Genomic DNA, 72,089 nt, shown 5'->3' with positions numbered 1-72,089 from the left:
TCCATGATGGAGTATGTGGGAGCCACTCAGGCGCTAGAACCATGGTCGCGAAAGTGCTTAGGGCGGGTACTTCTGACCGACCGTTTAGAGTGACTGTGCAGAATATGTGATGACAAATTCATGAAGCTCTTCTTAGAATCATGTGAAAGATGGTGCGGAAGCCATGGATGTGTATGTGCAAGATCCTCCTAGGAGCTATGGTGATCTTGAAGGTGCATGATATGTATGGGATTAGGGAGGTTCGGCCAGCCCTATGGTAAGTGAGGAAGATGAAGATTAGAGCCTAGAAACTAGGTAGAAGCAAAGCATGGCACAATGTTGGCAGCATAACTTTACTCACAATAATCTTGGAAAATACAAGAGATGGCCTTCCTATTTATAAGCTATAGGGCCGTAAAAACTAAGCTAATTCCTAATGAAATGAGAGCCAAATGAAATGCACAATGACAAGGCACATGTGCTCATGACCGGCCAAGTAAACAAGTTCTAGAATGTTCACTCATTTATGCTTTCTAACACTACTCTAATTACTAAGCACCCCTAATGGGCCTCCATGTAACATGTACAAGACTTTCTCTCTTCCATCCGTGGCTTCATCCAATTGGGCGTGAATGTGCTTAGCCATTGACCTTGTAATAGGGCCTAGACGGTCTAGGTCTCCTCCTAGACGCTCCATGTGTAGCCTTCCCTCATCACGTCCTAGACGCTCCTTCCTTGAGTCTAGACGCTCATCACGGTCTAGCTTTGGGTCTTGGCTTCCATGGTGAGATGTGCTTGACCCTCCTCCATCATCCCCTCCCCTTTGGAATGGATTTATCCTCAAATCCAGCTCGTCATCGTCATTGGTACCTACAAATGGAGAAAGATCAATTACATTAAAAGTGTCATGAATTCCATATTCAAGAGGTAGGTCCAATTTATATGCATTGTTATTGACTCGCTTGAGGATTTGAAAGGGTCCATCACCTCGGGGACTTAGTTTGGACTTCCTTTGAGTTGGAAATCTATCTTTGCGAATGTGAAGCCAAACTAAGTCTTCTTCCTCAAAAATTATTTCCTTCTTCCCTTTATTTTTGTATTTTGTGTACTTCTCATTTTGTTGTTGTATTTGGAGTTTAATCATCTCATGCATTTTCTTTACAAAGTCGGCTTTGATTACTCCTTCCTTATGCACAAATTCTTGTGGATTAGGAAGAGGTAACAAATCCATGGGTGTGAGAGGATTAAAACCATATACTACTTCAAAAGGAGAAGCATTAGTAGTCTTGTGAACTACTCGATTGCAAGCAAATTCAATGTGGGGAAGATACTCATCCCAAGATTTATGGTTGCCCTTCATGATAGCCCTAAGCATAGTCCCAAGAGATCTATTGACTACTTCGGTTTGGCCATCCGTTTGAGGATGACAAGAAGTTGAAAATTGTAGTCTTGTTCCAAGTTTGCCCCAAAGAGTTTTCCAAAAGTGGCTTATAAACTTGGGATCTCTATCGGATACTATAATTCTAGGGAGACCATGAAGTCTCACCACTTCTCTAAAGAAGAGTCTAGAAATATTTTGAGCATCATCTACCTTGTGGCAAGGAATAAAATGGGACATTTTGCTAAAACGGTCCACTACCACAAAGATAGAGTCATGGCCTCTTGCAGTCCTAGGAAGTCCTAAAATGAAATTCATGCTAATGTCTTCCCAAGGAGCATTTGCAATCGGCAAAGGGGTGTAGAGTCCATGAGGCATTGTTCTAGACTTTGCTTTTAAACATGATATGCATCTAGAACAATGTCTTTGGACATCTTTCCTCATGTGTGGCCAACAAAATTTTGCTTTTAAAAGGTCTAGAGTCTTATCAACTCCAAAATGGCTCATGAGTCCCCCCTCATGTGATTCTTTGACAAGGAGTTTCCTATGTGTTCCTTGGGGAATGCAAAGTTTTCCCTCTTTAAAAAGATATCCCTCGGACACATAATAACCTCCTTGCGCTCTATGTAGACATTGGACATAGATGGATGAGAGTTCTTGATCTTCTTGGTAAAGTTCTCTTATGTGATCAAATCCAAGAATTTGGGCACCCAATTTTGAAAAGAGTGTATGCCGTCTTGAAAGAGCATCGGCCACTATATTGGTGCTTCCTTTCTTGTATTTGATTACATAAGGAAATTGTTCAAGAAATTCCATCCATTTAGCATGTCTCTTGTTGAGCTTGTGTTGGCCCTTCAAATATTTTAAAGACTCGTGATCACTATGGATGACAAATTCTTTGGACACAAGGTAGTGTTCCCAAGTCTTTAGAGCTCGCACAAGAGCATAGAGCTCTTTGTCATAGGTGGGATAGTTGAGGGTGGCACCATGGAGTTTTTCACTAAAATAAGCAATGGGGTGTCCACCTTGCAACAAAACCGCACCTATGCCTACCCCCGATGCATCACACTCTATCTCAAAAGTTTTGGAAAAATTTGGGAGAGATAGAATTGGTGCATTGGTGAGTTGAGCTTTTAGCCTTTGGAAGACTTGTTCATGCTTTTCATTCCAAAAAAATGCAACATCTTTTTTAACAAGTTCATTCAAAGGAGAAGCTAGACTAGAAAAGTTAGGCACAAACCTTCTATAGAAGCTAGCTAACCCATGAAAACTTCTTACATCACTTACATTTTGTGGAGTGGGCCACTCGCGGATGGCTTTGATTTTCTCGGGGTCTACATGCACCCCCTTTTTGTTTACTATGAAGCCTAAGAAAACTACACTATCTACACAAAAGGTACACTTATCCCTATTTGCAAAAAGACTATTTTTCCTAAGCATTAGAAGAACTTCCCTAAGGTGACTTAGATGGTCTTCCAGGGTTTTACTATACACTAAGATATCATCAAAATAAACTACTACATATTTACCTATACAATCTCTCAAGGTGTGATTCATAAGCCTCATGAATGTACTTGGGGCATTAGTAAGCCCAAAGGGCATCACCAACCACTCATATAATCCAAATTTGGTCTTAAAAGCAGTTTTCCACTCATCACCCTCCTTGATTCGAATTTGGTGATATCCACTTTTAAGGTCAATTTTGGAAAATAGAGTTGACCCATGTAATTCATCAAGCATATCATCAAGCCTTGGGATTGGATGCCTATACTTGATGGTGATGTTGTTGATTGCTCGACAATCACAACACATGCACCATTTTCCATCCTTTTTGGGCACCAACAAGACAGGTACAACACAAAGGCTTAGGCTCTTTTGAACCCAACCCTTCTCCAACAAGTCTTGAACTTGTGATTCTATCTCCTTTGTTTCCTCAGGGTTTGTTCTATAAGCAGGCCTATTTGGTAGGCTTGCCCCCGGAATGAAGTCAATTTGATGTTCTATACCTCTAAGGGGAGGAAGCCCAATAGGACCCTCATTAGAGAATAGATCTTCAAATTCACTTAAAAGGTGTTCTATTTGAGGAGGTAAATTCATAAGTTCACTACTTGTGGCAGTGCATGTAAGTGCTCCTTTACAAAAGATAAGGCTTGGTTGTTCAACAAGAAGCAAATTTTCAAAAACGTTTTCAAGAGGCTTTTCTTGTTGATCAACCTTGTGGGAAGGAACACTCTTCTACCGCGCTTTCCTATCCCTAAGGATTTTCTCTTTTTCTAGCGCTCTTTTTTTTTTTGTTTTCTTCATCCCTCTTATGCTTCATTTGTATTTGGTCTTTCACCACTTGAGAATGTGGTAAAGGACTAAGTACAAACTTTTTATACTTGTGGGTGAAGGAAATCTCGTTAGTGAGACCATCATGCAAGGTTTTCTTATCAAATTGCCATGGTCTCCCTAATAAGATATGACAAGCTTCCATAGGTACTACATCACATAAAACTTTGTCTTTGTAGTTCCATATGGAAAACTTGATTTCCACTTGCTTGTCTACATGTAGTTCCCCATTTTCATTAAGCCATTGAAGTTTGTAATGTTTTGGGTGAGGAACTACTTGTAGCTTAAGCTTTTCCACCATCCTAGCACTACAACAATTACAACTAGATCCACTATCCATAATGAGGGAACATATATTTTCTAAAACATTGCATCTTGTATGAAATATGTTCTCTCTTTGTGTTTCAATGGATGTGCTAGGGTGATTGTTGAGGGTTCTCCTAATCATAAGCAATTCTCCCTCTAGTGGAGCTACCCTCTCATCATCTCCCCCTTCCTCTCTCTCACTAGGCTCATCCTCGCCACTAGTGTATTCATCTACTCCCTTAAGAAACAAAGTCCTTTGGTTTGGACATTGTGCTTGCACATGCCCTCTACCATAGCACTTGAAACACTTAACATCTCTAGCTCGGATGGGTGGGTTGGAGGTTTCTTTGGTGAAAGGTTTGGTAGGTTCTTTTGGTTTTTCTTTTGATGTACTACCCTCCCTTCTAAACTTCTTCTTGGGATAAAAGTAAGGGTTCACCTTTTGACTTGACGTTTTGCGTAAGATTTGTTGCTCAACTTTAATGCAAAGTTGAACCAAGTCATTCAAGTCTTGGTAAGGTAAGAGCTCTACCCTATCTCTTATCTCAAGTGATAGGCCACTAAGGAACGTAGCTATTGTGGTATCCTCCTCTTCTCTAATGGATGCTTTCATCATGTAGAGCTCCATTTTTTGCCTATACTCTTCCACACTCATGTTCTTTTGTTGGAGTCTTTGGAGCTTGTCCATCAACTCCCTATGGTAGTAGGAAGGTATGTGGCGGCGTCTTAGGGCTCCCCTAAGGTCATTCCAATATGTAATGGGAGGTTCCCTATGACGACGCCTTTCTCTTTCGAGAGAGGTCCACCAATACATGGCGTTCCCTTGGAAGCTAAGGGTGGCTAGGGGTACCTTACGTTCTTCACTCACCCTATGGCAAGCAAAGAGTTGTTCTACTTTCATCTCCCAATCTAGGTAGGTTTCTACATTCTCCTTACCATGGAAGTGAGGTAGGTCGACTCTAGTTTCCCTTGGCCCCTCTTGCTCCCTTTGCCTATTCCTTCTAGGGGGTGGTTGGTAATAGTCATTAATTCTAAGGCTTCCCTCCCCTAGAGACTCATTACTCCTAGATGCATGAGTATGAGTTTTCTTTGATTTTTGTGATTTTTGGGATTTCTCTTCATGGGCTTTAGCCAATTCATTAATTTTTGTCTCATTCTCCAATTGTCTAAAAGAAATCATTTGCACAGCTTGTGAAACTTCTTTTAAAAGAGATTTTATAGATTTTACTTCACTTTCAATAGACTTTGGAGAGTGAGGAGGAGAAGACATGGCTAAAGTTTTTGTGTATATAAGTGTTTTACCTTGAGGAAATTTAGGAAAGTCAAAGAAGGTAGTTTTCCAGGTAAGGGAGGTGAGTTACAAAGGACTACTTAAGTACCAAGCCTTTGCCTTAGCCAAAAACTATCCCTCAATGTCTTCACACAAAACTTTCTCTTAGTAAACTACTTAGAACACAATTAAGTTGAGAAATCAAAAACTTTTTTTTCAATCCAAGAAAACAATGTAAGCTAACTAATTAACAAAGCTAGACGGTTTTAAAAAAGCTTAACAAAACAACCACACATACAAAGCGTTACTAATTAATCAATAGAAAAGCAACTAAAAACAATTAACAATTGCTAATTAAAGAGTTCTACGCTAGTCGGCCCTAGGTGAGGCTTCTTGGACACTTGGAGCCCTTGAAGACACACTCACCGTCTAATAACGTAATTAAGAGGTAATTAACACAAACTAAGTTGCAAGGAAATTAAGAAAACTCCCTTTGTTGATCATCTTTTTGCTAAAGGCACTTCCTTGTTGTCTTTGCTTGTTGGCCCTCCAAGTGTTTGTGGTGTTTTCAAGAAAGCTTGATTCTGCCTTGTCTTTGTTTCCCCTTAGAATGAAGGTCTTAATTCTCCAATTCCAGCACCTATCAAAAGACTAGACCTCAAGTCAAATTTCCATTCAATTAAGCACCAAGGGAAAATAAATTCCAGCACCAAATTAGAGGTCAAAGAACAAAAGCAAGAAACAATTTAATTGAATAAAACAATACCACCAAAAGGAGTTAGATTATGACAACTAGAAAGAGGTCCAAGAAATATTAAGCAAGCAAATAAAAGGTACTCAAATAAAGGTAGGCACACAAAAGAATTCCTAAGAATGGCACTAGAATTAGATTACAAAATAAAAAACAGCACCACTCGAAAATTGTTGTGGGCCAGAAACGTTTTTTTCCCCAATTTATGCTGAGCTGTGTTTTTTAGATTTGATTCTGAAATTTGATATGCAAGATATTCAAGATCTTAGCTAAAATCTGGCTTTGGAATCACTTAAAACGCATGAACCATTTTGTTTTAATAAATTTTTCAATTTCAGTGTTCAGTTACGCCAGCTGTAGCGCCTCAGATTTGCACACTAATTTTAAAATATTTATCATTTTTTTTCTGTTGACTCTTTTGAGCTAATTCTTTTTTTGTCTTTTCTGTAACACTTCATACTTGCATATTCCAGAGAATCAAAATTTTCCTATGAGTGAAAATATTTTTCTGGAACAAAACAGCCAGCACAGAGAATGTGAAACAGGGGATTCTGTAAAAACTGGGAAAAAAACAGCAAGAGACCAAAAGATAAACACAATGGAATTGATGAAAAGGAATTTGTGTAAGATCTAAACACAAATGTGAACTCAAGCTAAAAATAAAAGGCACCAAAAGATCAAAATCACAGCAGTTTCAAAACAAGCAAAAATACCCAAAATCAAGAAACAATCAAACCAAACAAAGGACTACTATGATTTGATGACATTGTGGATGAACATGACTTGACAAAACATATATGGATTCAGAAATTAAAAGACTCAAAGAGCATAATATGAACCAAATTAAAAGTGAAATAAAGACTCAAAAACCTAAAAGAAAACAGCAACTCAAAGGTGTATGGAATCCTATCACAATTTGCACAAGAATTGTTCAAGATCAATTGAACAAAGTGCACTAGTTGGATCTTCCAAATAGCACACCAAAACAAATTAAACTGTAAAAAACAGCAAGACAATTATGGAAATAAGATGAACAACATGAAATAAAGAAGAACTAAAAATGAAAAGACCAAGAACAACTCATCTTGAAGAACCTAAGCTCTGATACCAAATGATGGCAAATTCATGAAGCTCTTCTTAGAATCATGTGAAAGATGGTGCGGAAGCCATGGATGTGTATGTGCAAGATCCTCCTAGGAGCTATGGTGATCTTGAAGGTGCATGATATGTATGGGATTAGGGAGGTTCGGCCAGCCCTATGGTAAGTGAGGAAGATGAAGATTAGAGCCTAGAAACTAGGTAGAAGCAAAGCATGGCACAATGTTGGCAGCATAACTTTACTCACAATAATCTTGGAAAATACAAGAGATGGCCTTCCTATTTATAAGCTATAGGGCCGTAAAAACTAAGCTAATTCCTAATGAAATGAGAGCCAAATGAAATGCACAATGACAAGGCACATGTGCTCATGACCGGCCAAGTAAACAAGTTCTAGAATGTTCACTCATTTATGCTTTCTAACACTACTCTAATTACTAAGCACCCCTAATGGGCCTCCATGTAACATGTACAAGACTTTCTCTCTTCCATCCGTGGCTTCATCCAATTGGGCGTGAATGTGCTTAGCCATTGACCTTGTAATAGGGCCTAGACGGTCTAGGTCTCCTCCTAGACGCTCCATGTGTAGCCTTCCCTCATCACGTCCTAGACGCTCCTTCCTTGAGTCTAGACGCTCATCACGGTCTAGCTTTGGGTCTTGGCTTCCATGGTGAGATGTGCTTGGCCCTCCTCCATCAATATGTGAAGAAATGCACTGAGTGCAAAGAGTACGACCATTTGTTCCATCTCAAGCCTGAGGCACTCCACAACATAGTGTTTCCATGGTCGTTCGCCATCTGGGGAATGGACATCATTAGTTCCTTCAGCCAAACCGAATTCCTCTTCGTCGAGGTGGATTACTTCACCAAGTGGATTGAGGTCAAGCCCCTCGCCTCCATTTCGACCAAGAATGTTCAAAACTTCATGTGGAGGAGTATAAAATGCTAGTTCAGAGTCCTTCACACAATCATAACTAATAATGGCCGATAGTTCATTGACCGAGGACTTCAAACTTTTTACAAAGGACTCGGCATAAATTCAGTAGCGAGCTCGGTCTAACACCCCTAGACCAATGGGCAAGCCAAAGAGATTAATAAATTCATCCTTAATGAGCTGATGAACTGACTCAGCATGACGAAAGGGTGGTGGATCGAAAAGCTGATAGAAGTCTTATGGGCGTACCGCTGCACACCCCAAACTTCAACACAAGAAATATCCTATAATCTGATCTACGACATCGAGGCCATGATTCCGATCGAGGTTGGGGAGTCGTCCCTCAGAAGACAAATCTTCAACTTATCCCTCAACCAGGAGAGTCTGTCAGTCGAACTCGACCTCTTAAACGAGCTTCAAGACAGAAGTAAAATCCGCAAAGCCACATGCAGTCAGGCGATATAATACGAAGATTCAGCCGAGAAGCTTTCAAAAATGAGACTTTGTATGGCGAATGCGAAGTGAGGCCAAAAAGACAGATGGCAAGTTCTCTTCCAACTGGGAAGGCCCCTTCCAGATCTGAGATGTTGCAACTGGGTGGGCATACCACCTAGAGTGGTTATCGAGCAAAATTATATCGAGGATGTGGAATGTCACATACCTAAAATATTATTATAGTTAAATCAATAAAACTATGCATTCTTTCCTCACTCGATCGTTTTTTCCCTAAGGAGGGTTTTCGGTCGAGAAGGTTTTAATGAGGCATTTCTTTTAATTTGTGTATCTAACATGCAAGTTAAGTTTACATGCTCTACGACAACACTCGATTCGGCCAAGGATGCATACCTTAATCGGTATTCCCTCTCGATACCTAACAACTCGGTTCGGTTAATGATGTAAGCTGATTTTAGATTGTTCCATTTTAGAGGTGACACTTTACTTATGATTGAGATTTTAACAAGAGTATGGTGAGACCTAGGAGATGGTGTCTTAGAAAACAAGAAGCAAGGGTAGGATGGTAAATGTGTGAGGGGGGCTGCCTTTAGGGTTTGACTAAGTCAAAACCACACTTTAGGCCACTTCTTTTAGAAACTAGGTAAAAAACAAACTAAAATGATAAGTACACCCCCTATTATGCTAAAGACACCTATTCTAGCCTATCTTGTTATTTGGACCTCTAAAGTGAGCCCAATTTATTTACAACTTGTTTTATTCTTAAGAAGACCAGAAGGAAGAACATTTGATGTTCTGGTCTTTGCCCATTTCTCCTTCTGGTGAGGTCTGCTAGATCCTTGGTGAGGTCTTCACTTGAAAGTTGAGATGACTTCTCATAGTGTGAATGGTAATTTAAGTCCTTGGTCATCTCCTTGTTGACTTGGATTGTATTAGTTAAGGATGCATACCTTAATCAATATTCCCTCCTGAAACCTAAATACTCGGTTCGGCTAAGGATGCATACCTTAATCGATATTCCCTCCCGATACCTAACAACTCAGTTCGGCTAAGGATGCATACCATTATCGATATTCCCTCCCGAAACCTAAAGACTTGGTTCGGCCAAGGATGCATACCTTGATCGGTATTCCCTCTCGAAACCTAAAGACTTGGTTCAGCCAAGGATGCATACCTTAATCGGTATTCCCTCCCGAAACCTAAACATTTGGTTCGCCCAATGACGCTTACCTTAATCAGTAATCCCTCCCGATACCTAAAGACAACAAAGCTACTTAAACAATAAAGGAATCATCAGTGTCTGACTGAACGACAACATATTATACTCGGTAAGTTTACTCGGCAAATTTCAATTATTTTTAATTGTCCATTTTAGCAACACAAATGACGAGAAGCGACTGATATATTAAACATAAGCAAAAGGAGGAGGCTACACCCTGGTCCCAAAGGAACAAAATACATTAAAGACTAAAACCTATTGTTCTTCGTCTTCAGCAGCGGTCCTCGGTGCCAAACTCTGAAGGGCAGCTAGTTCGGCAAAGAGTCACCATGCGACCTTCGAAAGCGTCTTTGTTGACGTCAAAGGCACCTTCCGAAGGTGGACCCTTGTACAACAAATGGGTCAGCCGAACGACTTGGTTGAAGGTCTCACCCAACATTAGCAAAATATTATCTTGCTGCTAGTCGAGTTCCCTCTCAACAGACACCTTGTATTCTAGTGACCGAGTGCTCGCCCTTCAACTCCTCCAGGACTTTCTCCAGTTCAATCAACCTCCTCTTCTCTCCTTCCTCCCGCTCAATGGCCTCGGCACATCGCATGTTACTCAACTTGAGCTCAGCCTCGGCCTTGGCCATCCAATACTCGAAAGTCAGCACTGCTTCCAACGATGACTTAAGAGAGCTCGAGGCCTCGGCCATCTCGTGCTCCAGCTGAGATATTTCTTCAATTTTCTGATTGCGAGTATCATTGGCCAGTCGAGTCAGTACGAGCCCTCAGGACTACATCTCAATAGCAGCCGAAAGCAGCTCGTCCTCTGGGACCAAAGAAAGGAGATTCTCCTCGGTTGGTGTCAACCCTACTTGAATGCCCTTGGAGAATTTGGAATCTCCACCAAGGAGCACCAAGGGATGGGCAGCAGCGGTCGGCGGGGGCATGGTCGGTGAGGGAGTCTCAAGCCGAATAGGGGATGCAGACGGAGGAGGACGTCTCGGTGTACCGTGAGGAGATTGAGTTGTAGAGGCGGTATCTCTCCTCTTTCTTTTCTTTTCCTTGGGATCGGTTGAAGGACCGGTCGCCCTGGCGGCAAAGGGGTTGCCAGTTGCAACCGTCTCCAAGCTTCCCTTGCCTTTGCCGGCAACTTCATTGTGGAAGGCGGTCAGCACGTCAACCGCTTGTGGAGCTCATCTCATCATGATGCCTACATAAAAAAAAAATGTTTAAGTCAACAATTTAAGTCGAGCAATGAGAGAGATAACAAAAGAGCATACCATGAAAATCAGTCCACCACTGGGACGACTTATATACAAACAAGAGCTTCTGAGTAGGTAGCCTCCTTGGAGGGCTATCGAATAAAGCGTAAACTTCCAGCTCCTTAGCGCAATAGACCGGGCGAGACCACTGTTTGAATCGAGTGGGGTCTTAGTCCAATACAAGGGGATTTTGAAAATTTTATCCTTGAAGATTTTGTACAAGGACGTGAAGGGGACAAAAAGTATGTTACCTGGCCGACTGATAAGAGACAACCAGGTAACAGGTTCGCCCGAGTGGGATGCCAGTGCAATCCTCCCTTACTATTCTAGTGCAGCCCACCTCGCCTCTTACGCACCACGATATCCTTGATGAGGACTTTCATTGTGATGGTAGAGGGTGGGTCATCATACAACCAGTGGGTAAAGGGTAAGTTTACTTTCATATTCAAATTTATTGTTCTTCTTTTGTATGTTAATTGTTAACTTGAAGGTTTCCAATCTTTGTAGGTGGACACCTAACCATTATAATGTTGAGGCAATTTGCCATGCAATTAAATCACAATTTAGGGGTCCTTATTATCACTATGACGAAGCACATGAGGAAGTCCAACTTAAATGGTGGATTGAATTTATGGTAACCTAAACTTTGTATTTTAATTCTTTCTCATCCAACTATTTATGAATATTATAAAATATGCGTAATTGTGTTGTTCATATTTATAGACTCAAGTCATTTGGGTCCTACATGATGAGTGACAAATCAAACAAAATCTACGAGTCAAAGGTTAGGAAACACCTTTATGATATGCTTGGAAAAGCCCGGGTTAAAGGGACTAAACCTACTTGGATTGGTGAGCAGGCCTGGATTGGTCTTTCAACCTATTGGGATTCAAAAGTTTCAAACAAATTTTTTTAAAATAAATTAAATTGGTCATCAACTCGAAGTAGGGCATTGCACTCCACTGGTTGTAAATTACATGTGGACATTACATTGAGCCTGGTAAGTACATTAATTATGTATATTTCGTTACATCTTATTCAACTTAGTATGCAATATCTAATATTGTTAACTATTTTTATTTATTTCAGAAGCGTAAATATGATCGACCTGTTGAGCCAATTTATGGCAACACACACTAAGAAGGATGGTGCATGGGTAGATACTCGTGCCAAACAAACTTATGTAAGTTGTTGCTTTACTTTTGCTTACACATTTTATATTTTTAAGTTACTATTGTAACATTGAGAAGTCCTAAAAATGCACTAGGAAATCTACCATGACCGACTGAAAGCCATCCAAACCAAAAACTCTAAAGGATCTACCTCTAACATCTAATCAACAACAAAGCTTCAATGCTGGAAGGATGTTGTTAGAGGCAAGAGCAGAGGTCGATATTATGGCACTATAGACTTGGCTGGCAACATTCGACATGGTGTGTCATCAATGACTCAACCTAACATATTACATCATTCCATTAACTACATAGCTAAGAATGAATAACTTCGTCAAAAGGTCGTGAAGCAAATCAAAGACTTGATCAAACAAATCAAAATGTAGCCCTATTGATGGATAAAATACAGCGTTGGAGCAAAAATTAGCCATGATGGATGGACATCAACCTAATACATCAATTGGCGCGAGTCAGGTCCACCCACACTATGCTAAAGAATTTGATGATCAGGCAGTGTCTTGAGTTCATTATCCATGTAAGTCAAATTAGCTACAATATCCATTCATTAAATGTGCATGTCTTCAAATTCATTCACTAATATAAAATTTTGAGTTTGAACTTAATTATATTTTGGTTTGTGTAATACTTCATTCATTAGTTCCATAACACGAATAATTAATTTACTTTATTAGTTCCAAATGATGTTTCTAGTTGTTGATGTTTCTAGTTGTTGATGTTTCTAGTTGTTGGATCTCTGTTTCAATTTTTTCTTCATAGGTCATGTTATCTTTATAGGAACTTATACACTACATTCTATGTTATTTTGAATTGTAATGCTAAACAACAGGTGTTATGCAACTTTCAAATATGATTTCTAGTTATGGTTTGGATTTTAATTACAGGACATTTGTGTTATCATGATTAATTCATTCTGATTTGATTTCTTGACAACATGTTATAATTCAATTTCAATATTCATTTCAGTTTGAAATTTGATGTTGTTTGTAAATTTATTTCTTTATTACAATGAATTACAGATATTACATTCACATAAATTGGATTTGGATTCGTTAAAAATTATTTAAATTCAATCTAGTATTAATTTTAAAAAAAAAAAAACATGTTCAAATCTCACTTTTAAATACATTCACAAGTATACTATTCAAATTCCAACAAAATTCAAGTATTTATTTATTTTTATTTCACAATTTGTGTGGACCTACACTACAAGAAAATCATCAAATAGAAACCAATTTTTAGAAACCAAAATAATTAGTTGCAATAGTAACTAAATTAGAAACCATTTTAGAAACTAAAATAAAAATTGGTTTCTAAATTAATTTCTATTATTTTCTATTATTGTTAAATAGTTTCTAAATTAGTATCTAATTAGCAACCAAGGTTTTATCTACCAATTATTTAGTTTCTAAATTTAGTCTCTAAAATCTTGGTTGCTAATTAGAGACCAATTTAGAAACTATTTAACAATAATAGAAAATAATAGAAACTAATATAGAAACCAATTTTTGTTTTAGTTTCCAAAATGGTCTCTAATTTAGTTACTATTGCAACTAATTATTTTGGTCTCTAAAACTTGGTTTCTATTTCATGATTTTCTTGTAGTGCTAATCCACATTAACATTTTAAATTATTTCTTCATAGCGTTGGCCAGGCCTATTTATGACTTTAATTTATTCTAATTAGTGACCAAAAAACATATGCTACACCCACACTAGCCCGAAACTTTGTGATGTCTTAGATGAAATAACGCATTCACATTGTAAAAGTTAAACCCACTCAAAATGCGTCCATATTACATAAGTTCAATGTGTCCATTTTAAGTAAGTTTAGCTCATTCAAACTGCATCAGTCGTCAGTCGTCCACGTTAAAGTGTTAGTACCAAAGACATTATCTTTAATACCCACATTCTTGTAATGTATACAAGTACTTTAATATATCTCTAAAAGTATTCCTTAAAGTGTTCCCCTAAAGTATTCTCGTACATTAATTCTTATATAATCTTCCATACATAAATTTAATATACTTTTACATGCATATAATCAAAATATATTCTCATACAATTTCCTTTTTTTTATAAATTAGGTGCCTTGCTTTCAGCAATGAAATTGCTTTATACTCAAGTTATCAACTAAAGAATAATTAATTTTATAAAAGAATAATGATTAATTAATATAGAAAACTGTCTTACAAAAATAATATAGAAAAAAATCCTTTTTTTATTCAAAATTGCTTTCTCCCAAAGTGTCACAAACAAACCTTCGCTTTCTCCCAAAGTGACGAGCCTTTCATCCTTATGGCATTCTGATTCATAAAATCAAAGTTTCATGTCTCTTTATTGGCACCTTTTGTTCCATTTCTAACTGTAGACATTGTTCCTTTCCCTATATGTGTATTCAAGTTATGGCTAAACAAGAAACCTCAATTCAGCATAAATTGTTAGGTTTTGAGTTTGTTCACTGTTTCTGCATACTCATTTGTTAGCAGATTCAAGTGGGGTTTTCTATCTTGAGAACTTTATTTTTCTGTTCTATTCATTTATTTCCTATGAATGAACAAGAAATCTGATTAGCCTTTTAGCGGTTGTCTGTTGTGCCACGTACCATGCTGAATGGTATGAGAGACTAAGACTTGCATTATTGTACTATATATAGTCATCAAAATCACCAAAAAGACTCATCTTCAATGCCATGAACTTTGTGTTTCTTTGGATCCACTCACTTTTCACCACCTCATGTCCTCGTAAAGAAAGTGGGTGAAAGCTCCTTAGTTTTCAGCCATATACATGGATTATAATACCTTGGTGTCCTCAAGAACAATGTGTGGACAAGGACACATTTTTCCCTTGTAGCTTCGTGTACGAGATTTTGGAACCAAACGTGCAACACAAGAAAGTCACAAAAATACGCAAGTTTTCTAGCAGTATGCACAAATCAAACCGGTTTCTATTTCACGTGGAACAAATGGCCATTGTTGGGCTACACATTTAAAGTTGCTAATTCTAGACCATACAATAAATCTTCTTAGGACACCCGTTTGTCTTGGACACTCAACGACATAAAGTATGACTCACCATGTTCTAACCAAAATTATTTCATAATATATAAATAACTACTAAATCAATTTTATAAACTTAAATAAAGTCTTGTCATAGCTTCTGATTCTTTTCAAATTGACAAGAAGTCGTATTTTATTCTTTTTTTAATCTTTTTTATTTTGAAATTTTGACTTGTTTAACGTGATTATATATAACATGTATCTAAACTAATTTCAACTATTGGAACTTAATAAACAAAGAAATGTTAAATGAATGGCACCAGGGCATGCATGATTGGAAAAAGACAAATAATTAATGGGGTGAAAAATAAAATAAACACTGCTGATTACGTGACGCAGTGTGCATTCTTGTCACTGTCCACAAGAATTCGTCCAAGGAACATGCATGTGATTCAAGATGACGAGTTGCCATGAAGGCCACTAACTCAATTAACCCTACAAGCCTCTATATATAACATTTATTTAAGAAACCAACTCATACTTTAATCAACAAATCTATAAGCTTCTCAAAATGTGCAAAGGCGTGGAAGGAAAACAGCGTGGTGGTTCATGCAGGAGCTTCCCACCTCAACAGATTTCTTCATTTTCTGCAACAAGAGGTTGTTCCACTTCTTGTGAACTGTGTGGCTTGCAGGCTTCATTGTATTGCCCAGCGGATAATGCGTATCTGTGCAGGGAATGTGACAAATGGGTTCACAGAGCCAATTTTGTTGCCCTTAGACATGTGAGGTGCTTTTTGTGCAACACATGTCAGAACCTTACACACAGATATCTGATTGGAATCTCAGCAGAGATCCTTCTTCCACTAAGATTGATTGTGCAGAAACAGAACCTTGCTAACAACACCACCCATGGATTTTATTCAAGAAAGATTAAGAGACCTTTCATCTTTCTCTAGTTTTACATGGTGTTGGTATATTCAAAAACCAAATTGCTGCAACGACATATTTAGTGTAGTTGCAGTACATGTAGTTTTCAAATATATAATATTATCACTAGCTATTAGTACATTATGGTAGCAAATACGTTTCACTCTTTTAAGTTTAACTCATTTCTTCATTAAATATTTATGGCTGGTTAAATATCACGAACTCAACAAATTTTATTAGAATAATTTTTATTAGGATTTACTAATTTGATACTGTATTAATAACTAAAGTTAAGTTTAACCAGCTCAACTTATATGTTTTACACTTAGAAGTAAAGATGATGTTTCGTTTTTGATGTAGATTCACCCTGAAATTGGAAATGGAAAAGAAACCGATGAATCTTAATCAAGCACAAGCTAATGTGATGGAAGTGTGAGAAGAAAGATTTTGGGAGCGGGAGAAGAAAGTAATATTGAGGCAAAGAAAAAGTGAAAAGAATGTTATTTCACATGTGACTTTAGTAATTAGAGAAGGTGAATATAAAATAAAAGGTGTTGTCTAAACAAGTGGCAAAAGAAAACAGAAAAGGAGAATTGGCTCATGCAATAAGGCAGGTCCAATCTACTTAAAACAGAAAAATATAAATAAATATTTTAACAACCCCCCTCAAGCTGGAAAGTAAATATTTTTCATTCCCAACTTGGACTTCAAAATGCAAAACTGTGAAGAAATGAGTGACTTGGTAAAAATATCAGCAACTTGCATGACAGAGGTGATGTGAGTTGATTAAGGGATGATTCATTAGTTGACACTTTTTAAAATTAGGATAGAGATTCTTAAGCAATTAGAAACAATAAAAAACACAAAGACAATGAACCGGTTGAAATATCAAACAAACAATTCAAACCAAATAGAAACACATTCTAAAGAAGATGAACTGATTGAAACATCAAACAATCAATTCAAACCGAAAAGAAACAAGAAACAAACACAATCTACCAATTGAAATCAAGAACACAAGACAACAACATGTTTAGAATTTGATATGGAATGGAAATGGAAAAAGAAGATGAAAGGATGAAACACTTATGTGGTTGAAGCAAGGGAAGTGATTCACGCCACTTGAAAGGTGAATAAACTCCAAGATGTGTGAAGAATGTCGCCACTTGAGAGTTCCCAAAGGCTCACAAGATAAGACTATGAAAAGGAGAACAAGTCTCACAAAATCTAACTCAATTTGAGAATAGTAACTTTACTTCATATTCAATGTGTCTTTACAAAATCCAAGCACCTCTATATATAGTTTAGAGGGTCGGTCATTCAAAAGGCAAAAAGGAAGAAGCGAATTAAAAGGCATTGAAATTTCACCCCAAACAAATCACAAACTCTATGGAAAGTGTGACTTTTCTACTATCTTCTCATAAGTCCTATACTCATTTTCATACTTCCTTTTTATGTTCTATTTTAGTTCTACTCTAAATAAATTACAAAAAGAGATATTAATTGTAGCCCATCTACTAATGCTTGTGCCCTTGTTCTTAGTAATCTTTAGGCTTGGGCCCTTACTCTTAGTAATCTTTGGGCTTGGGCCTCAATGTTAAGAACACTAATAGGAAGAACTTCAAGTGTTTTGGTTTTTTACTATTCCTCCTATTGATGGCATCTTTATTTGCTTGTTGAGATGACCCTTCAAATTTAGCATCATTGGTTATCTTCGTGTGTTTTTGGGTCACATCATGCCCCCCAAGTTGGAGAAAATTCGACCACGAATTTAGTACTCCTGCATATAAAAAAAGTCAGTTTGCTATCAAATAAAACAGTGGAAGAAAAGAAAGGCAAACTTGACTTAGCATATTGAAATGTTAGGAGTTCAGAAAAAGAGGTCCTATAGACAGACCATGTTGGAAAAGATTGTTTGGGAATGATGATATTTTTTGGAAAAAATCCTCTTAAAAGGTTAAAACCATTAGGAGGTATGTAAAAATCATCCCTAACATTCTTTAACCAAGATGGTGTGGAAGTAAGAACCTTGGGTAATGAAAAAGACAAAAAAGAAGAATACCTTGGAGGTTCAAGTTGAGGCAGAGCACGAGTCAACATGATTGATTTAATTGTTAAGGTGTTGTGATGCGGTTTAGCACTTACTTCTTTTGCTTTCTCATTTTCTCTTTTAGTTTTTATTTTTATTTGTTCCTCATGAACCTCTTGGGGAGATAGGGGTTTTAAGGTAACCTTGTGCCCTTGGAAGGAAAAAGACATTGTATTGGTTAGGCCATCATGTAAAACATGTCTATCATATTGCCAAGGCCTTCCTAAAAGAACATGAGTTGCTTCCATGGGCACAACATTACATAAAACCTCATCTTTATACTTTCCTATTGAAAAGTTTATGGGGACTTGTTTGTTAACCATGATTTCACCTCCGGCACTAAGTCGTTGTAATTTATAGGGCTTGGTATGAGAGATAGTGGGTAAGGCTAACTTCTCCACAAATTGTACTAGTCACATTAGTACAACTACCCCCATCAATAATCAAGGAACATAACTTGTTGGTGATAAGACAAAAGGTGTGGAAAATATTTTCTCTTTGGGTATCATCCAAAGGGTTTGGAATTGTTCCCAACATTCGCCTTATTATCAATAAGTCACCTTCACAAGGAATTTCACATTCATTTTCACTAAGGGTTTTTGAAGGGGAAGGGAAGTTAGATCTAGATGAGTTATCACTATGTTCACTAACTACTTGACCCTCATTAACCATCATGGTTCTCTTTGTTGGACAATTTGCGGCTATATGACAAAACCTAAACATTTAAAACATTTTTACTTAAGGTTTTGGTAGGGGATATAGGAGTTGAAGGTGAGGGTTTTGAATCCTTTGATTTGTAAGTGGACTCCTTTTTAAAATTGGAGGGAAAAGTTGAAGTAGATTTTTGTTTATTTTTCCAATATGTGTGGTAAAATCCATCATTATGAGAATTTTTAAAAGAGTTTTTCTTGGAAATTTGGGATTCTACCTTGATGGCAAGGTGAACCATTTTTTCTAAAGAAGTATACTCATATAATTCTACCAGATCTTGGATTTCCCTTTTAAGACCACTTACAAAGCGAGCCATTTTGGACTCCTCACTTTCAAGTTCCTTAAAATAAGCATCCACACTAAGCGTGCCTTGATGAAACCTTTGGAGTTTCAACAAAAGGTCTTTCCTATAATGTGGAGACACAAATCTAGCGCACATACATTCTTTTAAATCATCCCAAGAAACCATGGGTGGTCTCTTGTTTAGCCCAATGTCCATTACAAGTTTATGCCATCATGCATGGCATAGTCTAAAAATTCTAGGGAGGCTAACTTTACCTTTTTTGGTCATCTTGGACCTCATGCACATTAAAAATTTGTTCACATTTAGCCTCCCATCCTAAATACACATTAAGATCACTATCTCCACTAAAACTAGGCAATTTTACAAATGGTAAATAAGGCTTTGCCATATGTTGGCGTCTATCTTCATAATGTTGCCTTCTCCATTCGGTTTCTTCATCATAGTCATGATAAGTGGAAGAACTTCTTGATTCATATCTATGATTTTGTTTCCTTTATCTTTGTGGTCTTTCATTTAGCTTCTCCAATCTTTGGAGTCTTTCCTTCATTTGTCTTAGTGCTTCCTCCTTTTGTGCAATGGTTCTTTTAGCTTCTTTCAATTCTCTAATTAGAAAAACTTTTTTAGGAGAATGAGGTTTAGATAATTCACCACTAGAAAGATGATTCATATCAACAAACAAACACAAAACACGAAGAACAAACAATTAGAGAAAACAAGTTAGAATGAACAATTGCTCACGGCAATAGGTAGAAAAAGAAGTAAGCACTCAAAGAAAACTTTTCTTTCCTTAACCAAGGTCTCTCTTGTGGATTGGATAATTTTCAAGTGAAAGATGCCAAGGCAAACAACACTTGCTCAAAGTCAAATCACCACAAAACTTTAGGGAAGAAAAAAAGACAACCAAGAAAAGTGTAAAACAAGAAAGGCTAAACCAAAGTTAGAAAAGAGATATAACAAAACTTGGAATACAAGACAATCAAGAAAAGCACAAAAGAAGACTCAAAGAACCTTACTAAACTTTTAACTATGAAACTTTTTGAACTAGAAAATTGTTAAAGAAAAAGGATACAAAATTCTACAAGGTAGAAAACAATTTGTCAATCAAGTTGAATCCAAAAGTGGGAAAAATGAATTTCTAAACCAATTGATAAGCAAGATGCCTTCAGAAACGATTCTCATTGTTTTTTAACCAAATGCGCATTGTTTTAACTTCATTTTGGTACTGTTTTGGCTCTTTTTTTTATCCAAATTGCATCAAGCAAAGTGTCAAAAACATTCAATTTTCCAAAAAAAAAAATTGGTGGATTCAAGATAATTGAACACTTGCAATCATATGTTTGGAACTTAACATCAACTTTTACTAAAACAAGTTTCTAATGGAAATGGAAAGGTCACAATTAAAAGTAAGCAAAGAGAATCAAAGTAATAACACCTAATACACTAAAGAACATATGACACAAAGTAAAAAAGCAAGATCAATGAAAAGGCACAACAAGGAACATATTCAAAATGAAAAATGCAATGAATAAACAAGGTAAACAAAATCTGCAAAGAATTAAAGGTGCTGCAAAATAAAAACAAGAATGTAATGACAAGAAAGTAAAGAACACAAAATGTAAAGAACAAGATGTAAAAGTACTTGAAAGTAAAGGTACTTGAATGTAAATTGCTTGAATTAAAAGTGTCAAATCAACTCAAAAAGATGAACAAAACCATATCTCATGATACCACATGATGTGAGTTGATTAGGGGATGATTCATTAGTTGGCACTTTTTAGAATTATGATCAAGAATCTTAAGCAATTAGGAACAATCAAAAACACAAACAAAGACAATGAACCGATTGAAATATCAAACAAACAATTCAAAAAAAATATAAACACATTCTAAAGAAGATGAACCGATTGAAACATCAAACAATCAATTCAAACCGAAAAGAAACAAGAAACAAACACAATCTACCGATTAAAATCAAGAACACAAGACAACAACATGTTTAGAATTTCATATGGAATGGAAATGGAAGAAGAAGATGAAAGGACGAAACACTTATGTGGTTGAAGCAAGGGAAGTGATTCACGCCACTTGGAAGGTGAATAAACTCCAAGATGAGTGAAGAATGTCACCACTTGAGAGCTCCCAAAGACTCACAATATAAGAGTAGGAAAAGGAGAACAAGTCTCACAAAATCTAACTCAATTTGAGAAGAGTAATTTTACTTCAAATTCAATGTGTCTTTACAAAAGCAAAACACCTTTATATATAGTGTAGAGGGTCGATCATTCAAAAGGAAAAAAAGGAAGAAGCAAATGAAAAGGCATTGAAATGCTGCCCCAAACAAGTCACAAACTCTATAGAAAGTGTGACTTTTCTACTACCTTCTCCTAAGTCCTATACTCATTTTCATACTTCCTTGTTATGTTCTATTTTAATTCTACTCTAAAGAAATTACAAAAAGAGATATTAATTGTAGCTCATCTAATAGTGCTTGTGCCCTTGCTCTTAGGTATCTTTGGGCTTGGGCCTCAATGTTAAGAACACTAATAGGAAGAACTTCAAGTGTTTTGGTTTTTTACCATTCCTCCTATTGATGGCATCTTTATTTGCTTGTTGAGATGACCCTTCAAGTTTAGCATCCTTGGTTATCTTCATATGTTTTTGGGTCACATTAAGAGGTGATAGGTAGGAGTTTCAGAAAACCTATACTGAGCTTTTCACGAACCAAGTGAGAGCCAATTTCAATATGCATCGTACGTTCATGAAAAACTTGGTTTGAGGAAATTTGAATAGTAGATTGGTTGTCACAGTATAAATTTGCAGGTTGGGTGGCTGGGATGTGAAGATCATGGAGAAGATAAGAAATCCATTGCATCTCACACTTAGTAGTAGCCATTGCTTGATACTCTACTTCGGAGGAACTGTGGGATATGGTTTGTTGCTTCTTCGATTTCCATGAAATAAGGGAGCTTCCTATGAAAATTGAATAACCAGTGACCGATTTTCTGGTGGTGGGGCAGGTGGCCCAGTCAGAGTCGTTGAATCCACAAAGTGTAAGGGTGTTTTCGTGTGGAAAGAAGAGACCATCACCAAGAGTGTCTTTGAGGTAACGAAGGATGTGGCAGGCTACTTGTTGATGAGAGGTGGTGGGGGTAGAGATGAACTGACTAAGATTGTGAACCGCAAAAGTTATGACGGGACGAGTGTTGGTGAGATAAATCAGGCGGCCTAGGAGACGTCTGTATTCGGAGGTAGCGGCACTATCTAGGGGAGTTCCTTGGTCTGGAGAGAGGCGGGAAGTGTGGGTCATTGGAGTAGCCATGGTTGCACAGTCCAACATTCCATTTTCTTGAAGAAGATCAAGGGTGTATTTGTGTTGACTGAGGTGTAGGCCAGTGTTGTTACGTGTAACTTCAAGTCCCAAAAAAATAGGTAAGATTACCTAAGTTTTTTATTTTGAAGGTTTGGTGAAGGGCAACGGTGATGGTGTCAATTTCCTATGTGTCATCGCCAGTTAAGACAAGGTCATCAACATAAACAAGGATTGCAGTAATTTTATTGTTAGCATATTTAAGAAAAAAAAGAATGGTCAGCAACAGAAAAGGAATATTTGTGAGATACAAGAAAGGAGGAAAGTTTGGCATACCATTGGCGACCAGCTTGCTTAAGACCATATTAAAAGCGTTGAAGTTTGCAGACGTGTCGGGGAAAAGGAAGAGAAAGGCCGGGAGGAGGAGCCATGTAACCTTTTTCATGAAGGTCTCCATGAAGGAACGCGTTATTAACATCAAGTTGTTTCAAAAACCAGTTTTTTTGTGTTAGCAACAGCAAGAAGTAAACGAAGGGTGGTTAGTTTTGCAACAGGAGCAAAAGTATCTAAATAATCGAGACCTTCTAATTGGGTAAAACCCTTTGCAACAAGACGAGCTTTATGGCGATCAATAGTGCCATCAAAATGTGTTTAATTTTGTACACCCACTTACAACCAATGCATTTCCCGGGGGAAGAGGAGTAAGAATCCATGTGTTGTTAGTGGTAAGAGCTTGAAGCTCAGCTTGCATGGCAGATTGCCAACAAGTGCTTTTGGAATCCTCGTAGTAAGAGCGAGGTTCATGATTAGAATTAATGGAAGAAATAATGGTGTGAAAAGAAGAAGAAAGTGAATGATATGACAAGTAATTATTTATTGGATAGCGTGTGCTTACAGTAGTGTGGGGAGTATGAAAGTCTTCAAGATATGCAAGTGGGTGACGTGGGTGGGTGGATCGACAAGGAATAGCAGGTGGAATGGTGGGTGATTGGGCAGCATTCGGTGGCACTGACGCAGTATGTGGTGCCTCTGTTGCAACTTTCGATGGCTCTGTTGCAGCTTCTGGTGGCTCTATTGGAGTTGTAGTGTTGGATTTAGGATGATGAAGAGGGTCCTCGGTTGATAATGTATCAGAAAAAAAAAATCAGAAGCAAGGTTATAGGCATTAGGAATAGGTAGATATAAAGTGTGAGAGCCCCTAGTTAAATCGCAATCCAATTTATATGGAAAACAATTTTCATGAAAGATTACATTCTGGATATGTTAATGCTATGATACTTTAAATTCAAGTAGATATAACCTTTTGTGTTATGCGGGAAACCAAGAAAAGTACCCTTAACAGATCTATCATTCAGTTTTTTTTCGATGTGCAGTGATTGTGCTTGCATAACAAAGACAACCAAAAAAATTTAAAAAAGATATATCATAAGGTTTGTCAAAAAGCTTTTCATAAATATTAGAATTTTTTAGTAAGGGAGTTGAAATAGAATTTATTAATAAGACAACGTGGTTAACAAAAAATTCCCAAAATATAAGGGGAAGTTTGCTTGAAAAAGTAAGGCGCGAGTAACATTTAAAATATGTTGATGTTTTCTTTCAACTATGTCGTTTTGTTGAGGTGTTTCAATACAAGTAATTTGGTGTACAATTCCTTTTGAAGCAAAAAAATGAGACATAGCAAATTTTGTACCATTATCAGTTTGAATGGTTTTCACAGTAGTTTTAAAATGGTTTTCAACAAAAACAAAGAAATTGATTATGTGGTTATGAACTTCGGATTTATTGTGCAGCATGATAATCCAAGTATAACGAGAGTAATCATCAACAATAGTTATAAAATAGCGAAAACCTTGCATAGAAGTAAAGGAGCATGGTCCCCAAATATCCATATGTAAAAGATAAAAAAAAAAAAAAAAACAGATGTAGCAGAAGTACTAAGAGGGAAAGGTAATTTCCTCTGTTTTGCACGATTATAAGTATCACATATATGCAGTTCATCAACAGTAAGAAAGGGAAAAGTTTTGCTTAGGATATGTAATTTTTCATGAGAGGGATGCCCTAATCTATAGTGCCACACAGTTTTATTCTTGATATTACAAAGAATAGAGGTGTATGGTGTAATATTTGAAAAAACGGGTAAAGGTTTAAGTAGATATAGGCCAGCAGTGACACTAATTGTACCAATCCTCTCGCGGGATAGATTGTGTTGTATAACACATTGAGTAGGGGTGAAAGTTATGGTGCATCTAAGATGAACAGAAAGTTTAGAAACAGAGATCAAGTTCAATTGAAACTGAGGTACATATAATACATTAGTAAGGTAGAGTTTTGCAGAAAATTTTACAATACCATAATACGAGGTATAAACAGTTTGACCATTAGGTAGACTTATTAAAACAAATTTAATTTTGGTGCAAGTAGTAAAAGCATCTAAGTTATGGCAGACATGATCAGTTGCACCCGAATCAATGATCCAAAAATATTTAATGGCAAATAAAAGGGGAAGAGACTTACCCATTGAAGATTGTTTAGTGTTGGTGATCACATCTACAGAAAAAGTCCCAATTTGGTTTATCTGTACTTGAAGAGTGTGATCCCCAGTGTTTTGTTGGCGCAAGATGTTAGTCAAGAACTGACATATTGTTCAGAAGTAGGGTGGATATCTTTTATATTCTGTTCTTTAGGCAAAGACTTCGAACAAACAACATTAGTAGCAACAAGATTGTGTGCTAGTGGTGTTCTATTATTAAACTTGTAACCAGGAGGAAAACTATGCTTTTTATAGCAATTCACAGTATGACTAGTGTGATTGCAAAAGGTACAAAGCTTTCTGAAGACATTTTTGTGGTCTTAATATCAGCAGCAGGAAAACCATGTTTACGAAAACATATAGCTTCAGGGTGACCAGACTTACCACAGAAAGTGCACAAGATATTACTAGGATGAGTAGTACGACTACTGTTCAGGCTATATAAATTGGAAATAGGCACAGCAGCAGATAATTGACATTCTTATTGTACAACCAAATAATTTTGTTTGGATATAGGTGGAATGGGATCCATGAGCAAAACATGTGAACAAATATTGTTATACTGAACATGTGAATATTTTCGTGGATTTATAACCAGATTAATAGAAAAGGAACATTTTACAGGACAAGTACAAACAGGGTTAGGTCTGAAATTTCCAACTCATCCCAAATAATACGCAAATTTGTGAAATATTCAGTGACAGACATGTCACCCTCGCTTAGAGAAGAATCCTCAAGTTGTAAATCAAAGATACGCGAAAAATCACCTTGAGAATATCTAACTTTTAAGTCATTCCATATATCGAAAGCCACATCCATCCAAATAATACTTTGCCTAATAGGAACAGAAACTGAATGTACTAACCAGGAGACGACCATGTTGTTACACCGTGACGAAGCCGCGAACGTTGGATCATCATTTTGCGAACATGGATAAGAATCAAGGATAAATTCCAGTTTATTCTTGGGACTAAGTGTTATAACAAAAGATCGATTCCACGAGAGATAATTGTTGGAATCAAGAACAGGTGAAACCAGCGAGACCGTTGGATTCTTGCTAGGATGTAGATATAGGAAACTGTGCATTGATTTTTCTGACGAAGATAGTGTTGATTGCTCTGACGATAGCGGCGTAGGGTTTTCATCATCCATGACCTGAAAATGAAGAAACAATTATAAGACGTTCAGGAAAGAAGGAAAAAACTGAAAAAGAAGAAAAGAAAAGAAAGAAAAAAACACAGAGCAAGAATATCAATAGAACAGGAAAGAAACGGAGAGGCGCATCAGAGCTCTTCATGCAAAGAGCTCCGATACCATTTTACACTTAGAGGTGAAGATGATGCTTCGTTCTTGGTGTAGATTCACCCTAAAATTGCAATGAAACGGGAATGGAAAAGAAACATATGAACCCTAATCAAGCACAAGCTAACACTGATGGAAGCGTGAGAAAAAAATAATATTGAGACAAAGAAAAAGTAAAAAGAATATTATTTCACATGTGACTTTAGTAATTACAGAAGGTGAATATAAAAGAAAATGTGTTCAAACAAGTGACAAAAGAAAATAGAAAAGAAAAAACTAATGGAAGAGACCCAATCTACTTAAAACAAAAAAAAGGCATAAATAAATATTTTAACAATATGCTCGCGAAACTTGATCACCACAACTCGAGATATTGTTTCCATCTGATAATAAAATTACCAGCCTAAAATGGGGTATGCAGTTGACTACAGTTTTGTCTATGAAGGTTGGAGAAGAATTAAAGCATTTGCAAAGTGATATATATATATATATATATATATATATATATATATATATATATGTGTCTATACCGTGTTTATAAAAAAATATTATATAATGAATTATTTTATAAAATTATTAGTATAACGCATAACTAGAAGTTGATATACTTTTCAATTTTTAAAGATGTACATACTTTGAAAAACGAAAGAAGAATGTTAGGACACTATGGATTATAAGATAATAATAACTTTAAATTGAATTTATATTTAAATTTTATAACATAAGATGACACAAAACTAAATCTAAAATTGAAACCATAAAATAAGTATATCTACTTATATATTTATGATGTTGAATCCATTATATATATTTATGACTAACGTGAACAAGTATTTTAGCTTGAATTTGTTCTTTAAAATTTCATTATCCTTTTGGAGATACTATAAATAAAAAATGGTTAACTTGAAGACATTTTCTCTTAAGCCAATGTTTTAATTTTAATTTCTCGAACTCATGTATGTATATGGATATTTAAATGTATATTAAATACTAAAGATGAGTGTTTATCAATCAATTTGTATAATAGTTGAATTGATCTAAATTATAGAATAGAGATTTAAAATTATATATAATCCTAATGTATATTGGAGAAATATTGCAGAAACACATGATCATAATGCTTTCTCTGTTGTTTTCTGACTCTCTTTTTTTTTTTCTCTGTTATGATTTTTATTATTTCATAAATTCTTCTTGTTACCTATATGCAGGTGCTCCTTTTTAGCATAGATAGACGGCAATCATCGTTTGTTCGGCTACAAATCATGAAATTATCTATATAGGTAATTCAATAATAATTTGATAACAGGTAATATAAATGAATAATTTTGATATCATTGTAGTATTTAAGTTTATATGTCTTAAAATAATAATTTGTAACATAAAGTTTATACTCTATTTATATTTGATAATATTTTTACTGCATGTAAGATCTTCAAAGAATCACCCCTGAAATAAAAGTTGTAACAGCTCTTTGTTTGGATTAAGGTAAAACATACATGGAAAAAATAAGAAAAAGTTAAATTTTTTTTTATTATTAATATATTATTTTAATAATAATATATTAAGTATTTTTTTTATTATAATAAAAAACATAAATATTAACAAAAAAACTAATAACATAATACATCATTCTGTAACACATAAATAAATTATGTTTAAAATTAAATCGATTATATGTTAATTTCTACTTCAATTCTTGCATTTATACGAAAAATAGTGATGAATTCAATAAATATATATATATATTGAATTCATCACTATTTTTTCTCTGTTCTGGCTGCCTAAAACAGTAAATTCAAGCACTTTTTCCAACAGCAAATCCAAGCACTAATAGAGATAAATCAAAAGAGTGCTATGATGTAATTGCAATATTTACAGAGATCAAAGAGAAAGAAAACAGCGAGATATGAAGAAACAGAGAAGAGATGAAGCACGGTGTGAGAGAATGAGAGAAAAGAGTATTTTATTAATCTGAAAATTAAGAATGCTAAAAACCCTAAAAAGAGTTTATATACATGAGGTGTAAAAAGGAAAGGGGCGCACTGTATAAAACAGAAAAAACAGAAAAGGGAAAACCCAACTTGCCTAAAGCCCAAAAAAAACAAAAAAAAAAAGAGGCTAGGCTCTCTAAAGTTTTAACAGCCCCCCTCAAGCTAGGAGTAGATGTTCTTCATTCCTAGCTTGGAAAAATGGATATTGAATTGGGCAGCAGGTAGAGGCTTGGTGAAGAAGTTAGCTGCTTGTAGGGATGAAGAGATGGGAAGCAGTTTGAGTAGGCCTGCATTGAGTTTTTCCCTGACAACATGACAGTCGATCTCTATGTGCTTGGTGCGCTCATGGAAGACTTGGTTATTTGCAATCTGGATGGCAGCTTGATTGTCACAGTAAAGAAGGGTTGGTTGCAGGTGTTGAATGCGTAAATCTTGTAGCAAGTATATTATCCATTGAATCTCACAAGTGGTTGTAGCAAAAGCACGATATTCTGCCTCAGAGGAGCTCCTAGATATTGTCTGCTGTTTCTTCGACTTCCAAGAGATGAGTGACTCCCCCAAATACACAGAAAAACCAGTTATGGATTTGCGGGTTTCAGGGCATGTAGCTCAATCAGAATCACTATATGCTTTTAATTGAATAAGAGACTGACTGTGTAAGAAGATACCTGTGCCAGGAGTTCTTTTGAGATAACGAAGGATGCGAATTGCTGCTTGGTGATGTTCACTAGTTGGGTGTGAGACAAACTGGCTGAGATGATTAACAGAGAAGGAAATATCAGGCCAGGTGTTGGTCAGATAAATAAGGCGTCCAATCAATCGTCTATATGCAGTGGATTCTGCATCACCAAGTGGGGTGCCCTTTGTGGTTGAGAGCCTGATAGTGTGTAACATTGGTGTAGGTGCAGGGGCACATCCCAACATACCAGTATCTTTGAGCAGATATAAAACATATTTGCGCTGACTTAAGTGGATACCAGTGGCATTGCGAGCAATTTCAATTCCCAAAAAATAAGTCAAATCACCAAGGTTTTTAATGTGAAAGAAATTGTGTAACAGACTAGTGATAGCAGATATCTCCATGGGATTATTCCCAGTGAGAACAATGTCATCCACATAGACCAAGAGTGTCGTGGTGTGTTTGTCATCATGTTTCAAAAACAAAGAGTGGTCAGCAGTGGAAATTTTATAATTGTGTGAAAGTAAGAAATTTGAGAGTTTGGCATACCATTGTCTACCTGCTTGTTTTAGACCATAGAGTGACTTCCTTAGGCGGCAGACTAGGTTGGGGGAAGAAGTGTGAAAGCCTTGAGGCAAATGCATATAAACTTCTTCATCTAAGTCCCCATGTAGGAAAGCATTGTTCACATCAAGTTGTTTGAGTGTCCAATTCTGGGCTGTAGCTAGAGCTAGAAGTAGACGTAGGGTAGTCAACTTTGCTACAGGAGCAAAGGTGTCTAAGAAGTCCAGTCCTTCAATTTGGTTGTAACCTTTTGCTACCAATCGGGCTTTATAATGCTCAATGGAACCATCTGCGTGATGCTTGATCTTATAAACCCATCTACACCCAATTGCTGATTTACCAATTGGGAGAGTAGTCAGGGACCATGTCCCATTATCTTGAAGTGCTTTTAGTTCTTCCTTCATAGCACGGATCCAAAGTGGATGTTGGACAGCTTCCTCATAGTTGTGAGGTTCCTTAGCAGAAGATATTGACAGTATTGTATTTTTGAAGAACTTTGATAGAGAATTATAATTTAAAAAGGAATGGATTGAGTGTTTGGTACTTACAGCACTGTTGTTGATGTTTGGTACATCAAAGTCTTGAAGATAAATGGGGGGTCTTCTACTGCGGGTAGATCTTCTAGGAGGTACTGTTGCTGTCTCATTTTGCTCTATTTGCTCACTTTGCTCAAAATTAGTGTTAATCTCAAAAACATCATCAGTAGTATTATCAATAACATTTTCAGTTTGCATATGAATATCATCATGAGTCTGGGCATAGTGTTGGGGAATGGGTAAAGAAAGACTATTAGAGTCATTATTTTGAATATGATTTGAATGATAAGGAAAAGAGTTCTCATAAAAAATAACATTTCTTGACAAATCTATCTTGTGATTTTTAAGGTTTAGAAACAAAAAACCTTTTGTGTTTGTTTTGAAACCAAAGAAAACGCCCGGAGCAGCACGACTGTCCAGTTTTTTTCTGTGAGCAGTAATAGTTGAAGAATAACACAGACATCCAAAAACACGAAGGGAAGAAATATCACAAAGCTTTTTATGCAATCTCTCATAAGGCGTAGCATTATTAAGCAGCGAAGTAGGCATACAATTAATAAGAAAGGTAGCATGTTGTACAGCAAAACACCAAAAAACAGCAGGAAGATTAGATTGAAAAAGCAAGGGACGTGTGACGTTTAAGAGGTGTTGATGTTTTCTTTCAACAATACCATTTTGCTCAGGTGTTTCAATACAAGTGGTTTGATGTATAATACCTTATAAAGCAAAAAATTCATGCATAGAGAATTCAACACCATTATCAGTTCGAATGATTTTGACCTTAGTAGAAAAATGATTTTCAGCATAAGCAATAAAATTAACAACACTAGCCCTGACTTCAGATTTGTTGTGCATGGGAAAAACCCAAGTGTATCTAGTAAAATCATCAACTATGGTAAGAAAGAACTTATAACCAAGCATGGAAACAACAGAACATGGTCCCCAGATATCAATATGCAGGAATTCAAAAGGTTGAACAGTTTTAGTATTGCTAGGAAAGAAAGAAAGTTTCTTTTGTTTGGCTTGGTGACAAGTATCACAAACATAGTTCTTATCAATATGCATATTAGGATAGTATGTTTGTAAAAATTTTAACCTTTCATCCGAGGGGTGACCCATTCTGAGGTGCCAAATGTTGCTTGGTTCTGTAGTGCAACTCATAATCCTGCCATCAGTTTTATTGAAGACATATAGTCCAGCTACAAGATCAACTGTACCAATCTTGTCTTTGGTTCTGGAATTTTGTATCAGACACTCAGTGGAAGAAAAAATAAGTTCACATTTAAGTGATGCGGTCAATTGACAAATGGATATTAAGTTGAAAGAGAAATCTGGTACATACAAAACATTTTCAAGAATAAGATTTTTATTGAAGAAAATTGTGCCAGAACAGGAAGCAATAACATAATTTCCATTGGGAAGCCTAATGGTAATGGGTTTGATATTTTTATATGATGTAAAATTTGATAAAGAAAAACAAACGTGATCAGTCGCACCAGAATCCAGAATCCAAGTATATTCATTAAAATTGGAATTTTTGAGCTTCTGGATATTACTTGTGATAGCCAAATTCTGAACTTGATGATCAGCAGAGAGGGAACCAATCTAGTTGACTTGAACTTGATTGTTGGAACTGTTAACATTTTTCAGAAGTTCCGAAAGAATTTGATATTGATGCTGAGTGATGCGAAAATCTCCTCCATTATTCTGCTTGTTTTGGTCTTGATTTCCAAAATTTTCTTCTTGAATGGTAGTGGAGACGTTGTTGGATTGAGAAGACTTACCATACTGAGACCTATACCCGGGAGGGTATCCATGTTTCTTGTAATAGACATCAACGGTATGATCAATTTTGTTGCAGTAAGTACAAACCCTTTTATTACTACCAAACTTTGAGCCTCTATTATCTTGGTTAGGAAAACCATTTTTCTTAAAACAAACACTCTCACTGTGACCCAACTTTCCACAAAAAGAACAAGTAATGGTATTGGTACTAGTGTGGTTAACAGAGGTAACAGGGGTAACATTTTTGACATTAGCTACAAGAACACTATTATTAAACTGGCGTTCTTGTTGGATAACAAGAGAAAAAAATTTGGTAATAGCAGGGACAGGTTCCATGAGCAAAATATGTGCTTTTATATTATTGTATTGGTCATTAAGGCCGCATAAAAATTGCATTGCTTGATCCTCTCTTTTTCTTTGGATAATAACAGAAGGCTCATTACAAGAGCATATAGGATCAGGCCTAAAATTATCTAATTCATCCCAAATAATCCTGAGTTCAGTGAAGTAATCGGTAACAAAAAGGTCACCTTGATTGAGTGAAGAAGCTTCCATTTGAAGATCAGAGATACAAGATAAATCGCCTTGTGAGAAGCGGGCCTTGAGGTCATTATACGTTCAGTTCCTTGTCCATCCATATGATGCTTTGACGTATATGAACAAAGACCGAGTGTACAAGCCAAGACGCCACCATGTTGTTGCATCTCGTCCAGGATGAGAAAGAAGAATCGGTTTCAGAAGGTCGGGGAGCAACGTCATTGACAAACTCGACTTTATTCTTTCCGCTCAAAGTCGTGAGAACCGAGCGACTCCATGAGTGGTAATTTGTGGAATCAAGAATGGGTGACACAAGGGGTGTAGCAGGATTTTCACTGGGATGCAAGTATAAGAAACTATGAATAGAATTCTCGCCTTGTAAGGGATTCTTGTTCTGATTAGAATTAGGGCTTTCGCTCCTGTCACTATTCTCGTCAGCCATTTGCGTGCAAAAAATACGAACTGTAAAAATAAAACAATCAAACAATCGTTAGAAAGAATCAAGAAGATGCAAAGCAGGGTGAATGCACAAAACGTGAAAAAAAGGAAAAGAAGAGAATCTTGAGAGAACGAAGACAGAGTGCACGCAGCAGAGCTCTTCTCAAAGAAGAGCTCTGATACCATAACAGAGATAAATCAAAAGAGTGCTTTGATGTAATTGCAACATTTACAGAGATCAAAGAGAAAGAAAACAGCAAGGTATGAAGAAACAGAGAAGAGATGAAGCACGGTGTGAGAGAAGGAGAGAAAAGAGTATATTATTAATCTGAAAATTAAGAATGCTAAAAACCCTAAAAAGAGTTTATATACATGAGGTGTAAAAAGGAAAGGGGCGCACTGTATAAAACAGAAAAAACAGAAAAGGGAAAACCCAACTGGCCTAAAGCCCAAAAAAACAAAAAAAGAAAGAGGTTAGGCTCTCTAAAGTTTTAACAAGCACAATTAGGGCAATTTCTTCCTTGTTCCTGCACCTGCATAATTATTTTATTCCCAAAATATCATTTTGCAAATAATTGTAGGTTAAGTGTTGTTGTTGGAGATGCATGAGGTCACTGGTGCATGGTTATATAGTGTTGCTGAGTAGGTGCAGTGGTAGTGATGTTGTGTTATTTGTTGGATTGGTGGATTGTGAAAGGGATAGTAATTTTGGTGACCCACCCTTATTGTCACCGCTTTGCATTTGACTTGTAAAATACGAGTAAGATTGGTTTATCCCATAAAATTGATGCAGTCCCTAGTATAAGTATTGGCACGTAGGTTGGCAGGTTATAGTTTGCATAAAAAAAATTGTATTTTTCTTTATTAAGATGATTCTTCCTGTACTCCATCAAATTTCTTCTTGTATCTTATCAATTTCAGAATTTAATTTGCATAATATAAAAGTGAATTCTATAAAAGTAATTTAGAAGAAAATAAAAAATTAGAATAATCTTTCTGAAACAAATATTTTACCTTTAGAAATCTGAATAACTATTTTGCCTTTCGAAATTTGATCTCTAAAATTGATGGGGTGTTGAAAAAAAAAATCTTTTTTATTATTACGCGGGTTGGCATGTCTTGCATTGTGATGTAAGTTGATTTTAAGATTGTACATTGTATGGTTTGCACTTTGTTTATGAGTTTTTTATTTAAGTAGAATATGGTGATAAAACACAAAGAAGATTGTCACTGGACACAAACTTAACCAAGTGGTTAAGTAAGTGTGAAGGTTCTCTTCTAGAGGGCAAATGGAAAATGCAATTAAATGGTGTTGTTGATGATGAGGTGCGGAATTAAAACATATAATGGAAAGCAAACAATTAGTGAAAAACAATAATATGCACTCACTCACGTGTATCACTCAGCTATTTAGTAAAAGATGGGAAAGATTTAAATTTACTCAAGGAAGATTTTGAACTTCAAAGGGTCTACACTTGGTAGCAACACTTCAGGTGAAAGAGGTCAAAGCTCTTATTCCTTGCTCACCTAAGAACCCCCACAAAACTTTTAGAAAATTTAAACACAAGCAAGAAAAGTTTAAAGAAAGAAAGCTAAACTAAAATGAAAGTAAGATGATGACAAAACTTAAACAAGATAAACAAAAAAAAAACATTTTTGAAGATTCAAAGAAACTTACTTAAACTTTTAACTATAACGTTATAATTTTCTTAGAAAGTGTAAAAGTAAGAAAGATAAATTCCACAAATGTGAAAACAATTTTCCACATAAAAAGAATCCTCTTAGCACTTTAAACTTGAAAAGTGAATTGCATTCAAATTGTTTTTGTCTTTGTTTTTGTTTTTATGGATTTAAAATGTCCATATTCTTGATATGCATATTTTTAATTCACTTTCAGTTTTAACAAATAGGTTGGGATTCTATTCATATGATCACTTGAATTCTTTGTTTGGAACTAAATCAACTACAACTTAAACAAATTCTAATTGCTTTTAGCTCTTCACAATTAAAGTTAAAATGAGTAGAATGGATTTAAAGACTCCTAGAACACTAAGAAAATAAGACTCAAGCAAAAGAGATAAGGTAAAAAAATTGACACAAAATAATTCAAAAGCAGGATTTAAATTGCTTAAGGAATAAAATGCATAATTGTAAATGACAAGGAATTTAAAGATTGAATTGAAAGGTGTTGAATTGTAAAGCGGAATTTAAATTGTTGGAAGATAAAGACATGATTGAAATGTGATGGAGTTTTAAAGCAAAAAATCAATTCAGAAAACATAAGTACAATTAAAATCGTGCTCTGAATACCACATGATGTGAGTTGATTTTAGGATTGCACATCTTATGGTTTGCACTTCGTTTATGAGTTTTTTTTATTTAAGCAGAATATGGTGAGAAACCCAGAGAATATTGTCACTAGACACGAACTTAATCAAGTAGTTAAGTAAGTGTGAAGGTTCTCTTCTATAGGACAAAGAGAGAATGCAATTATCACTACAAGAAAATGATGGAATGGTAACTAATTTAGAAACCAAAAAAAATTAGTTTCTATAATAACTAATTTAGATACCATTTTATAAACTAAAAATTATTGGTTACTAAAATGGTATCTATTATTAATAAAATTTATAATATAACTAGATACTATATTTTTGGTAGCTAATAATAAAATAAAATAAAAAATTATAGAAACCATTTTTTTAGTCTCTTGTTAAAATATAATTGGAAACATTTTTTTAGTCACTTTTAATCTATTTTAGAAACTAATTTTTGGTTTCTAAAAATAATAAAATTAGAAACTAATTTTGTAGTTTCTAATCACCATATAATTAGATACTTACATTTGTAGTCACTATTATTTGAATTTAGATGCTAATTTTGGGATAATTAAATTTTGTAAAATTAATTATTAATTATTAATTTATAAAATATTTTAAATTGATACGAATAAATGTCCTAATTTATTAGTTTTAGTATAATATTAAAATAATTTATATCAATTTAAAAATTACATTTAAAATAATATTTTAACCTTTTAATTTTAGTAAACATAGAATTAAATTAATAACAAAATTCAAAATATTGTTTAAATTAAAAAAATTATGAATTAATTTAAAATAGATATGTATATTTTTTTTAAAACTAAATAGTGCAGTTTTCAATTTCTAACTTCTCTCTTTAATCTTTTATCTTTTGTACTTATCTCTCACTCAGCACACACGCACCTGCACTCTGCAACATTATGCAACGGCGATGGAAACGGCAACTCATCCTGCAGCAATGATGACGGAAACGGCAACTCACCTGCAGCAACGAAGACAATGGCAACGCACCTGCAGAAATGGCAACGACAATGACAACGCACCCTGCAATGACAGCGACGACAACACACTCTGGCAACGACAACGTCCTCTGCAATGGCGACGACAATGCATTCTACAACAATGCGCTTCTCTGCTCCGAAGGAGGCCAACCTCTTCAAGCTTATCACCGTAAGTTTCGATTCGTGATCCCTTCTCGCCTTTGCTCACTGTGTATCTTTTTCATCTTAAAACATCTTAAAACCCTAGATTCTGTTATTTGTATTCCCTAATTTAATTATTGCTAGTTGAGTGTTGTTTGGCTTCTCTTTTAATCGATCTGATATATTGAAATTTAATTAAAGAGCACATGTCATTATTCTTCTACCATTGGTCGTCACTTCAAAGTGAGTTCAAACAAACTGTGCTAAAATATGAGTTTCGGTGCTATAGTTGGTACTTAGAATTATGATAATATAGTCCAGAGTATTCAGTGACTGACTGTAGATGATAAACACACATACAGACAGAGACAGTCACAAATTCTATTGTTCAACACTTTACATTTGCATAGCCATAGATATTACGTAGAGAAAGAAAAGAGAAAGGAAGAGGGAAACACATACACAGTGGAAAGATAAACTCACACTATGGATTTCTTTTTAGTCTACATACTAATATTTTTTACTTATTGATGATTAAATCTTTGTTAAAGAACATGGTTGGTCATTTTTAATGATTGTTTCATCTGTATAAAGTTTGATTCCAAAAGTGTCTTCAAGGAACTTGTGTTCAAATTCAACTTAGCCATTGTCATATACAGTAAACTTTGTTTTAGCAATCAAATAAATGTTTGAAACTATTGAAGTCAAGAAATGTTTGTATGATTATGAAAATATATTTTGTTTCAAATAGAAAAGTGGTAAGAAAGAGTATCAAATTGGTTTTTATTTTTGTTTGAGGGGTCAGTTTTTTTTTTTTTATCAGCAAAGAATGAAATTAAATTAAGAGGGATACAATTTGAAACCTTTTTTTTTTTCAAACAATGCTTTCAAATTGGGAAGCTTTTGTGAAGTTAAAAATGGTAAATTTTGATTTTTGCTAAAAATTTATTTGTTATTTGATATTGGTTGTTAATAAGTGTCAAATTTTAGTAATATTTCTTATTAAAATATAAACATTTATGGATATTAATTGATAAAATAAATATAAAATAACCCCTAATTTATGAATTTATACATTTTTACATATTTTGTGATTTTAATTTGAATAAGAACGATTTATTCCCTAGTTTGTGTTAATTTCAGAATTCTAGGGAAGAATGAAGATGATTGGGCAAAAGGAGAATATACAAAGCCAAAAAGGGAAAGTTGGAATGCTCTAGCACTCACCAAAGCTTGCAGAAACTCGCCTAAGCCAGACGCCACCAGAGGATCTTGCTCAAGCAAGCTCAATCTCACCCAAGCGAGATTACTCCAGTAATGTTGAGCCTTTTTTCATGTTTCCCTCCCAGGCGAGCCCAATAATGCCCAAGCCAGAAGTCACTTAGCCCAAACCAATTAGGTTAAATAGGAGGCTTGAGGCACAACCCAAAATATGCAAGATTGAGAGGAAAACACCATTGAGTGAATTGTAATCCAATCGGGAGAATAAGAGGTGTTAGAAACCCTAAAGGAGCCAGTCGTCAAGGAGAAACATCCAAAATCTTATTTTCTTGCTCTCCGTGCTTGTAACAGCCATCATGTGTTTAATTCTACGCTTTGGGATTGTGAGTAATTTGTTCAAATTATTATGTATTGAGGTGATATCTAAACATAATATTTTGTTATTGATTGATGATTGGTATTGTTGTTTTATTTGTAATGCTTGGTTTACCATGATCTCGAAATCTAGATATGACTGAAAAGTACTTCTAAGTTTCTGACCCAAATAATAATGCTTAACCTATTTGAATGCTAGGAATAAATTTGAAAATGTTAATTGCTATCAATGTCTAATCTTAATGATAAGAAGTTTTTATAAATATGCGAGGAATCAATATTTATGAGATATCTTAATAATTTTATATGCGAGGAATCGATATAAATGATTTTTATACGAGCATCAATATCAGTCAAAGAACACAATATTGTCATGATAATCAAAATACAAAAGAGTGAGAAAGATGAACCTCAATCCCTATTTTTTCAATTGAAGCAACAAACTCTTTGACTTGTTTTCTCATTAATCATTGATATCATAACAAATCCCAACAAACTTTATCATTATGTTTTATATTTAGTGAATCTTTTACTTGATTATCCAACTGTTCCTTATGGGTTTGATATCCGTACTTAGGGACAAATTATTACTTCTGACAACGCGGTGCACTTGCCGCAAAAAGTCATCAACTATGTAGGAAGTGAAGCATTAATTATGGAGAAGGAATATAAACTTTGGACCAAAATATCATATAAAGTGGATAAGATGTTTGAAATAAACGAGTAATTAATGAATTATGGTCCAAACAAATTGAATTATGGTCCAAACTCTAGCTCCCGCTAAAACAAGTACAAACAAATTGAATTCTAGAATATTTTTTTTCAACTAGATTTATTGCTTCACATTTATGTCCATACAAGAATTTTTCCTCTTCCCCTTATAAATTTGAGTCTTTTGCAGAGGTCGATGATCTTGACATGGCTATATACATAACAATATGCTTTCTTTAAGTGCATATTTCATAACAAACCATTTCATGCCTATAAGGTTGAATTCAGAAAATTGATTTCGTTTCATTATTTGTTAAATGCACTCAAATAAAGTTATTTTTAAGATAACCCAAACCCAAACCTCATTTCAGAATCAACAATGAAGGAAAAAAATCAACTTCCTCCCAACTACTCAAACTCGCCCTACACCCAAAACACCATAAAACCTCCATTTGCAAACATTTCATCTATGAAGCTCGACACGATTCATGATCTCTCTTTCGCGCTTCGGATGCGTGTCGAACACGAACACACGATAGATATGTGTACGACATGGTGTTCAACACATTTAGGTGGGTCGGACACGATCTAGTTTGTGGACACATTTTTTAGCGATGCGATGGAAGAAGGAAGAAGGAGACAAAGAAGGGAAGCACGTGAGAAAGAAGAGATGAAAAAAAGATAAAATAAATGAAATAATTTATTTGAAGATGTAGATTATTTTGAATTGGTGAGTGCCCAATGTCATTATTTTGAATTGAAAAGAAGAATTCAATGTGGAGTAAATTTTTCAGATGGAAAAAAAAGAGATTTTTACTCTTTAAGGGATAAAAGTAAAATAGATGCAAAATCATGGTGTATTATTCATGGAACTCATACACCAACACTTCAAAAGATAATTCTTAACTACTTGGACAACCATGTTCTTCTTCTCGTGGTGAAAGAAATTGGAGTACCTACTCTTATATATTATATGAAAATGAAAATAAATAAGATGACACATAAAATGACAGATGATATAATATTTGTCTATAGTAATCTTCGTAACTCCTCAAAATACAAAGAAGAAGAAACTAAATTGTGGAATGTTACCGGAGATGACTTTTCATTGGATGACAATGAAATGGTTAAGATTGCTACCTTATCTCTTGATGAACTAAAATTAGAAATTGTATTTTTTAATAAAAATGAACTAATATAAAATTTTAACATTATAATTTAAATAAGATTATGTTAAACTTTTTTATAAATATTTTTCTTAAATTTTTCCTATTAGGAAATATATTAGTACATTTTATTTTATATATATATATATTATTTATTTTTTTGTCATGTCCATGTTTTATATTTTTCAATTTAATTCTATCATTTGTGTCTCGTGTACATGCTTCATAGTGTTTCACACTCAACAATGAAGAAACAAAACTGAACGGGTTGCGCACCTGGTAAGCAATGGAGGAAGAAAATGAAGATGCCTGCGTGGAGTGGTGGTGCAGGAAGAAATTTTCTACAATTAGGCTTGGTTTGCAAATTCACCGACCCATTTTATTTTAAAATATTTTAATTTCAAAAATAAAAAACACAAGATTGATCCAGGAATTATTGTATCTTTGTTGATTAAAATGATAATATTTTCTAAATTAAAGTTATTATAAATTTTTTTTTAAAAGTTTTACAAAATTCAAGTTTGAAATGTGTGATCCTTACAATGGAAATGACAAACAGAATTTTCAGACTATTTTATTTATAAATTCTTATTCAATTAGCATAACTTGTAAGATTGTTTTTTTTTTAAAAAAAAAACAATAATATACTATCAAAATATATAAAGATATAAATAAAATACTGTCAATAATTCATAATTAAACGCTACTAATTATTTCACCTCAACTGTAATTAAGTGGAATAATGAGAAACTATTACATAACAAAACAAAACCCTGCCAGTTTCTAAATCAGTATCTTTATGGCACGTAATATTATTAATATTTTTAACAAATTAAAATTCTTGATTATATCTTATTCTTACCTAAAATTTGATCTCGAATTTTTTCAATTATATTTTTAAATAAATGCTTCTTTAGAATTTTTTTTAACCTCGTATATATTATAATCTATCATTTTTAATTCAAAATAGAATTCAAACGAATAATAAATAAAATAACAACAATTTTTTATCATATATTTAAATTATAATTTATACATTGATGTATTTAAAATAATTTATGTACTCAAATATTTTTATTTGATTATATTTTTTAAGATGAATTAATGTAATTTTTCTGTCAAATTAATGGTAATGACATTATTAGAAAGCAGTGACATTATTAAAAATTAATATTCTTCATCATAAATTTCAAGAAAGTGATTATTAACTCGTTTTAAAAAAATAATAAATCAATTTAAGACAATTCAATGTAGTGAAGAGAAATTAAAATAAAAATACTAGTGAAAAAAAAATCTATTTAATTTTATTTATACTAATGGAAACACAGCACGTATTAAGTGTATCCATATATTTTTATTTTTTATTATTTATATATAATTATATTTAATATTAAAATTAAATAAATTATATTATTATTCTCACACTTATATTATCAGTATAAATTTACAGTTCATTGTAATAAAAAAAAGATACATAAATTTATTAAAAACATAGTTAATATAGTAGTAATATATGGTAAATTTACTGATTATTCAATTTAATTTAATTTTAATTAAATATAAATTTTAATCAAATTCAATAAATTTAAAATTTTACAATACCTACAGATTCCCACCAATATAAATAAAAACATAGTATGGAGCACTAATAATATTTTTGTTACCTGCATTTTTTATTGATTGAGACAAATAGATTTCAATCTCATCTCTGAAATCATATTTGTCATATGAATAGTGTTGTTTCTCTTTTTTCTACAAGTTCTTCATGTATTTATTTCTCCTTTCTATTTCAAATATTTAGTCTTCAAATCTGTATTTATCGTTTTGGTGTTGATATTTTATCACTTATATTTTTCATTTTGTTATGTGTGAAAAAATAATAAACATTAAAAAATATTTAAATTTTTTAAAAATTAAATATTTATATTTACTTTTAATTAGACAATTTTAAAATTTTAAATAATTTTTTTAAAATAAGATTATATAATTTTTTAATACTATTTTTTGATAAAATTATAATAAAGAAAACTAAGTTAGTAAATAATAAGATAAACATATAGAAGGGTATTGATATATTAATTTAAAGTAAATTTCATATTTGTTAATAATATTAATTTTATTTTTAAAGTAACTTATGTGATATTTTTTTATCATAAAACTTAAGAAAACAAATAGAAAACACTCGAAGTATGAAATAGATCAATTTTAAATACAAAATGATAACATTATAAAAGACTTTCTTTATACTGGTTTCATAAGACTGTTTTTGTCTATAAAAAAATTCACATATTACAACACAATAAAAATTAAAAATTAATAACTATTAATAAAAGATGAAAAATATACTACAATACTGGAGAGTAATTAGGAAATAACAAAAATAATTAATTCAAAATTCAAACAAAAGAGTAAAAGTAACAATAATGAAATATATTTTTTTTGCGGGAGAGTTAAAGTAAATGATCATCAACCCACGGTTCAATACAAAGTTTTACTTGACTCATTCTTTTCAAATGGACAGAACAAACATCTTTAATTTGTTATTTAATAGAAAAGAAGATCAGTTTAAAATAGAAAAATAACATATCAATATCTCCACTGTCCTGCCAGTCAGATGATAACAAATAAAATAAATTTTAAAATTAAAAAATTGCTTTATTAACTTTTAAAATTATAAAATCTCCAAATAACCAAAATGAATTAATAAAATTAAATATTAAGTAAGGATAAAATAGAAAAAAAATTAGAGCAGTTAAAGTGGGAAATCCCTTTATATATATATATAAATTCATGTGTATTTGTATGTATGAGATATATGTTATTGGGTTTCAAGAGATTTGAGAAATGAGAGAGATAGAACAAGAGAGAAAAAATAAAAAAACCTGCTATACATTCAAAACTACTTCTGATAACTATTTTAAATAAGAGAATTCTCTCCTTCCTGCCAGTTAAGTGACTACATATAAAATAAAATGAATCGTAATTTTAAAATTATCAATTTAAAACAGAAAAAGTAAGTAATCTCTCGATTCTCTTGCATGACAACAATTAACTTACCAATCTATTCACTCTCCTGTCAATTGAGTGAGAACAAACAAATAAAATAAAATATTAAAATTAAAAAACTGATTTATTAACTTCTAAAATTATAAAAATTTTAAATAACAAAAATAAATTAATAAAATAAAATATTAAGCAAAGATAAAATAGGAAAACAATTTAAAGTAGTTAAATTGAAAATCTTTTTATATATAAGTATAGATAAACAAATAAGAAAAATGGTTGAATTTAATGTGATGGATTTAAATATAAATATATAATAAAGTATAAATTTATAATTAAATAATATAAAAAATATTAAAATAATAATATTAAGAATTATATGATAATTATATAAAAATAAAGTGAGTTTTGAATGTATCGCAAAAAACAAATACTTTTATCACTTGCAAAATAACCAAATTTTCTCTCATCTCAAATTTCGAAAGCCCTAACAAGAATCATTCATCTGCGAGTGGAGGCAAGTAACAAAGTCAAGTCTTTTGATGAAGAAAAACCATTTCTGGTGAAGCTTACGGAACTGTTTTCAGTGTAAAAGTGTCACTTCTCGCATTCCTCTCTCTCAATCTTCCACTTCAAGGTAACCCTTAATTTCACGGAACGAACCATAACAATTTCTTTATAATTTATAATTATCTTGTATTTTCTTTTCCATTTGTTTACCTTATTATTCCGTTCGCGTTTTCTCAGCAACGACGCCGTGGGTGAAATGTTGGGGAATAAGGATTTAGGGTTACGTCTTCTTGGCGGAGGAATTGAATCCAATTGAGTATTATTTATCGAATCATTGCTCAAAACATAGTTGACGATGGTTGAGCGAAAGCAGTTCAAGACCAAGTTATGTGTTCTGTATCAGAGAGGTCGCTGTAATCGCCATAATTGCTCCTTCGCGCATGGGAATTCCGAGCTTCGACGTTTCCCTGCCTCGTTTAGTGGTATAGTTTTCTAGTTTGCGTTGCTCATACGTAGTGCAATTGTTTTGTTATTATATTATTGTTATTAGTTGATTTTTGAGGTAAGTTGGACTGTAGATTATCTGTGTTAATGTTAGTTGAGGGATGTTTGATGAGTATTGTGATATTTGCTGCATAGGGTTTCAAGTAACAGTTCCTCAGGGTCTGATTAGGAGTGTGGTATTGGAGGGTATGGACTGGAGGATTTTTTTTTAAAAATTATTGGATTAAGAGACTTAGATATTGTAAAAATTAACAAAATATTAGGAGTTGGAGCACTAATCTATCATATACCGAAAGAGAAATATGTGAGAAAATAATTTTTTAAATTATGTAGGGATGAGTTGCCACTATCACAACATATCCTGAAAACTATATTTTTACTCCCCCAGCTTGTTTATTGACACTCTGTTATTCCATTTGTTCAGCTGAATGTCGTGTTCTTAAAAATAGTTACTTGTCTAATAGGACTGGTCCATATGTCCATTGATTCTATGTAAGCAGATACAGAAGCTTAGATATGCAATAACAAATGGCATTTGGGATTAATGTCATATTAATTTATTCAATGATAGGACGATCACATTATCTTGTTGAGACTATTGCATTTCCAGCAGTATGGATATTTCATTTAGATGAGAGATCTTCAGAAGGCATCCTACTGATTGGTTTATCTTAAAGGCGATGCTGGTGTTGTTCATGAAATTATAATTTCTTGGCAATGTTTTTATCTTCATTCCTTGAATCTATGGAACTACAGTGTTACCCCAGATCTTGCTTAGACTTACTTGGATTGCCTGCTAACATCATATTTTGATTGGAAGCAAGTTCTGCAAATTTCCAATCCTTTCATTAAAATTTCTACTGCCTGAGTGTATGGAGCGTATTCTATTCCTTTTGGCTGATACTTCTTGATATATTGTGGCTACATGGATGCTGGCAAAAGGGAATTATGAGTGGAGATGATATCAGGAGAAATCGCATCAGATATATTGTTGATGGATTTTTATTTCTTAAGCATCTTGGATATATCCCTACCTTTGAGATTATATTTTATATCTTACTTCTCTCATCAAGTTGGGGATGTGAAATGTTCTTAATCCATTGCTACCTTGATTACACTTCAAGGTATATGCTACATGCGTGGGTTTACTATATCTGTCATAGTATGAGGGTGCTAGTTTCTATCCACTTTATGCTCTTACGTGGGAGGCACTATTACTGTACGTTATTGTGTTTCTCTTGTTATTCCTGTTAATGGTAAGCTTGGTTCCATTATCATTTTTATTGCACTCTGTTTGTATCTTCTGGAATGTTTGTTGTTTTTAGTGTTAGTTTGCAATAATGGAGAATTGTTTTTATTTCAGGGAGGAGAGACTATTTAGGTAATGACTTGAGGGATAAACTTGACAGAAGGAATTTATCTCCTCGAAGATACTCACCAGCTCAAGATGCAAGAGGCCGCCAGAGCATCCGTGGTCAGACACAACAACTTTATATTTCTCCTTGCTCCTTATTTTAGTGTCATTTCTTAATTGGTTGTACCTAGGAGGTTCAGCTTTTCTGTCAATTAAATATTTATTTTTATTTCCCCACTGGCAATTTTACGCTCCATGTTCTTAGGCTGATGTCTTCATTCTTCAAACCTAGAATGGTAGGTAAAATTTATTAAACTAAGAATTGAAGAATAAAGACTTTTCTGTTATTGATTTTCTGAATCTCTCAATAGAGAGTTCGGGTATTCATAGTATAGAGATTACAAGCATTTAGGGTAACAGCTAGTAACAGAATTGGCTGTTATGATAATAGAAATTACTGCTAGCATAACAGATTGCTGCTGGCATAACTAACTACAGCTGGTAGAGGCTAATCTATATCTATTGCTTAAACCGAAGCTAAAAGTACTATCACATATACTCTATTAGTGTCTGATGTTCATTACTTCACTATGAACTGCACACCTGTTTAACTGGACATAATTGGGAGTATGCTTTTTGTATTGTAAATGTGGTTTTTCTTCATGTGCTAGATTGTGACTCTTTATGTTGGTTAATACATACATACACCAAATAGATAGAAATGTGCACATGCTGCTTTACCCAATGGTTTTATGTTTGTTCTCTTCCTAATGTTCTATGTATTAAATATTGCAGAATACAGTCCTCCAAGGTCTCTGGAGAATAAAAGGTAAATCAACCATGAATCACTAAGGATACTTTTGTGTACATATTTTAGTTTTTTGTTGGAACTAATTCTCTATTATTGTTTGTCGTCCATGTACATGTATATTAAAAATTAAAATATGCTATATTTAAGGGATAAAAATGTGAGATTTGTAATTCCATTTAGAGAGAAATAATAGATGTTGATTGGAACGCAACCTTTGAAAAGGGGAAGGAAATGGAGAATAGTGTGGATGACTTGATGCCTTGTGAATAATAGATAAGATAAGAGGTTGGCAAGTTCAAAGAAACATGCTGAGCATATGTATTTTATGTGGCATGAAATTTTCTACTATGGATCTGTGAGCTGATGAATATGAAGTTTCCATTCTTTTGTTGGCTTTTGCTATTACTTCACAATTATCTTTCACAGTAGCCACACGCTGTTTGCATGACAGCCTAATTGTTCAAAGGTGTTTAATAGAATTAGAGTTATAGGGTTTGCCAAGTTTGACATTAAGAACCTATTGAGGGAATTTCTTATCTTGACTGTGGAATATGCCTCTCTTGGAGCATGTGTTATTTCGTTTTTGTTTCAGATCCATGTTTTTGGTCTAAAATAAATATAATTAATTGCTGTTGGAGTGACAGAAGACATAGGAGAAAACAGGGTATTACTGGTCAAAGTGATACTTCTGGAAATTTGAAAGCCTCAGATAGAGTTCAAGATGAAGTAAAAGAAAGAAAAATGCTTTCCTCTGGTTCTAGGAATACTCTTGAGGAGCAGGTTTGGAAATTCTGTTTAATCTTTCTGTTGCAAAAATGTGGAAAATTCCCGAGTTTGTTATGAAAAATTGCATTTTTGTTTTTATATTTGGAACTTGTGCAGCTGAAGAAAGTAGATTCAGGTATCGGTGTTCTACAAAACCGAAAATTCCAGCTAGAGGTTAGTTTTATCTCTTATAGTTGCATCATCTTGGTGTTTTTGTCTTTGTTAACTTGTCTGTTGGACTTCCAAATCATTTGGGGAAGGGGTCCTACTAAAACTTGTTCCTTGATTTGGTTGCATAATGATGCTTCCTCTGTTTTTAAGGAATTGATTAGGTTTAAATTATTAACATGGTGAGTTTTTTACTTTACCATCACAAGCAGTTGCAACAACCTGTTATTTCTTGTCCTATCATTTGTTAACTAATGATCTCAAGAGTGGCTTTTGATATATCCATCAACTGATTAGCAAAATTCAACTAGTTGATCTGTGGGTGCGGCTAATCAACATAAATTAAACCAGTTGACATGGGGGTGCGACTAATCAACAAAATTCAACCAGTTGACATGGGGCGAGACTGATCAACAAAAATTCAACCAGGCAATGTTGTGAAACTCGAGGATCGAAGGATCATCGGAAAGGGAATTAAAACTTCTAACTCGAGGATTGTAACTCAACTCATAAGAGTTACTACTACATAAAAAAATTATATTTAATACATGGCATAATTAAAAATAGATTCACAATTCATAAAATGGTCATGCATAAAACAACCAATAAATTCATAAACGTTCTATACAAATAAACTATCCAAGAAAATCATTCATATTAATCATAGGATAATCATCGTCCTCCTCCAAATGATCTTCAGTTTCACTAATATCATCTCCACCATGCTCTTCATAATTATCAACAATTGGAGGAACCACCAAATCATTCATGGATGCAACAACACCACCTTTACTAGCATCATCTTCTTCAACTTCAACTAAGATGTCTTCATCTAAACTCTAAACTTGTATTTGTTTCTTTTTCTTCCATAGTCTATTCATCATAAGCAAGATCATCAATATTATAGTCTTTCGTTTTCCTAACATCTTTCTTCTTCATCAATTTTGAATTAGTCATCACAAACACCACATCATTCATGGTCCTTTGGTGAAACGATTTCTTTTCTTAGTGTGGACCTAAAAATTAAAATAAATTAACACATCATCTTATCATCTCTAAAATAATTATAAAATCAATTTCAATAATTTAAATTGTTACCCTTCCAATAGGGATAGAAAAACGGGGCGTGCAATGTGAGTTGGCCCGCGGCCCACAGCCTGCTGAAAAAAAAAAAGCGCAGGGCGGGCTGTCTATAACAACTCGTTGACCCACATAGGCCCACCTTGCATAACTTGCAGCCCGTGTGGGCCAAGTGTGGGGCGGTGCGGGCTGGCCCACCTAATCCGCATAACTTAAAAATCTAGAAATTTCTTTTTGCACCCCCATATTTTCTTCATGCAATCTCATATTCTAAGAAATTCTAAAATTATCCATTCCAAATTCTACAATCTAGAATACAAATTTGTATTTTGGATTTGGTAATATGGAATATTGTATAATCCGAAACACAAATTTTAACTTCCAAATTCTTTAACCTTGGAAGTCTTTGAATTTCACATTTCGAAAATTTTACTCATATCTTGTTAGGCATGTGCCGTGAGAATAATATTGTGAGACCCGAGGTTATCAAATTCCAGAGTCTACGAAGACTTGTAAGAGTTTACTTCATATAATAAAATATTTTGATTCTGTAATATGGAATATTGTACAATCTGAAACACAAATTTTAATTTCCAAATTCTTTAACCTTGGAAGTCTTTGAATTTCACATTTCGAAAATTTTACTCATATCTTGTTAGGCATGTGCCGTGAGAATAATATTGTGAGACCCAAGGTTATCAAACTTCAGAGTCTACGAAGACTTGTAAGAGTTTACTTCATATAATAAAATATTTTAATAATATAATTATTCAAAGTAATTAATTGCACAACACTAAGACAACTACATTTAATAAATGCCACAAAGTATCCCAAATATTGTTGTAGATAAGCACCCAACCAAAATAGAACTCTAGCCCAACTAAAAAAAACTACAACCCAACCAAAAAAAAACCATATGCACACCCAACTTAAAACAAAAACCAGTAGATATACACTCCTTTTAAAATAAAAGTGTAGTGTCTACCCTAATTTCCCCAACTTAAAACTAAATGTCTTGTGGCAAACAAATTAGAGAGAGCACAACTCTCTCTACCCCAATATTAGATGACGCAACCATCGTAGGTCCAAACTATGACGATGCGACCACCACAAAAGATAAACGGGACCACAACACGAGAAGAATGCGTCCACTGCACGAGACAAACACGATCATGAAAAGGCAACCACGAACAAAGGAGATGAGTTTATATGATTTTTGGTTTACAAACAGATCGTTATGGGTTTAAAGAAAAAACTCTTTAGACTTGCCAACCCGGTGGCAGACTTGCGAGTTCAACTGAGTTTCCCGAGTCCACCGAGTTGTTAAAAAACGAGTTTCCTTCCGAGTTAAATCACATGGGGTGAGTAGGAACCTAAACTCAAAAGAGCTAACTAATCAACTTGCGAGTTTGATAACCATGCTGAGACCATTTACCTAATTCATCTAAATTAAAAATATTAAATTTATTTAAAATTTATATTTAAAAATTTATTTTTCATTAATTTTTTTTAAAATATATTTTTTGCAAGCTGGTCCGTTGGCCTGTAGGCCAATCCTTATATGGGGCGGGCCAATAAAAAATTAGCAACGCGGGACGTGCCTATGCGGGGTGGGTCAGCCCGTATTGCCATCCCTACCTTTCAAAAGCACTCCAATTACATTCCCAACCGGATGAATTACAAGTCAAACTCAATACTCTAATTGCAAATCTTTGTAGTTTTGGATGTTCATCACCATATGATTCACACCATTGTAATGGAGTTTTGGTCTTGAGTGCACGTTGAGTTATCTGACTACTAAAAAATCTAGACTTGCTCTTGAAACTCTCAGTTTGAACATCAATCTTACTCATCTCGTCAATGTCTCCCACCAACCTCTCCAAACAATCATACATTCCACGTTTCACCTCATAATCAGCTATAAACTCAGGATGATAGTGCAACATGGGATTAAGGTAATAGCTTGCAGCTTGCAATGGCCTATGCAATTGGTTGTCCCATCTTTGATCAATGATTTCCCAACGGGAAGTGTAGTTAAATAAGATAAAAATAAATAAATAAATTAATCCCCAAAACAAGTCTATATTTCTAAAAAAATAAATTAGAAATCAAATATAAGTGAAAGGTAATTAGTATTACCTTTTACTAACTCCATTGAAAAGACTTTGTATCTTTTCTTTCGTAATATCCATCTCTTCATAAATAAATCCCATGACTGGTTTCTCATCTGAATCCAACATGCATAACACCTTAATTAGGGGAACAACACCGCTCAAGCAATTTAAAATGTGTTTCCAAAATCTCTTGTCCAATATCCAATTTTCCATCAACCTTCCATCTCTAGTTTTTACAAATTGACTGGATTGGCACTTCGAGGATGTGAACATCCTAATAAGTGATCCTTTATTTTCATTCAAGCATCAAAAAGTCAGATAAGAAGTGGCAAAACAAGTATTGGTTGGTCTTATCAAATCTATTCCTTTACTATATTTGTACATCAAGGAGATAAGACCAGCTCTTGAGTAAATGTAATTTGTAATTTTCTTACCATTGGCTATTGTTTCATGATGGAGTGACATTTTCTTCTCAAAATCTTCCAACATTAGATTAATCAATAGGCTGCACAAGGTGTCCAATACAACTTTTTCCTCTTTTGCATTAACAATTAATCAACTGTCTTACAATTTGCTGCATTATTGGTTACAATTTGGATGACATTCTCTTTCCCAACCTCTTCAACAACATCATCCATCATCTTGAATTTAAAGTGATGTTCTGTGTAAGGAACCCTGATATTTTGACATAAGCTGCAACATGACAAACTTTAAATGAAGTGGGCCACATACTTTTTTTTTAAAATTATCTATATGATATATTGAATTTCTTTTGACCGTAATACTTTCACTATAACCCGTAATGATTTCCATTATAACTTTGTAAAATATTTTTGGGGTTCCTGATATTTTACGTTATCCGATATTGATAACACTGGTTGATGTCTAAAGGAACAACGATCTTTGGAACCACTTTTTCATTTCCATAGACAATGTCAATGTTTCGACCTCAAGTCCACTGAGATAACTTCATTACGGTCAATCATTGTATACAAGGTATTGTTTGCTTTGGAGCTCGGAGCTCTATCACGGTTTTGTCCTTAAAAGGTGTCTTAGAGGGTCAAGGGACGAAGTTAAATTGCCCTTGGTCTCAATTCCTATGTGATGTGGGACTATTGATCTACTATCAATAGGGAATGTAACTTATTAAAAGTAGGTTAATAGGACCTATTAATCATTAACCGAACAATTCAAGAAAACAACCCAAAATCTTAAGCCAAGAATAAAGGGATATATCTACTTGTTGTACTTGAAATCAGTTGGGAAAGATACATACTTTAAAAATTAGATAATATTAGTTAAGATTTGAAGGATAACAACCAACTAACTAGGGCCTATAAAATACACCTCTCAATATGACTCGACTTGAATGTTTTGGTTTGAAGTCATTTAAACTTTGAATCACAACAAATATATCTATCGCTCATTCTGTTTAATGTGATTTTAAGCATTAACTTTTATTTTTCTCTTGATTCCTGTAGTGTAAATTTATATGCAGTCTGTAATTACGTGAATAGGTTTTTGAAGCAATTATTGGCATAAGTTTTTTCAGTATTGAAGCAGTTGCCCATGCTTTTATTTTTCAGAACTATACAATATATATGAAATATGATTTGTCTGATAAATTTTTGTTGAGGTTTGATTGTGGTACTGATATTGAAATTTTGTTTCATATGATGTCCTGGGAATACTACTTCAATCAACCTTCCAGTCTGCTTCCCTAAATTTAATTTGAAAAAAAAGTTGGTTCTTGAGCTAATGCTAATTGTCCTGTTGGAGTTGCAATTGAATTTAAATTGTGCCTTTTTATTTGTTAACTGTTATGTACAAATTCTTATTTTTGAAGGTCTACCTTGATGAGAGTATTCAAGAAGTAGATAGCCTTAAGTCTAGAATTCAGGAGCTTGAAGCTCAATTATGCAAAGAGGATGAGGAGTGCAAAAGGTACTGGAATGTTTCAATATCATGTTGATAATTTTATGTTAACTGTTACACCTCTCCATTAATTTGACATTTATTGATAATGATGTTCCCTTTCCTGCATTTCTTTGTTCTCTCTGAAACTTCAGAATTACTTCAAGAATAAGGAAATTTGTTAGAGTCCACAATCATTCGTCACAGTTACAAGATGAACTGAAGAGGCAAGTTTCCTTTTTCCAGTTTACTTTGCTTTGTACTACGCTTTAATGTCTTTTGATGTTTAATTTCCTTTGTGTGTTTGTCTAGCTGCATACCATTTCATTCATGTTTGTTTCATCATTTTATGTATAGATCTCAAGTCCGACTTCAACGGTTCGGAGATCAGCTTGTCTCAGAAATTTCTAAAATTGGTGCCAATGAAGATTTAAGCATTGATATTGTCAGTAATGGTGAAAATACTGGTCTTCTTCCAATTGTCAAGCATGTGGAGCATAATGATGCATCATCCCACAGAAAAAGGCTACATATTGAACGAGATGCTTTGGAAGATTTAAAACAAGGTAGTAGTTATGGAAAATATAGTGATTTTGGTTTTTTTAACTCTTTCTGAATTCCAGAAATACTACATTTTGCTAACGAAACATTAGGAGGTTCAAAATCAAAACTACAAATCACATTCTTATTATTCATTTGGAGGCAAGGGACATCTGCTGTCAATACTTGTGATTTCATTGTTGTGTTATGCAAATAAGTTTCATTATGTTTTATTTTAATCGGTTCACAAGTTGGTTGTTGTAATAGCGTTTTTTTATTCATGCTAATGCCTTTGTAATGCACATGCAGATAGATCAAAAGATGGCCATTTGGTTGAGACAGGTAGAACTAAGAAGCGATCTCGGTGGAATATATCAGATCAATTGAATGACGAGTCCCTTGGGGGCCCAGACAATGCAACTGAAGTTATTAGAGTTCTAGATCCTGAAGGCAGGCACAAGAGAGGAGTATGGAATTCTTCTAACAGCCTTTCTTCAGAATAAACATATAAATTCAATTCATTATGTGCGCCCTCATAGTGATAGGAATTATAACGAACTAGGTAACATGGATAATAAGCTGGTATATTGAGCATGATATTAGGAATATGATTGAGCTATGAATCCTTGGATTTGGAAATGAAAGTGTGGAATGCTTAGCTATGTTTAGCCTCAATGCGGTACATTGCTTGAGGTTGGGGGTTGTGTACCCTTAGGATTATACCGACCTGATATGAAAAGGTGTTATGCCAGTATCACGGGGTAGCCATATGTCTGAGTTATCTGTTATGGGGTCAACCGACATAGTACTATGACATTATACTCGATCATTTTGGCATTTAGTGGAGATAATGTAAGTGTTGGTAGTCATGACTTGTTAAGAGAGTATGTGAAGAGAGAGTGTTCATATCAAGCAGAGACGCGCCAAAAACGTGAGGCAAAAGAGGAGACACCCGAACATGGGGTTGTTTTTTAGGGGATTCACTCGTCATATCTTCCTTAAATAGCAATTGAGGGAATAAATAAAGATCACAATGAATAATGAATGCACTGGCTAGGATGTCTGAGATCATACCTGAAGCTCTAACTGGAACAAATTCCATTGTTGTTCTGCTCTACTTTCACACTTAATAAAGCACTGCTTGTTTTAGTGTGTTGCATTCTTCATGGTTTTGCCCTTAGTGGTCCCTTTTTGTTTGTTTCATTCATACGTCAAGCAGCTTATCTTAATGCGTATTGTCATTAAAAATTACCATTCCTAATTTTCACTATGAATGTGCAGTTGAAGCAACCTAGGATTGAAGTGCCATCAACTAGCATGGCAGCTCATGTGGCTGATGATGACGTTGATATTGAACTTTACAACGGAACTGACGTCAATGAAACTGCAAATACAGAAAATGAGAATGGTGTGCCATATAAGGTGAAGGCTGCACCACTTATGCTTCCCCCAGCTTTGATACCTCGCAGCAATTATTCGAAGGTTAGTTCTTCTTGGGTGCCATGCCAATTTTACATCCGTAAAGCACTTCTAAGAAACATTTGTAAAAGTACTTTAATTTCATGTGTAGTACGAGGGTAACGACGAGAATGTTGATGTGGATGGCTGATGAAGAGGCAGCAGGGTCACATGTGGTTTAGTCTAATCAGTAGTATGGGCAGTTTCTAACTTTGTTTTGGTGGCTGGAATGTGAATGCCTAACTGGAGAATTTGAAAATAGAGGATGGGATGCAAGGTCGGAAACAAGAAACGAAAGATTTGTGGATCTAATTGATTATCTATTTTGTGTTGGAGTTCTTGATGTGGTTATAATTGTAATGCTCTGTTGTGTATGATATTTTTTGGTTTTCCAGATCTAATCATTGAACTGTTTTAAAGTATATCGCATGCAATATTCTACATCCTAGAGAGGATCTTTTTGATTCTCCATATCCATGACTGTTGAGAATTTAAAATGATGAAATTTTAGAAGAGCCCCTTTTAATTTAGGATAGGCTTAGGGAATGGTATCCTTGTTCAAAGGCTTATTGTTTACATATATAACAAATATAATTTTAGGATAACCATTTAGTATGGAATGTAAAATAATTTATTTTCATGGTAAATTTAAAAGAAAGGGGGAATTTGTTTGTGGTTTCAATATGGAAATTAATTATCTTTTGCGGGATAAAATGAAAGGAAAAAGTTAGGTTAAAAACTAGGGTAGCTTTCAATTATAAGAATTCAAGAAATGTATTAACGAAGATCATCATACCCTAGTTTAGTTTGTTTTAATTTTTTTACAAGGTAAAACAACTTGGTTGCTATTATTAGTACTATTATTAAGTAAAACTAATTTATAACAATTTTTAGCTATTTTTTGAATAATGTATTTTTAACTACTAACTTTCAGTTTGGAGATGCTATTGTTCTATTCTTTAAATTATTACTCTGTTAAAATTTTATTTTAGTTATTGATAGAAGGTAGTTTTTTATTTTTATGAGACTATTTCTTAACAACGGTATTAATTAACATAATCACAATGTGATGTCTACTTAAAAATAGGTGATTCTATTTTTTAAAAAATTGATTAAAAATGTTTTAAGATATAATATATCTGTATGAATAAAATATTTTAAAAAATACCATGTAAGTAAATTTATTCATATCATTTTATATTTTATCATTTTTTTTACATTTAATTTTACTAAGCTAGTTTAAAAGTTCTAAGTTATTAATTAGTTTTTCAAATTTTAGTTTAAGTATACATTTTTTTCGGTGTAATTGATATTTTAGCTTCAGTATTGCGTAAATATTTATTTATTTATTTTTAGTATTGTTAAAATTATAACAAATACTTTTTAATATATCAATTATGTTTTAAATATAGTAAATAATACATAATATTATTCTTATTATTATTATTATTTATAATAATTATTATCACAATATTATTATTTTTACTATTGTTATCACTGGTATCATAATCACTTTGTTTACCATGTTTAAAATCATTATTCTCATCATTTTTATTTTTAACATTATAAAATACATAATTTTTTTTACTATCATTATTCTTTTTAATCTCATCCTCCTTTATTATTTGTCGTTATCATTTAACTAATATTATTTTTATTATCTTTTTATCCTACTCTTATATTTCATTATATCATCAGTTAACGTTTTAAAATCATACAAGATTTAAATAGTCATTATAATAATTAATAAAATTATCGTGAGAGAGAGAGACTATAAAAAAACATTTTATATTGTGTCATCTTTATTAAATATTTGTTTTGTATGTAAATTGATAGAATAGAATAAAAATTATAAAGTAGTTTTTTTAGAATAGGAGAAAATTGTAAATTAATAAAAGGCGTTTTAAATAGCACACATGATCACACTTTGGATGGGACGGTGATGAGTTTGCAAACAGAAGGAGCTTTACAAAATGGATATTATCATAAAGATTTAAAAAATAAAATGAAATAATTTTTTTCACAAGTTAAAATTAACTATCTTATTTGTAACAAAAAACTTAATCAAAATGTTTTATTTTTTAATATAAAATTATTTGCATGAGATAAAAAAAAAGAGTGACCCGTTGAATTTGTTTAGACCTAAATATAATAATTTAGTTTTCATATCTATTATATCTTAAAATGATTAAATTGATGTTTATGTCCTATTTATATCAGGGTCTCTGTACAAAGAAGGAGAAGTAGGATGAAGAGATGTACAATATTTGAAGAAAAAATCTTGAGGTTAATTTATCTTTATTCTTATTCACATGAAATTAGAATTTTTAACCAAAATAAAATCATTAGTATTTATTTTCTCTAGTGATATATTGTATCAAATATTTATCAAAATAGTGTATTAGGTTAAATAATTATCTAAATAACACAATTTATTGTAATAGTTCAAATTTTGATTATATTCTAATTTTATTTTTTATTTAAAAATAAAGGTAAGAGTATTAATAATCTTGAGTTTTTAAAAAATAATTATTTCATTAAATTGGTTTGGAAAAAAATTTCTTAAAAATATTATTTAAAAAAATAATTATATAAAATATAAAAATTTAGAAAAACAATCATTTGATGAAATAATTATCTACAAAGGATATATTTTAAGTAATAATTATTTAGAAAAATATGTAAGTAAAAAAATTTGTTAAAAAATCAACATTAATCAATTTTGAAATTATGGTTTGAAATTTTTATAGAAAATTAGGAAATATTTTTTTTAAATAGTAGAAAATATTTTATATAATTTAAATTATTGATTTGTGAATAATAAATATAATAATTAAAATATTTATAAACTAATTTTGTTAATATTGTGTTTTAGTGAAAGTAAATAGTCTAATATTTTTTAGGATAAACGGTCCGATATAAGTGTCTAACCAAACTGCTCGAATGAAACATCTACCAAATTACACCAAAGTTAAGTTGTTTTGAATGAAAATGAAAAATAAAACACAGATTAAAGAATTAGAAAATTAAATGTGCTATATCTCATGAGTATAATTGGAAATAAATCTTCTTTAGGAAAAATCTCTATTAAAACTAAAAATAGAGCAAATCTTCTAAAAAATATGTTGTCTAATTAAATCTTCTTTAAATATCTTTTACATCAATAGCAGTGAGTTTAATTATAATTAATGCAAAAATTTGTATTATTTAGATAATTATTTGACATAATATACTATTAAAGTGAGTTTAATTATAATTAATGAAAATATGAATGATTTGTTTGACCCAATATGCTATTAAGAGTAAACTGTACTCTTAGATAGTTATTTGGTACAATATGTTATTAGGGTAAATATTGAAAAATAATCTAAACTTACCGTACTTTTATCAAAATTTTAAGAAATGAAAAAAAGAAGTTTAAGAAATATTTTTTAAACCTAATCTTTTATATATTGTACATATATAATGGTGTTGTGAAAATATTATATGTTTCAAAGTAATACTTTCATAATTATTTCACATTTGTTAATTATATATATTATAATAATAATTAATAAATAAAATTATTAACAACAAATAAAATACTTTTACTTATCATTATCTTCTATTTAAATTAAACAATTTCATCTTTATTTTATTTTTATTTTTCAGTCATTTGGTTAACTCATGTAAACAGTTTTTAATTAAAATTTACACTACTAAATGCTAATCATACTATACCTTTTTTTTTAGTTTGAAATCGCTTTCTATATATAAGATATTTTTAGTTTAATAATAATCTACACTTAAGAAGAACAAATTAAAAAGAAGTTATAAATATACAAAAAAAAATTAAGAATGTGATGATCAAATCAAAATTATATGTTACATGTAAAAAACTAAATTTAAAATACATAATAGATGTAAATTTCTGAAACATTTACACGTATGTAGGGTTAAAAAGCCTTTAACACATTTGGAATCAATTGATAACTTTTGATTTATATCCAAATGTGATTAGTTTGCAACAGATTTACCTTTTCCTAATTATGACTTTTGATTTATAGGCAAATTGGCAGACAAAAAGAGAATAAAAATCTTTGAAAATAGTTGTTGTAAAAAAGTAGCAAACTTTATTTTAATGTGTAATTAAAAAGTATTAGTTTTTTCATAAAATAAAATTCGTTTAACTAAATGAGCAATTAAACTAAAAACAAGAAATTAAATTGATTTTTGGAATAACTCGTGTGGGAGAAGTGGGGTCCACACTGAAACGCGCACTGTATTCTCATTTCTGACAGTCTCACACACAAACCGCATTCACGTTTCAACTGCTTATGACACACTTCGTCACTCGCACTCAACTCGCCCGAGTCACGCCCTTAATTCATAGCTCCAAACATCATCTCTTTACATCAATTCCTTGTTTCCAATTCCTCTCTTTCCCCCAATTCTCTACCAAATCCTCCGCTCTCGCCCGCCGCCGAACGCGCTCTTCCCTTCGCCCCGCAATGGACGCAAAACCGCCGGAATCCGCCGCCTCGGGCGAGGACTTCGTCCACGTCGCGGATCTGAAGATGGAGAGCCTGTCTGAGAGCATGGTTCGAATTGACGAGCCTTCCGACGCCGACGCTGCGCCTGATGACACGCCGGATTCCGATCGTCGTCCGGTCACTCTCCCGGAGGAGCTATCAAGAAACGTTCTTGTCCTCACATGCGAGTCGGCCGCCGAAGGCGGCGTCTGCGACGTTTACTTGGTTGGAACCGCTCATGTCTCAGAGGTATTGGTTCTGGTAGTTCAGAATCAGCTTTTAGGTTTTGTTATGCTACACATTGTCACTATGTTCAACGAGAACGAATAATTAGGGATTGGTCTATTTTATTTTGTTCTGTATTTATTTCAATCGGGACTGTTATTGTTTCATTTTCTAAGAGGATGTAGGACCGTGTTTTTACTTCATCGTATCAATTCTTGTTGTTGTAATAATAAGTACAGTTTGTGAATTGCTGAGAGTTCAAAATTTATGCCGAATTTTGTTGCAGGAATCAAGCAGAGAAGTTCAAGCTATAGTGAATATTCTGAAACCGCAGGTTTTTTTTTTTCCCTTTTGAACTTACTAATGCTTGGCTGATGGATTGATCCTTCACTTGCTTAATTGCTTGCTCTTGGTTTCATGATGCCCCTTCCTGACTTTGGATTTTTACTGATGAAAACCTTTGGCTGGCCTTTGTTTTTTACAGGCTGTCTTCCTAGAGTTGTGCTCCAGTCGTGTTGCAGTGCTTACACTTCAAAATCTCAAGGTTTGTTTTGTATATTTCCTTTGTAGTTTAATCCGTTAAATGTTGGGAGTTGCCGTAATTTTAACTTGGAAGGTTTTGTGGTTTAATCACACATGCTAGGGTTGAGGGACACCCTAAGTCCAATTTCTAAGAGTATGAACCTTCCCCCCTGACCACCCTAATTTGTAACTTATGTGCATAAGTCGCAAAGTGTGGTGAAATATTTGACTGTTCCAATTTGTAGGGAGTGGCAGCACTCTTTAGTTCTGTATTCGATGAGTGGATTGTTTGAAAGATAAAGTATCAAATGGCTGGGTACTTGTATGGCTTACTCGGTGTTTCACAGAAGGATGAAACACACATAGAAACTCATTTTACCCTGATGATTTAAACCTTTTAGCTTTCAATTCAACTTAGGAATAGTTTAGTTTACTTCTCCTTTTTCTTAAAGGAGAAATAAATCATCTCTTAAAGCAATACAATGATAATTGTGTTTGTGATTATTATTTAATTTTCCACATGCCTTATTCAAACCTAGTATCAACTAACTTCGTTGATTCCAGTATATTAATCTGGTTCTCATTCAGTTGTTTGTATGATTTTTTTTTGGTTCTGCCAGGTACCCACTATGGGAGAAATGGTTACAATGTTGAAGAAAAAACATAACATGTTTGAAGTGCTTTATGGCTGGTTCCTTGCAAAGGCAGGTTTCTAGACAATCATGTCTCATCCTTTAATCGGCTTTCAATTATCACCCTTTCATTATCCTATAATGCTATGTATCTCATATATCCTGCTATTAAGTTTCTGACAGATTGCTAGCAAGCTTGAGGTCTTTCCTGGCTCTGAGTTTCGTGTGGCCTATGAAGAAGCCATCAAGTATGGTGGCAGAGTGATTCTTGGTGATCGCCCTGTACAGGTGGGAGGAGTTTTTCATTTTAATATGTTGAATGCGGATAAAATTTCTACTATTTGTTGATGTGAAATATTCCTCTGAATAATAAAGAGTCATGTTTCTTACACTTCTCTCTAGAAGTTATATTGATAGTATTGCAAGTATATTGTAATGTATTATTCATTAGAATATCTTGGACTCCTGGTGTTCTTAAGAGTAAATTCATGTTGCATAATCACTAGAAAACCTTGTAGTATATTCAGTGACCGGAAAGTAACTATATTCATTTTTTCCAAACAGGGGGATTCTTTGTGTTATAAAGAAGTTTCTTTATCTCATTTTGCTAGCATATTTGTAAATCCAAATACTCTTCTTCTCAGAAAAGAAAGGAAAAGTAAAGATGCTGTTCTAGTGGCTAGAACCCATGTCCACTATGTAACACAACAGCATTCTCCAAGCTTACCTCTAACTTGTCGATTCTATTGGAGAAATACCTTTATTTTTTCTGGAGTCCTGAATCTATTAAAAATACTTACTAGAAAAGGTTTAATGCATATTAATAAATATTTCAAATGATTTCTGTAAGCATGGGAGAAATACCGACATGTTCTAAATTAGATTAATATGATCAACATGTACTATTTATTATGTGAGCTTTCAACTTGGTTTAATTGGCATGAAGAGACTCTTTTTTTTATGTATTAATGGATTCTGATTTTTATTGATACAGATTACATTAAGGAGAACATGGAGTAAGATGCCACTTTGGCATAAAACAAAATTGTTATATTCTTTACTTTTCCAGGCAGTTTTTTTACCCAGCTCTGATGATCTTAACAAGATGGTAAATTTCATAATTCTTATGTAGTAGTGATAAGTTTGAATTGATAGTGTGCGCGCTATGTAGTTGTCTATATACTAACTTGCTTTTGCTTTCTTCAGCTGAAGGAAATGGATGACAGTGACATGCTAACTCTGGTTATACAGGAAATGAGTAAGGAGTTTCCAACTTTAATGGAGACTCTTGTGCATGAGCGGGATCAGTAAGTCGTATTGCACTTAATATCAATTTACTATTTTATTTATTGCTTCTATTAGCTGTCACTTGCTTCCCTCTCTCCCCTTGCTCTCTAGGGAATGCTTCAGTTAGCACTTGTCACCCCACTATGTTACCATTTAGCACCAGGGTCCTTGTTGGAGGGTGTCCTGGGTATGGTTCTGGTATTGACATCTTCGGCATATTTTTGTAACCTTGATGATCTGAAATTCAATACCATGGAGGCATGGATCTTTTACCCTGAATGCCTTTTTTGCTTCAGAGCGTAGGATATGAGAAACCTTTTAAACAAATCATATTTTGGAGGTTTTTTTTAGGGGTCCATATGCCTTTCAAGTAGTACAGCAGGCAGTGGTGGAGCTAGATGAGGGTAGAATATTATAAATGTTTACGGGAGGCCATGCATTAGAAGTGTAAACTCGGAAACAATTTTTTTTGCAATATTTAATATTTTGTAGAAATTCTAGTGGGGGCTATTTGGGACCAGAGAATTCTGGTGAGCTAAATGATATGCCTCTTAACAGATATGATCAGTATATTCTAGTCCTTAGCATCATGAGGGATCAACTATCTGATTATGGACTATATGCATATCAGTAAAGAAATTAGGTCATACAACTTTCTTTTATCTCATTCTCAGAACTTCCTTTTTATCTCATTCTCTGAAGTTGGAACTACATCTATATGTATTAGTAAGAAGAACATGTTCCAACTTGAATAAAATGAAACATGGCCATAATTGTCTGAAATTGTGGTATTCTCTCTCTGCCCTCTGGTGGTGTGGAGGATGCTATTGTTAATCTAAAAACTTTGGTATGCCTCTCATGCTTTTGATAACTAGAGAATGTCCTTGTAATCTCTACAATGATGCAGTCTCTTACCCTTGTTTGGTTAAAATTAGACCATGTGGTGTGGAGAGGGTGTTAATAATTTGTAGTATTACAAAGGGTAGCATCGAGGGTGACTGCCCGTTCAATTGACCGTTTGCTGTGTGATAAGTTTTTCTACAGTTTAGTTTATAAATTTTACATGATTTGACTTTCCTCCATCCAGGTACATGTCCTCCACATTATTAAAAGTGGCGAGTGAAAATAGCTCAGTTGTTGCTGTTGTTGGAAAGGGTCATTTACAGGGAATTAAGAAGCATTGGAAGCAACCTGTCGTGGTGGGTGAACATTTAGTTATTTGTATGGTATAATCCGCAATTTAGAGTATTTTTATCACAAAATTGTATAACCGGTCATATGAACCGGTTTTTCTCCCCTTATTTTGCAATATCTTTCCAAAATCATACAGTTATGCTTTTATTATTCATTATCAGATTTTCTTACCTCAATTCACCACGTTTTCTTTTTTCAGATGAAGGATCTCATGACAATTCCATCTGTTGAACCAGCTATATCTGCAATAAGAATCGTGACATCTGTTGGTGTTGCCGTGGCTGGGGTGGCCATTATATCAGGCATCTATCTTTCATGCAAGAAATAACTTTCCTATTAGAGATGATGCTATCGTCCACATCAACGTTGATGTAGGAATTGAAACATGTAATAGGCGAGTCAACCATCAACAAAGTTGATGCATAAGCTATTTAACCCTTTTTCGAATCAAGAATAACAATTCTTTTTAAATCTTTACATAGAAATCATGTTAATTACAACACTAATACTCCGTCAGATAGTTCCATTTTAACAGGAATTCTAAGAGGGGTAGAAAATGGTATGCTTACAATTTCATATTCTTGCTGATATAGCTGTTGAGAATAAAAACATTAGTGATTCCAAATGATATTTCAAAGAATACAAACAGAAGAGAGATACGTATATGTACCGAGCAAGTATTAAATCTTTAACATTTTGAATATCAAGAACGCGAAGTAAATGGAAACAGATTTGAAATAATACATAATATAATTATTACTTTTCATTCATTGGAAAACTCATGTTATGCAAGAGGTGGGAGAGATAGAGAAATGAAAAGGGTGGTAATTTGTCCAAATTCGAGTTAACCTTATCTCTCATATATGCGGGCAAAAAAACGATTTTTTGAATACTAATTTAGTAAGAAAGGCTGAATAGGGTTTTTGGTTTATTTTATTTATCCATTTCTTCAATTTAGTCTCGTTGCTTTTAAGAATCTCAATTTGATAGTAAATTTATTAAAAAATAATTAATGTGGTCATTTTTTTAACGTTGTGACATTGCCTCATGGGAGAGTGAGACGTGATAGTAATTAGATATTGTTTTTTTAAGGTGAATATTATTTAAGTATTTGACATTATTCTTTGTGACGGATATTAATCAGGTATTTGGATTTATTTTCCAAAGTGAAAATTAATTAGGCACTTAAACTTTATTACGAGAGACAAACAGCTCGTGAAGTTGGTTAATGAGATATTTAGACACAATTTTGGGAGAATACAATGGTCGTTATCAAGCGTTTGTGGGTTGTTTTTGATTCTTCTGGGTTGGTGGGTTCTCTAGTTTTGCATTTGCTTCATAAGGTCAGTAACATTTTCCTATTATTTGCTTAATGTTGTGGTGTATGTTTCAATCCTCAACAGTATGATTAAAAATGTTGTTTGAATAGAGTTTTAGTTATTTTGAGTAATTAATGTAGTTTTGTGATTTAAGTGCACTGAAACTTGATTAGAGTATAACATGTGGTCACCACATATTCTTACTAGTGTCACCACACATTGTCATTATCTAAGTTGAGTGCATTTTGTGGTTACTTGACATTGTCATATATTCATGACCTCTAAACACTTGATTTAACTCATTTTCTCTCCACATCATGTCTCACCACAATCAACACGAACACTGACTTGACATTTTCAGAAAAATCTTCATTGTCTCTATGCAGGAAGAGTAACGTGGATCACCACATATTTCTACTATGATCACTACTTACTGTCACTCTTTAAGTTGAGTGAATTTTGTGGTTACTTGAAACTGTCATACACTCATGGCGTCTAAACACTCATTGCTTAAATATTATATATTAAAAACATTTTAAAAACTACACTCTCACTAAATGTTAAATTATCACACAACACTATAAAAAGCTTATATTTATTAAAAATATATTATTTTAATATATAATAAATAAATATTTATAAAATATGTAATTAAATTTATTAATTTACTATTATATTTATATTTTATTTTAATAAAAATATAAATATAAATTAATAAGGAGTACATTGTTACTTTGTTAATACTATAAAAGAGATGAATGCCTGCATAAAAATAGGATGTAATGTCATTTTTTATCTGGTAACAAATTTTTCTTCACATATTGTTCTACAGATTAATCTTACTTGCATTATTGTGTTTGTTACTGAATTAGAGAAGTTTTGGCACGCGGGTTCTTATTACTAGACACGATTTTTTTTTTGGCACTCATAGAACATCGAGATTAAATTCTGGAAGGATACAAAATATGTGGCTTTGATGGATAATTAGTGTAAGATATAGTATTATTTTATTAATAGTTTTAAAAATAAATTAGTTATGATATTTATAAATAAAAGTAAGATGTTTATTTTCTGGTTAAATAGGTTTTTCATCTTTGTACTAAATTAATTTTTGTCCATAGTTCAAATTTTAGACTTATGGATACTAAGAAAACTATTTTAATGATTTCTTACGTGTTTTTTTTCATGTAACAAACGAATTTTCAATGTGAATTATATAATAATATCCACATCAACGATGAATCAACATGAACTATTTCAATATCTTAGTCCACATTGAAAATCTGTTTGCCACGTAAAAAAATGATAAAGATTCATTTCAATAGTTTCCTTACTATGAATATTCAGGAGGTATAAAGTTTGGACTAAAGATGAAAACCAATTTCACGTAAAAGTACAAAGACCAAAAACATATTTAACCCTTTATTTTTTAGTTTATTTTAACAAAATTAATTAGAAAACTATTTTATTTTTCTGTACTCTCTAATTTTAAGAGAACTTTTTGACTAAATTCTTACCAAATTGAGGTCTTGACAAATTGGTGAAGTTATATCCTTTTGGAGTTGTCTGAATTTGGTTCTGGTAAGTAGTTTCTATCTCTACTAGTGTATCTCAACTAGTGTGTTAAGTTCAATTATTCTCCTCTTTTGAATGGATGGTTAAGATGAGATGTTATGGTGTAAGAATTAATGGGATCACACTTGGATTTTTTGAACAATTCTCTCAAAAGTTATTGGATCAAGTTGTTTCAATTGAGGTAAGGGGAATTAATAAAATTTCCTTGCAACAATGATATTTATTTGGTTGTATAGAATGTATGGAAGTGGTTGATATGTAATTTTTTATAGTATGATTGTTGCTTCTGTTGTATATGTCGTTACTAGTATAATTTTTTTTCTTATGAATGTGCCTGAGAAGGATGAGAAGGAAGGGAATCTTGGTAGTGTTGGGAAATAAATAAAAATATTTTGTAAAAGTTGTTTGAGGTTGTTTTTAGGTTGAATATCATTGTATGGTTGTTGAGAGAGGTTCATATGTGTAATTATTGCATTCACTTGCCTTATGTTGTTGAAGTGACGTTTTATAGCTCAAGCGATGACTTGAAGCGCTAAAGCGAGAAAGATGTCGAGGCAATTATCTTTCTTCTTGAAACAATATTGATCAAGTATTAATTTGCTTGTTTAACCGATACATATGGTAGTTCAAGTGTTGTATACGACTCGTGAACATGTGCTAGTGCTTGACACATGGTAGTGATTGACACATGATTTTGGACACTCAAGCACTCATGTCATTTAATTCATGGAATGGATGCTCAAGTGTTGATATTGCTTAAGCTGTTGGCCACACACGCTAATCTGAGTTGATTAGGAGATGAAGCATTAATAGACACTTTTAGGAATTAGGATCAAGATTCAACAAGCAATTCAAAAACACAACAAGAACAAGAGAACCAAATGGAAATACCCATTCCAAGAACATGAACCGATTGATATCACAAAACCAAGACACATGAACCGATTAGAAACTCCAACAAGTCATTCTAATCGATTAAAAACAAAGATAACAACAAACTACCGAATGAAAACAAGAACTAAACAAGTTCTACCGATTGAAATATCAAGAAACAACAAAAGACATGTTTAGAGATTTTGATATGAAGTGGACATGGAAGAAGAAGATGAAAAGTTGAAGAAAACTTATGTGGTTGAAGACAATGGGAGTGGTCACGCCACTTGGATGGTGGAAGGATCCAAGATGAGTGAGAGTGCCGCCACTTGAGGATTCCCAAGACCTACAAGATAAGACAAAGAGAAGGAGAGCAAGTCTCACAAAGAACCCACTCAATTTCAAGAGAGTAACTTCACTTTCAATTTCAATATTCAACTTATGTTTACAAAATCAAGACTCCTCTTTATATAGGAATAGAGGACAGGTCATGAAAGGTAAGATACATGAAGAGTCATTGTAAATGAAGAGACAAGATACATGAAAAGACAATGTAAATGCCACCCCTATCCAAGTCACTTCCTTATTCTAGAAAAGTGACTTTTCCTACTATTTCCCTTCTAATGTTCTATTTAGAATCTATTCTAAAGATATTACAAAAAGAGACATTAATTGGGCTTGGGTCTCATCTTTTGAGAAGATTAATAAGAAGAACTTTAAATGCTTTGGGCCTTGTCCATTTCTTCTATCGGTGAAGTCTTTATTTTCTTGATGAGATGACCCTTCAAGTATAGCATCCTTGGTCATCTTCATGTATTTATGGGTTACATCATGCCCTCCAAGTTGGAGAAAATTCGACCACGAATTTAGTACTCCTGCATAAAACAAAGTCAATTTGCAATAGATAAGATAATGCAAGAAGTGATAGGCAAACTTGACTTAGCATTTTTAAGCGTTGGGAGTTCAGAAAAAGAGGTCCTATAGACAGACCAAGTTGGAAAATATTGTTTGGGAATGATGATATTTTTTGAAAAAAGTCCTCTTAAATGGTAAAAACCATTAGGAGGTATGTAAAAATCATCCCTAACATTCTTTAACCAAGATGGTGTGGAAGTAGGAACCTTGGGTAATGAAAAAGACAAAGAAGAAGAATACCTTGGAGGTTGAAGTTGAGGCATAGCACAAGTCAACATTAGTGATTTAGTAGATAAAGTATTGTGACTCGGTTTAGTACTTACTTCTTTTGCTTTCTTATTTTTCTCTTTTAGTTTTCATTTTTATTTGGTCCTCATGAACCTCTTGGGGAGAGAGGGGTTTTAAGGTAACCTTGCGTCCTTGGAAGGAAAAAGACATTGTATTGGATAACCATCATGTAAAACATGTCTATCATATTGTCAAGGCCTTCCTAAAAGAACATGAGTTGCTTCCATGGACAACATCACATAAAACCTCATATTTATACTTTCCTATTGCAAAGTTAATGATGACTTGTTTGTTAACCATGATTTCACCTTCGACACTAAGCCATTGCAATTTATAGGGCTTGGTATGAGAGATAGTGGGTAAGGCTAACTTCTCCACAACTCTTGTACTAGCCACATTAGTACAACTACCCCCATCAATAATCAAGGAACATAACTTGTTGGTGATAAGACAACGGGTGTGAAAAATATTTTCTCTTTGGGTATCATCCAAAGGTTTTGGAATTGTTCCCAACATTCGTCTTATCATCAATAAGTCACCTTCACAAGGTATGTCATATTCATATTCACTAAGAGTTTTTGAAGGGGAATGGGAGTTAGATCTAGATGAGTTATCACTATGTTCACTAACAACTTGACCCTCCTTAACCATCATGGTTCTCTTTGTTGGACAATTTGCGGCTATATGACCAAAACCTAAACATTTAAAACATTTTTTACTTGAGGTCTTGATAGGTGATATAGGAGTTGAAGGTGAGGGTTTTGAATCTTTTGGTTTGTAAGTGAACTCCTTTTTAAAATTGGAAGGAAAAGTTGAAGTAGATTTTTGTTTATTTGTCTAAGATGTGTGGTAAAAACCATCATTATGAGAATTTTTAAAAGAGTTTTTCTTTGAAAGTTGGGATTCTGCCTTGATGGCAAGGTGAACCAAATTTTCTAAAGAAGAATATTCATGCAATTTTATCACATCTTGGATTTCCTTTTTAAAACCACTTACAAAGCGAGCCATTTTGGACTCCTCACTTTCATGAATGTTTATATTAGTTAAAAGCGTTTCATGTTCTTTGAAATAAGCATCCACACTAAGCGTGCCTTGATGAAACCTTTGGAGTTTCAACAAAAGGTCTTTCCTATAATATGGAGGCACAAATCTAGCGCGCATGCATTCTTTTAAATCATCCCAAGAAATCACGGGTGATCTCTTGTTTAGCTCAATGTCCATTACGAGTTTATGCCGCCATTGCATGGCATAGTCTAAAAATTCTAGGGAGGCTAATCTAACTTTTTGGTCATTTTGGACCTCATGTACATTAAAAATTTGTTCTAATTTAGCCTCCCATCCTAAATATACATTAGGATCACTATCTCCGCTAAAGCTAGGTAACTTTACAAATAGAAAATAAGGCTTAGCCACATTTTGGCGCCTTTCTTCATAATGTTGGTGCCTCCTCCATTTGATTTCTTCATCATAGCCACCATAATTGTGAGAACTCCTTGAATCATATCTATGATGAGGCCTTCTTTGTCTTGGAGACCTATCATTCATCATTTCTAATATTTGAATTCTTTCTTCCATTTGTCTCATTGCTTCCTTTTTTGTGCAATTGTCCTTTTAGCTTCCTTCAATTCTCCAATTAGGAAAGCTTTTTTAGGAGAATGTTGTTTAGAGGATTCACTACTAGAAATATGATCCATATTATCAAACAAACACAAAACACAATGAACAAACAATTAAAGAAATCAAGTTAGAATGAAAAAATTGCTCACAACCAAAGGAAAGAAAAGGAATGAAGCACTCAAAGAAAAAAGTTTCTTTCCTTAACCCAAAGTCTCTCTTGTGACTTGGATAATTTTCAAGTGAAAGGTGCCAAAGCAAACCACACTTACTCAAAGCCAAATCACCATAAAACTTTAAGAAACAAGAAAAGACAAGCAAGAAAATGTGTAAACATGGAATAGCGAAACCAAAGTGGAAGTAAAAAATATGACAAAACTTGGAAAAGAATATTGAATGAAAAAGACAAACAAGAAAATAAGGCACCAAAAAAAGATAGCACACAAATGAAACCTAGAGAATAATACTAGAATTGGATGAAGAAAACAAATAAAAACAATACTACTGGAATTTTGTATAAAATATGCGTGACGTTACAGATTTATGCTAAACTGAATACTGCAAAGTTGAATGTGAAATATAAAACACATAAAACAATGTCTTATCTCACAATAGGCGCTATAATTGTACTAAAACAGAGCACCAATTAATTGTGATAAATTTTTTAAAATCACTGCTGCTTCACTATTTTTCTAGAGTCAGAATTTTGGACTTTGTACGTATTTCATTTATCATTTTTTTTTTTTTTTTTGTATTTTGAATATACTTCTTTTTTTAACTCTTTTTTAACATTTCAAACTACTCAGATCCAAAGTTTCATAGTTTTTCTCCAACAAAAGAAATTTTCATAAACCATTTTAGTTAGCACCGATTTAATGAAAACAGAGGAAACCTATTCTGGAATTAAAAAACAACATTAAGAAACTTCAAAGACACAATAGAAGTGATGTATATGAACTTGTATAGATCTAACACACAAGTATGAACTCAAATCTAAATAATAAAATACACCAAAGGATCAAAAACAGAATTATAAAACTACACTCAATTAAAATCAATCAACCAAAATTATTAAGAAAAGTACTACATAAAATTGATGACATTTTAGGAGAAACATGACTTGACAAAACTTATATGGATTCTAAAATCAAAATGACTCAAACACAATTAATTCGTACCAATTAAAAACAGCAAGAAATACTCAATTAAAAGGAAAAAACAGAACAACACACGCAAAAAAGGAACCTAAAAAAAATTCTGCACAAAATAAGGTGCTGGAAAAGTAATTTGCTTGAATTAAAAGTGTCAAATCAACTCAAAACAAGAACAAACCCATGGCTCATGATACCACATGATGTGAGTTGATTGGGAAGATGAAACATCATATGACAGTTTCAAGAATTAGATCAAGATTCAACAAGCAATTCAAGAACACAACAAGAACAAGAAAACCAAATGGAAACCCATTTCAAGAACATGAACCGATTGAAACATGACAAGGAAGCATATGAACCGATTGAAACAACAACTAAACACATACAAACCAAATAGAACAACAAGTAATCACAAAGAACCAAACAAAAACAGAAACTACACAATTTCTACTGATTGAAACATCAAGAAACAACAAAAGACATGTTTAGAGTTTGTGATATTGAATGGACATGGAAGAAGAAGATGAAAAGTTGAAAAGAACTTATCTGGTTGAAGACATTGGGAGTGATCACGCCACTTGGATGGTGGAAGGCTCCAAAATGAGTGAGAGTGTCGCCACTTGAACATTCCCAAGACCCACAAGATAAGACAAAGAGAAGGAGAGCAAGTCTCACAAAGAACCCACTCAATTTCAAGAGAGTAACTTCATTTTCAATTTTAATATTCAACTTATGTTTACAAAAGCAAGGCTTCTCTTTATATGAGAATAGAGGACCGGTCATGAAAGGTAAGATACATGAAAAGTCATTGTAAATGAGACAAGGAACATGAAAAGACAATGTAAATGCCGCTCCTGTCCAAGTCACTTCCTTATTCCCGAAAAGTGACTTTTTCTACTATTTCCCTTCTAATGTTCTATTTAGAATCTATTATAAAGATATTACAAAAAGAGACATTAATTGGGCTTGAGTCTCATATTTTGAGAAGACTAATAAGAAGAACTTTAAATGTTTTGGACCTTGTCCATTTCTTCTATTGATGAAGTCTTTATTTTCTTGATGAGATGACCCTTCAAGTATAGCATCCTTAGTCATCTTCATGTATTTTTGAGTTACATCACGTGCGGCGCAAAAAGTGGTGGAAGAATCCTTTGAAACTTGTGGGGTTGGTTTCTAACAAGTGGATGTGCTTGTGCATTGTTTGTAACCTTCAAACAACGAAATGCTAGTTGTAGCGAGGAAAAATTTAGAAAATTGTTCAATTTAAGTTGTATTTTATACGCTTACTTGAACCGAACACGACCCTACTTTTGACACATCGGAGATGGCATGATCCACCTCATTGATCACATTTGAGTAAAAGCGTGTATAGTGTGAGTTACAATCTTAAAAAATGAGAAGAAAGAAGAAAGACTAGACTAAAAAATGATAAAATAATACACATTAAATATTTTATTTAAAATATTATGTAAAAAACTTTATTTTTAATTGCTCAGGTGCTCTGTCATTACTTATTGCAATTGAAAATACACAATTGACGTACGTGCAAATTTTCATATTATTATTTAATTTATAGAAACTTTTTTTTTTGAACTGATCACTGTACAATTGACCTATGTGCAATTTTTTTATATTATTATTTAATTTAAAATCAATCATTAAATAGAAACCAATATTTAGAGATCAAAATAATCAGTTACAATATTAATTAAATTAGATATCATTTTAGAAACTAAAAAAATTGGTTTGTAAATTAGTTTTTATTATTCTGAAATAGTTTCTAAATTGGTATCTAATTAGCTACCAAAATTTTAATTACCAATTATTTAGATTCTAAATTTGGTAGCAAAAACCTTATTTGCTAATTACATACCAATTTAGAAACTATTTAAGAGTAATAGAAACTAATTTACAAACCAAAAATTTATTTAATCCCTAAAATGGTCTATAATTTAGTCACTA

At 33.4% G+C, this 72,089-nt stretch overlaps 3 protein-coding genes and 1 pseudogene across 4 annotated transcripts; 2 read left to right on the top strand and 2 right to left on the bottom strand.

Annotated features, from left to right (window-relative positions):
• Nucleotides 1-21,857: 21,857 nt before the first annotated feature.
• LOC137834582 (secreted RxLR effector protein 161 pseudogene) lies at nucleotides 21,858-22,508 on the bottom strand (annotated as a pseudogene).
• Nucleotides 22,509-25,644: 3,136 nt separating this feature from the next.
• On the bottom strand, nucleotides 25,645-26,178 carry LOC137834589 (uncharacterized). Its single transcript, XM_068642639.1, has one exon. It carries the CDS (start codon nucleotides 26,176-26,178, stop codon nucleotides 25,645-25,647), a length of 534 nt encoding a protein of 177 aa, XP_068498740.1.
• A 17,036-nt stretch (nucleotides 26,179-43,214) lies between these two features.
• On the top strand, nucleotides 43,215-54,440 carry LOC137818359 (Zinc finger C-x8-C-x5-C-x3-H type family protein). Of its 2 annotated transcripts, none has more exons than XM_068621741.1 (12): nucleotides 43,215-43,437; nucleotides 43,548-43,792; nucleotides 45,178-45,288; nucleotides 45,964-45,997; nucleotides 46,627-46,759; nucleotides 46,862-46,918; nucleotides 51,953-52,050; nucleotides 52,176-52,247; nucleotides 52,378-52,586; nucleotides 52,870-53,027; nucleotides 53,842-54,042; nucleotides 54,131-54,440. In XM_068621741.1, the coding sequence occupies exons 2-12, from the start codon at nucleotides 43,666-43,668 to the stop codon at nucleotides 54,167-54,169; spliced, it is 1,239 nt and encodes a 412-aa protein (XP_068477842.1). In that variant the 5' UTR covers nucleotides 43,215-43,437; nucleotides 43,548-43,665; the 3' UTR covers nucleotides 54,170-54,440. The 2 variants fall into 2 exon arrangements, with proteins under 2 accessions (XP_068477842.1, XP_068477835.1); XM_068621734.1 differs by having other exon boundaries at nucleotides 46,624-46,759.
• Nucleotides 54,441-58,245: 3,805 nt separating this feature from the next.
• LOC137822202 (TraB family protein) lies at nucleotides 58,246-62,895 on the top strand. The gene is made up of 9 exons (XM_068627103.1): nucleotides 58,246-58,778; nucleotides 59,041-59,088; nucleotides 59,239-59,298; nucleotides 59,897-59,980; nucleotides 60,092-60,196; nucleotides 60,903-61,016; nucleotides 61,115-61,215; nucleotides 62,283-62,394; nucleotides 62,589-62,895. Exons 1-9 carry the CDS (start codon nucleotides 58,335-58,337, stop codon nucleotides 62,715-62,717), a joined length of 1,197 nt encoding a protein of 398 aa, XP_068483204.1. The 5' UTR covers nucleotides 58,246-58,334; the 3' UTR covers nucleotides 62,718-62,895.
• Nucleotides 62,896-72,089: the final 9,194 nt, after the last annotated feature.

This window comes from Phaseolus vulgaris, chromosome 11, assembly GCF_051622355.1.
Source record: "Phaseolus vulgaris cultivar YP4 chromosome 11, ASM5162235v1, whole genome shotgun sequence".
NCBI lineage: Eukaryota > Viridiplantae > Streptophyta > Magnoliopsida > Fabales > Fabaceae > Phaseolus > Phaseolus vulgaris.
The sequence above is the reverse complement of the archived record's forward strand: the minus strand, read 5'-3'. Positions and strand labels throughout refer to the sequence as shown.

Excerpts from the sequence above, each read along its gene's own strand:
- LOC137834589 (XM_068642639.1), bottom strand. The coding sequence starts at position 26,178 with ATGGATGATGAAAACCCTACGCCGCTATCGTCAGAGCAATCAACACTA.
- LOC137818359 (XM_068621734.1), top strand. The coding sequence starts at position 43,666 with ATGGTTGAGCGAAAGCAGTTCAAGACCAAGTTATGTGTTCTGTATCAG. Across the intron at positions 45,998-46,623 it reads AGGTCTCTGGAGAATAAAAG|AAGACATAGGAGAAAACAGG; the intron begins GTAAATCAACCA and ends TTGGAGTGACAG. Across the intron at positions 46,760-46,861 it reads GGAATACTCTTGAGGAGCAG|CTGAAGAAAGTAGATTCAGG; the intron begins GTTTGGAAATTC and ends GAACTTGTGCAG.
- LOC137822202 (XM_068627103.1), top strand. The coding sequence starts at position 58,335 with ATGACACACTTCGTCACTCGCACTCAACTCGCCCGAGTCACGCCCTTA. Across the intron at positions 59,981-60,091 it reads ATGGCTGGTTCCTTGCAAAG|ATTGCTAGCAAGCTTGAGGT; the intron begins GCAGGTTTCTAG and ends AGTTTCTGACAG. Across the intron at positions 61,017-61,114 it reads CTGATGATCTTAACAAGATG|CTGAAGGAAATGGATGACAG; the intron begins GTAAATTTCATA and ends TGCTTTCTTCAG.